Genomic DNA, 72,089 nt, shown 5'->3' with positions numbered 1-72,089 from the left:
GAACTTTTTGTATAGACATGGTCAAATATTGGCTGTCATGCTAAAACTAGGCCTATTTGAGTTTGATTTTCAATTAGACACACACGAACAGTCACATATAACTTTTTCAAAATATATATTTAGGAGAATATCTTCTTTGTGATTTTAAATAACTCTATTATGAATAATTTTCTTTATCTTCATGAAGATCCAACAATTCAAACAAAATTTGTGCTCTTTCTTTTAAACTGGTAACCTTCAAATCTGAATAGTGCTGCTAGAAAGATTTATATTTTAAACCATTCAAATGAACTTTTCCTTAGGACTGGTAAAAATGAAAATTGTGTGAAATTAAATTATATTTCCATAAATATAGGTTTCCAATCCATATCATTCCATATGAGATTAGAACATTTAAATTACCAGCTGATTTACATAGAGAAAATGCATAAAAACTCACTGTTGTGAACTTTGAAAATATTTAATCTTTATTGTTAAATATTATTGATTTAAGAAATTATAATAATTAATTCTAAACTTATTATATAATTAACATACTAAATTTATCTACACTTATATACCATTTATATAATCAAACAAAACTTTTGAAAACAATCTAATCCAAATCATTCGATGAAACCTTGTATTATTTGAAGTTTTGTGGTATTTCTTTTTTGATGGATTTTGGAAATTTTAATGTGATGTTTTATTTTGTGATTAATTTTATGTGATCTATTTAGCTAGCCAAACTAGGATGTGCACCAGAGGTGTCTTTTAAGAATTCTTTTATGATTGTTATTTGACTAGATGTTAGGAAGTACCTTATGATTGAGGCTTATGTTTATGAGATTTTTATTTTGTCAGAATATATGATGACTTTGGTTTTGAGAACCAACTTATTTTTGGGTTTCCTATTAAGGAACCAAATTTGATCATTATGAGTGTTGTGATATGGGACACAATTGTGGTTTATGTGAGTTTTAGTAAGGTAGTCTAGGTGCATGTCTATGGTAGTGGCTTACAATGGGGGTCGGGGCCCAAAGTAGCTGCTAGGGTAACTAATTGTAATTTGTGTAACAAGTGATAACATAATAATTAAAATACTCTCCTTCCCTATGCCTCAAGATAAACTAAAAAGGTAAGTTAGAGACTTTTCCTTATCCATGCCTTGATATAAATTAAAAAGATAAGTTAGATATTTTTCCTCATCTATGCCTTAAGTGCTTGTATAGACTGAGGATGAGAATGAGATGATACCTTTAGAGGTATGACTAGTCTCCTCATCTTCACAAGAGGTTACTCTGGTTCTGCATAGAGTCACTAGTGGGCTGAGGTCCTGAGAGACTGCCAGGGTAACCTTAGAGTTGGCCTATGTGATGACACTCAATAGTATGTAGGCTAAGTCTCCTTCATGATTTTTTTTGTATTTGCCTCTAGTGGTGAAATTATTGTTGGACGTATTTATTGTTGGCTTTTACTTTCATTGATGGTGATTGGTGATTCATGGTGATCATATTTTTGAAATGTGTCTTGTGACTTGAGGTGGATATATTTTGTGGACTTTATCTCATGATTTTGGTACTTGATATATGTACGTGGTGTGTACAACTTAAAAATTCACAATCTAGCTTCAAGTTCACTCTTCCAAACATCTAACACCTTATTCTCATCCTCTAGTTCTACTTCTCTCTTTTTAGAAACTCAATCCTAGACTTCCTTAAATACTTTTGTGGCCACAGGTCACCCTATCAAAAAATTAAATCCTACATTGAATACATGCACAACCACAAGTTGTCTCACATCAAAAATTAACTACCTATACCAAAATTAAATGCAAGCAAGGTCCACCCAAACTGGAACTAGACATAGATAACTTAGCAAATGAAGACTTCACAAAATGCAGGCACTCAACAACCAAATGAACTCAACATCCAAAGAGTGGTTTTGGATGATTGTTCTTTCATCTTTGGTTATCTTTTCTTCTTGAGTTGTTTTTCATAACCTTGAGGTAGATTTAGCTATTAAGATTCCTTTCCTAGGAATGTTTTATGGTTTGATTTTTTGTATGTTGTATACACTTTAGAAAAAAAGAAAAGTTTAGTAAACTTTGCAACATATAAGGTACATTTCTTTAAGTTTCCCAAGCAGGGCATCACATTCTTTCCATAGATCCCATATAACAATGGAGGGATCTATAGTCAATATTATGTTATAAAGACTTCCCTTTGAGAAACTAGTCATGCTTTTAAGTGTTCTAATTATATGCACCCTAAAATGGTTGCCAAGACTATGGACCCCCATTATTCAATTTATCAAAATTCTTAAATCAATGGTTTGCAATACTTTATTAAATCGATTCAAATCAATTTCTTTGATTAAATTGTAATCAATTCAATTATTTCAACATTTCCTAAGGTTTGATTATTTTATCCTAAGTCTTATTTAATTAAAAGACAACATATCTTCTCATTAAATAATTAATCCACATTTAATTAATTAAGAAAAAAAGCCTTTTTTAATTTAATTAAATATTTCCTATTTAATTAAAAGATCTTTCTCCCTTTTAATTAAATAAAATCCCCTTTGAATTAACAGAAAATCCCTCTTTTAATTAAATTCCATTTGAAAAAAGGAAATAAATTAAATAAAAACTAAATAAATCTTTTTTTGTCTATAGTTAAATGCACATATTTCTAAGTGAGATTCTATTTAATTTTCCTCCTCTTTTCTCATTGGTGAAAATTTTTCTCACACGGATCATTATTTCTCCACCCTTGATTAAATCTTATTGCCTCTTAATCTTAATTGTCTATTCTTATTTATAAGGGAGAGCCCTCTCCTCATTTTTTACATCCATGATTATGCTATTGTTATGTTGCAAGTTTGGAGAGCGAGTTTTGGAGGAGTTTGAGCATTAAAGCTTTTTGTGGAGAACTTATATCTTTTTATCTTCTTCTCTCATGCATCCATGGCTTCCATCATCATGATCCATCCCCACATTTTCATATTAGCTTAGATCCATGTTTGTTTTCATAGATTAATATTGCACTATTACTTCCTTTCATAGATTAGATTTCCTTTCTTACATTTCTTTGTATTGTCATCATTTAGATTAGTTGGCATCTTCATTTGCATTCATATTTTGATCTTTGAATCTCTCATTTTATGGTGTACTTGCATGGGCACAAACTAGGTCAAACTAAGGGCCTCCATCACAAACCCTTGCACTCCATGAATAGAGAGATATGAGCCACCATTCGAGACCTCATTTTTGAGCAATCTTTGATATAATGAGTCATAGAAGTGTGCTCACATTTTAGGCATACATCTTTGGTGCCCACCGTGGGGCAACCCACCTTTACTTGCTAGTTTTAGATATTTTTGGAGCTAACCTCCTTATGTGGATTTGTTTGGAGACAAAAAAACCTAGGTCTTAAAGATTTGATCTTATCTCCCAAAAAGCTTGGTGTTTTAGTCTAAGTTATTTTTTGTAAAGTGCCGACATATCAGAGAAGCTTCAGTGATATTTTTAGATTTTTTGGACATATTTTTAATTATTTAAATTTTTTTCTTTATTTTTCATGAAAAATATTTCTAGGGTGAAAATTATAGATTTTTTTGGAAAAGTATACATTTTTGGAAAGGTCTCTAAATTCCAAATAGTGTTGGTTCTTTATGTTTTGATTTTAGAGACAATATTAAGGCTCAATAATTTAATTTGTAAAAACTAGTCTATTTCAATAAAATGGCTCCCTAGGTCACAATGAAAAGATCTTTTCAAAATTCTGGCATTTTTGGAAGGATCTCTAATTTTTGATAGGGGTCTCTTTTCTACATTTAGGGTTTTGGGTCTGAATTGATGGCATATAGGTCCAATCTTTTTGCCTACGTTAAAAATCATGATTAACTTGCACTTTATTTGCACAAACTTCAATGCATGATATGAATTATCATTTTTCATAGAATCAAATAGTTAAATATATTTTCATGTGATTTTTCTTATTTATTCATGATTTCATTCACTTGATTGAAGTTTGTGAAGGTAACTTAGAGGTTTAAAGAGCAAAAAATGAAAAAATTTAGAAAGCGTGAAATCAAGTTGAACACATTCCAAACCTTCTTATTTGAATTATAAAATGTGATCATTGTGTTCTTTCTCATTGTAAAATAATTTTCTTTCTTTTGTCAAATTGTTTGATGTATCTTTCCAACATTGAAAAAGGACTTAAAATGAATCATTCACATTTGGATTCGAGCTTAAAATAAAAAACCCCTTTTGTCTTTTAATCCCCAAGATTTTCTTATTGATTTTTTTTTCTTGCATCCTTGTTAAGGAGTTTGAGGGGAACCTAAATAAGGGATCTTGATTTTTACTTTAAGGTGGCCTACCTAGAGAAGTGATCACTCTATGGGACAACCTCAACTTCCATGTTTTGGTAGAGTATAAATGGCATGACTTGAATCTAAAGATAGGTCTCTTGGAAGTAGCAATTTTGTCAATCTTGGCTAAGCCCCAAAGAACTTTATACCTATGCAAAGTAAAGGTGGAGATTGGGTTACCATTTCCTCCTAGCTATTTGGTAGTATTCTCTTTCATTTACATATTTGGACCTCTACTTTGCGTATATCGAGGACATCCTCTAGTTGAGCTTGTACATCCTTATAAAAACCTAAATAGGTTGTTGGTGTGTTTGATGTGCTTGAATGTTTAGAACCTTCCCCACTTTGAACAAAAAGGACCACATCCATTAAATTGAGCCTTAAGGATTCTTTCCTTTTATATGCTTTCAAAAGCACTATGGGATTCAAATCCTATGCTACCAAACCTCGATCAAGTCTAGATGATTATGAGTTCTCCTCTGCCATTAAAAAGTATCTAGACTTACCTATTAGTTTCTCTTTTTCAAGGTCTACATCTTCTACTCCAAGACATCAATTGTCTTCATCTTATAGATCCAAAGACCTCTTGAGAGAGAAAGTGATTAATAACTCCTTTGAGAATATACCAACATTTCATGATGGGCCTATCTTTGATCGAGATGAGAATGACAAAAATGGTCCTAGATATACTTTTGAGATAACTTTTACTCCTTTGGGATTTTCATATGACATGGTGCTTGAGACCTTAGCTGCAAAAGATATAATTACTTTACGATACAATTTTTTTACACCTTATGAACTTGAGGTAAAACCTTATTGGTGGAAAGATGATCACTATTATGGCTACCATACATGCAAAGGTCATAAAACTAAAGATTGTATTGCATTTAAATGTATAATTTGATGCAGAGCCACACCTTGGAAAACTCAGGAGGAATCAGTCACTCAACTGAGTTGCTTCAAGGGGCATCTACAACCATCGAAAACTTGCACAAAGACAAAATTAAAAAAAAACATTCCATATCTCTCCAAATTCAAATTTTTTTTTTTTTTATAAACTGCAACTTTCTATCTTACTCAAATTTGAATGTTTTCTTACATAGCCGACTGGCTTATTTAAAACTAACTCTCCTTTTCTAATAAAAGGATGAGAAACATTTTTTTGTCTTCTACCCCAAGAAAAGGATAAGAATTCGAAAACCACCTACTACCTATTATTGGAATCTGACAATCATGCAGTAGGCCACATATTTTTTTTTTCGTCTTCTATCCAAGAAAAGGATAAGAATCCAAAACTGCCTACTACCTATTATTGGAATCTGACAATCATTAAAACTATTCTAATTTAAAGAATCTACACCCGGTCCTAGGTGGCTATATCTGGAGAGCTCATCGAACTACTACTCTAGGTATGCCACCACATGTAGGATGTTATTACAAACTTCAAAAACTAAAAGCATTTAAAACATAACATTAAATTTCCTATTAAATTTTCAACAATGTTGCCTCCTATAGCATTTCTCTTCTCTGCCACTCCAGCATACTCCCCTGTAGAATGAATCTCAAGTTCTCTTGAGATGATGTGTTGTAGAAATGAATCTCATTCTTCTTTACAACTTTCCAATTTATTTGAACTAGGATGAGCATATCTACAAGAAAAAAAAAAATAATATCCAACTTCTCCACCTTGTAGCTTTGATTCTTTAATGCTGTAAATGTCATAGAAAATTCTCCAGCATGATTCACTATACATGAAATCTGCATCCCTAGATAAACATTATTAGAAGAAAACATATCATCAGCATTAAGATTATTTGAGTTCTCTTTTTGAATATGAGCTTCCTTATACACCATGTAATGTGCATCATATCTATCTTCATCAATAGTAACCATAAACTTATCTGCTTCTTGACTATCAACCAGTTTCACATCTTGAATCTTAAGAATCATATTTATCTCTTCTTCCTTTATTAAACATTTATCATCATCTTGATCTTCTGTAGTGATCTCACTTTCAAATATCTCCTTCTTATTGCAACTTTGCTCAAGAACAATAACAGTATTGCACTCTTTCCTTTCTTCTTCAAGCTGAGTTTCTGTACTACCGCCATGCCTTTTCCATTCTCTCACAATGGCTGCAAATTTTTTCCATAAATTAGATTCTTCTTTAGAACTTGCTGTTACACATTCCTTAGCTTCATCTTCATGCCATTCCTCTTGACATTTTTCTTCATTATGCATATTTAAGGCTTCATCAGTTGCCTCCAAAATCTTTTCCATAGGAGTACCTTCCAACTTTGTACTCTTCTCTATTTTCAAAGGACATGTTACTATTCCAACCACTGATTGTTTGCATTCAAATCCAATAGGGCTTGTCTTGTTACTGCTCTCGTCAAGAGATACTTGCTGCACTTCTTGTTGCTGCACTTTGTGTTCTTGCTGCACTTCTTTCAACTTACCTTTATTCTCTTTCAACTTAGCGTCATTCTCCTCAAGTCTCCTTCTCAAATTGTTTATCTCCTCTTCTATCTTGCTTCTATCTCCTCTTCTCTTTGTTTTCTCCTTTCTTCTTTCTCTCTTTTCTTCTTTTCCTCTATCTCCTTCTGTTTAGAATCCTTTCTCTGCCGATACCTTCTAAAAAGATACAATAAAGCTGCTTCTTCTTGTCCCATCATTCCTCAGCTAGGTTATTTTCTTCTTATCTAGTCTCCTAGACTTCTTCTCAGACTATTTCTCTCAATCTTTCACAATCACACAAACATATACACAACTATTTTTTTTTTCCAAACCTTTTGCTAAGTCTCTGATACCAAAAATGATGCAGAGCCACACCTTAGAAAACTCAGGAGGAATCAGTCACTCAACTGAGTTGCTTCAAGGGGCATCTACAACTATCAAAAACTTGCACAAAGACAAAATAAATAAAAAATTCCATATCTCTGCAAATTCGATTTTTTTTTTTTTTTTTTTTTTTTTAAAAACTGCAACTTTCTATCTTACTCAAATTTGAATGTTTTCTTACATAGCTGACTGGCTTATTTAAAATTGACTCTCCTTTTCTAATAAAAGGATGAGAAACATTTTTTCATCTTCTACCCCAAGAAAAGGATAAGAATCTGAAAACCGCCTACTACCTATTATTGGAATCTGACAATCATGTAGTAGGCCACATGTTTTTTTTTCCGTCTTCTATCCAAGAAAAGGATAAGAATCCAAAACTACCTACTACCTATTATTGGAATCTGACAATCATTTTTTATGAATGTCTAGTGTTAAATCCTGTATCTATCAATTATCTATATCCTGTATCTATCAATTATCTATTTTCTGTACAATTAGTTTTGAAGAACCATTTTTTATGAATGTCTAGTGTTAAACCCTGTATCTATCAATTCATGCAATCAAATGATTAGAAAGGATATAGATAATTGACTATGGAGTTTGGCAGCAATTCGATCTTGGTCTCTCTTGTCAAAGTGAAAATATATTTTCTTTGAGGACATTCCGGGTTAAAGATCTTGGTGTGTGGGTGAAGATAAACTATGGAGATTTATATATTCTGATTAATCCAATCTTGAGTTTGGTTCGAGTTCAATCTCGGCTGATTGATATCGTGCCCCTTGAAGTAACTCAGTTGAGTGAGTATTCCTCCTGAGCTTTCCAAGGTGTGGCTCTGCATCATAATTCAAGATCTTATTGATGACAGAATAATTGATGTTGAAATTCCTAAATACCTATGTAATGAAGATGCTTCTCTTGAGAAAGATCATGTTGATGAACCTATGTCTAATTATGGTTTCCTTGATGCCTCCATTTCTTCCAATACTTATGCATCTCCCAAAACTTCAAAGCTATCCAACATTCTTCCATCAAACAAAGGACCTAACTCTTTTCATGTAGTTCCCTATAGTTATCCTCAAGGGATACCTCTAAAAGAAACTCAAGCTAATCTAAACTTGGCTAAAAACTCTTTTCATGCTTCTAAGACTAAAGATCCTCAACCTTCATGTGATGCTATGCCTACTATCTCCACTTTAGCTAGTCCTTTGTTACTCTTTCAAGTGTAGACACCTAAATTTGATTACACTGCTTTGGTAATCTAATTTAGCCATCTCTAAAGGCATCATTAATTAAATTCTTATTTAGTTAATCCTTTTCCATCCCTAGTTGATTAATTTAATTAATCATCTATAGTCCTAATTGATAAATCAAATCATCTATTATTTATCAATTAAATCCTTTTCTCCTATCTAATTCCAAAAATCCCCATTTATTAAATAAATCTATTTGATAAATGAAATCCTCAAATTCAAAAACCCCTAACCTATCTCTAATCCTCCATTTAGCCTAATTCACCCCATCCACCCATACTAACCAAGCTTAGCCACTAACTCACCCACCCTCATTAATGCCATCCACTTGCACATCTCTAACATCCCTAATCTAATCCTAAACCCAAGCCTAATCCACCCCCTAATGTTGTCACATTCCTTAAACAAGTTTAAGACTTTCCTAATCCAAACCAAAGTCTCCCCTCAAAAAACCCAACCACTAAGTCATGAGTGCTCTTAAAAAACATAAAAGACTCTTACAAGCCCACTCATGACTCTTACACCCATCTTCCACACTCTTCCCTCTTCCACACTCATTCCTCTTACATCCCTCTTACATACTCAACCCCACTCATCATGCCTTTAACCAACCCTTTACCCTACCCTCTCACACTCATCCTCCTTGTGACAAGTGTCACCTTCCCATTAGTGCTAAACAAGCACAATCCATGTGCTCTCCTTTGAGTGCATCCTAGCCCTCCTTAAGCCTTCATCCATCCTTGCATCTAAGCCCTCCATCCCTCTACCCCTTAGCCTATAAATTGAATCCCATCCCAAGCCATTTCATCAACAATCTTTAAGCTAAAGTTACCATGCTATTTTGAGAACCAAAGCCATCAATCTTACCCTTATAATTCCAAATTGAGAGTTCACAAAGCTACCAATATTCCATTACCCATCTCCATTGAAGCAGCTTTTGAGCATCTTGAGCATACATCCACAGCAAAAGGACACATCTACAGAATCAAGAAAGCATGGAGTGTTTTCTCTTGTGAGGTTTGCACTTTTTGTTTTCTTTCTTTGTCTAAGCATATATGTGAATTTAGTTTTTTGGTTTGTGAATGTTTACTTTATTTGTTAATGTTCTTTGCACACTAAAAATCTTGTTCTACATCAAGAACCTATCATGAAAACCTCATATACTCCCTTGTCCTTAGAAGTGGCTCCATGTCAAGAGGGCTCTCAAAAAGATAAAAATAAAAATTTCAAGAAAGATAAAGATCAAGCACCCATTCATCTCCTTCAAGATGTCGCCCCTCCATATCATATGCCTTATCCACCTCCTAAGTATGACGAAGACACTACTTCCACTATTTCCCTTGAGCTTACTAAAAATTGTGAACAAAATTGTATGCTTATTTTATCCAAAGAAACTTGTCAATATCAAAGAATCCCTTCTTGTTCTACTAAACCATATTCACTTCAAAATTATACTCAAGCTTCAAACAATCCTATCAAGGGTGTTGCTCTTATTAAAGATACTCATGAGTCTATTGATGGCCTTGGTCACATTGCTTACTCTAAATATGCTAATATCCCTATTCACTTTCCCTTTTCATTTCCTAAATCTATCCTTGGTCCTTATCCATCAAAGCTAAAGCCTTCAAACCTTCCATCTATATTGGGACTTTATGTTCCTACATATCCTACTTTCACTCCAATCTCATCTCCTACCTCTATCATACCTCAAGATCAACAAAGACACTCATCCTTGATGAATTTTCATTCATCTATCCATATGAACTAGTCAAATAATCCTTATTCATCCCTAAATCCCAAGTCTTTTGGAAGCAATTTGGATGATCAATTTAAGAACAAACACAAGAATCCATTTAAAAATGAATATCACTACGTCCCATCTAATCGACATGTGAATGAAAAGAAAGAACAATTATTCAAGAAACCAAAAAGGTCTACTACCCAAAGAGCTAAATCAAAGAAAATATGGGTTACCAAATCCATCATTGAAGAAATGCATTCTAAAGAATCTAAAGGAAAAGAAAAATTTAAAGCTCTATGGATTCCCAAGTCCCTTTTGAAAGACTTGAATATTGAAAATACTTCAAAGTTGACATTGAAGCTTCCAAAGGCTTCTACTCCATCTTTTGCCAAAAATCTTCTTAAGAAGCTTCCAAATACTTCCACTCCATCTCCTTCCAAAATTATCTTACTTATACATCTAAACATGAAGATATTTCCTCCATGATTACTCCATCATTTATTCCGCTCCATCTTCTTCCAAAAATCTTCCTAAGAGGCTTCCAAAGACTTCCACTCCATCTCCTTACAAAATTCTCCTACTTACTTATACATCTAAACATGAAGATATTTCTTCCATGATTACTCCATCATTTCACAACCCTTCAAGTTGTGTGTCGATTTTGATCTTTCCTAATTTCTCATCTACCCTTATGCAATATTTTCAAGCCTATACTTACCTACTATTCATATTCCTTCTATCTTTCCAAAGCATAAAACCTGCCCTCCATATACATTATCCACCATCTCCTTTTCATCACCCTATTAGCATCTTTGGGCATACCTTTCCATGATCTTGGCTTATCATGAAACATCTTTCCTATAGGGGCACTTTTTAAATTGAAATAGCTTGGGCTCTTTCTAAAAATTCAAAAAAAAGAAACAAAAAAGAAGAAGAAAAAAATGAAAATGTGCCGTGGTTAAAACTTGGTAAACAGGTGCCTTGGTAGCAAGAGTAAAGAGAAATAAATTCTTCCTATGGTGAAAACCACTTCTTGTGGCACCTTGGATAAGTACCATGATGAAAACCTAGCAAACATGCATCATGTATAATTCTTCCATAATCCATCTATTCCATACTTCCTCTTTGATCTTGACAATGTTGAGCTATCCTTGCATATTGGCTATTTTAACCATCAAATTCCATATTATGCTTTCTTGTTCTCTCATAGCCTTCATATGTATCTTCATTCTTATTTCTCTATCCTATCCATTTGAACTATTGGTCTAATCACATAATGAAAAACATGGCTCTCATAGGCCTCTTGACATGCCTACTTTTTTTGGACTACATGTTTTCATGCTATCTTGCTTACTATTTTTCATTGCTTATCCTGCATGCTATCTCCTTTTTTAGATTTTTTTTCTTGTCCAAAACATACTTTATATGGATATCTTTCCCTAGCTTGGGTACTCTTAAGGAGTTAGTTATTCAAGATCACATTTTACTTGCTTCATACACTCCTTGCTTATCTATCATATCCACTAGCTTCTTGTTCCATCATACCTTACACCTTGTTAGGCATTGGAACACATTGATGCAATTTTTCTTGAGAGTGAGTAATCTTTATGTCATTCTAAAAATCCAAAAAAAAATTCATCTATGATAATGAAAAAAAACCTAAAAAGAATAAAATGTCCTTAAAAAATGATCATCGTAGTAATAAGCGCTTTGATGTATCTCAAAAAAATTTATATATTCTACAAAAAAAATAAAAATCCAACTGGTGAAAACTTAGAAATAGGTTCTACTTGAGGCCTTTGCACCCCTATTTCTTAATGTGTGTCCCCAACACTTGGCCTTTCTCCATCATGCCTTGTCCTTGTTGCCTTGGTTTAGAATTGGTCTTTATCTAGGGGGCATAATCTTGTTTGCTTTGGTCTCTTGGTTGCATTAGTCTTTAGGACACATTAAAAATGGTGTTTTTTAACACCACCTGAACTATATTTTTTAAAACAACCCCTAACATTGAGTTTTTTTCAACACTTATTAGTTTGGTCTTACCCAGTTTTGTCATGTGATCTTACCTACTTGCCAACATTCAATCCTTATCCTCAGCATTCAGTAACAGTTAACATACTTAAATTTTTAAACACAAACACTTAATGCTTGACCTATGTCATGCTTTTTTCTTTGTGCACTGATTGTTATTGATTTTCATTGAGTGTCCTTATCTAATAAGTCTCTCCAAGATGCACAGCTAGAGGACTTTGGGGCATGGGGCATGTTTTTATTTTTTTTCTACTTGTCGGTGTGGTCTTGAAACTCTAGAGTGTCTCTTGTTGTCTTCTTGAAACACTTAGGAGATTTGAGGCATCATCCTTGACTATTTTTGCACAACCCTTCTTATGGCCATCCTGGCATCTATGCCTTGATGCAAACATGATTTTACTACATTAAATTGGGTAAGCTAACATCGAAGTCATCTTGACCTTTATGTCTTTGATTCTTATGTTAGAATCTTTCTACATTCCAATCCAATATAAATCACATTCATACCTTCATAGTTGTGCTTATGACTAGTGATGATTATGTGATTTTTTGATGTCCATTAATAATGGCCCAATGATGAAAATAAGTTCTTTAACATTCTTTAATGAATAAAGAACACAAAATCCTATGTTATAGTTTCTCTATTGCAAGTACACCTTTGCATTTTCATGTAACCTACATTATTAGACTTCATGTTAGTTTGCATTTTTAGGCTGCATTATGAGTTTGAGAGGGTATTCCTTCATCTTTATTGTAAACTTTTAATCAACTATGGTAATGTTTTGACCTTCATTTCCTTATCTTCTTTTTTTATTTCTATCAAAATTTCTATCTTAAACAGTTGATTTATTTTGGGGCATTATATTTCTTACAAAAATTTTCTTTTCTTCTCTCTAGTTCTTTCCATATCTTTGAGACTTCTATCTTCCATTTGCTTTTACCCCACTTATTTTCTTCTAATTTACATTTGGGGCATAATATTTCATGCTTGATGATCTACCTTGGTTCCATGATTCTTATATCTTTCATCTTACATAAAGAACTTTATCTTTTGTTTGATTTGATCGAATCTATCAATTTGCTATTTCTCCTCTATCTCATTTCAATTTTGATCACAAGGGGGTAGTACCTATCAACTTCAATCCTTGATTCAGTTCTATCAATTTTATCCTCAACTTTTTAAAGTCAAAATTTATTTGTATTCTTTGTCTTGATGTGTTCTCGAATCGACCACACATCTAGGTTGTTTTGTGATCACAAATTGATCTCACACTCCAATTTCTTTCTTTCACAACATGTGTTCCCAAATCGATCACACATTAGTCAAAGAGGGGTAATTTTATGCACCTTGAAATAGTTGCCTAGACTATGGGCCCCCATTATTCAATTTATCAAATTTTCCAAATCAATGGTTTGCAATATTTTATTATATCAATTCAAATCAATTTCTTTGATCAAATTGTAATTAATTCAATTATTTTAACATTTCCTAAGGTTTGATTATTTTATCCTAAGTCTTATTTAATTAAAAGACAACCTCCCTTTTAATTAAATAATTAATCCACATTTAATTAATTAAGAGAAAAACCCCTTTTTAAATTTTATTAAATAATTCCTATTTAATTAAAAGAACTTGTTCCCTTTTAATTAAATAAAATCCCCTTGAATTTAAGGAAATTCCCTCTTTTAATTAAATCCCACTTGAAAAAAGGAAATAAATTAAATAAATCTTTTTTCCTCCACAATTAAATGCACATATTTCTAAGTGGGATTTCATTTAATTTTCCTCCTCTTTTCTCATTGGTGGAATTTTGTCTCACATAGATCATTCTTTCCCCACCCTTGATTAAATCTTATTGCCTCTTAATCTTAATTGTCAATTCTTCTTTATAAGGAAGAGCCCTCTCCTCATTTTTGACATGCATGATTATGCTATTGTTATGCTACTGATTTGAAGAGCAATTTTTAGAGGAGTTTGAGCATTAAAGATTTTTGTGAAGAACTTCTATCTTCTTCTCTCATGCATCCATGGCTTCTGTTATCATGATCTATCCTTGCATTTTCATATAAGCTTAGATCCATATTTGTTTTCATAGATTAATATTGCATTGTTATTTCATTTCATAGATTAGATTTTCTTTCTTATATTTCTTTGAATTGTCATCATTTGGATTAGTTTGCATCTTTATTTGCATTTATATTTTGATCTTTGAATCTCCCATTTTATGGTGTACTTGCATGGGCACAAACTTGGTCAAACTGAGCACCTCCATCACAAACCCTTGCACTTCATGAATAGAGAGCTATGAGTTTCCATTCAAGACCTCATTCTTAAGAAATCTTGGATATAATGACTCATAGAAGTGTGCTCACATTTTAGGAATACACTAATAGACTATTAGGAAAAATAATTTTCTATATTAGCTTAGTCCAAATCCATCATCAATGTTCCATGAAATAGGTGCAGTTTAAAAGTATGTGGTGCACTATTTCTTTGTATTTCTCACATAATTAGAATCATGATAGACCTTGAAAACATATCTTCCTAAATCATTATACTATAAGGATTCTTTTTTGCAATGACTCACATAAAATCATATTGACTTTATGTAGACATACTTTTTCCCAAACTTTAGAGGATGATTAACACCTCACCATTGTTGGGTACTAATTAATGATTCATATCCATGTCTAATTGTATAATTCCCAACATTGGAGCCTCCCCATATTATCTTATGTGCTATATTTTTAAATACTACTTGTCTTGTAATTAGAATCTCTTTTAGTTCAAATTTCTTTGTAAGTAATAGTGGGACATTATCAAGAGATTTCTAATACCATCCCAAATTGGGATCCCCAAAAGGAACGACAATGCAATCCTTTCATTTATTGCCCCAAATAATAGACAATAATTCTTTTCACCTAGGAGAGAGATCTATAAAGAGCACAAAAGAGAGACACAAAACACAATACACACCCCCCCTTTCACTCAATCAAAAGAACCCCCCCAAAAAAGATTCTTTCAACACTTTATATGTAGTGTGCGTACAATAGGCCGCTTGTCAAAATGAACAAAGTGGACTTCTAATTTTTCTATGTACAATTGCCTTCTGAGGCCAAAATCTATCACTATGCACTATAGCTTAGATGTACAACAATTCTAAAAAGTAATCAAAGCATTACAATGCAAAAAGGCCCTAATTCTGAAAGTGAGATTTTTGTCCACCCAACCCTATAATCTGATTGTAGATCTAGAAAGTAGACAAAAAATAATGCACTTAAAAAACAAAAAAACCTAAAAATGTGTCCAAATGAGCCCTACAAAGCATTTGAAGTTGAGAAATGTAGGATTGAATAGGTATAGTTGCCAAAAAATGCAATTTATGACAAATTCTTGCACCAAAACTATAAACAAACACCACCATTGAAGAGTTCAGGAAATTTTACAAAAAAATTGCACTTGATTTGGAGTCTAGATGACCGAGTTATGGCTTCTCAAAGTCGAGCTGCCAAATAAAAAATGCATTTGAAGAGGGGTTTGATCAGCAAAAGACGGGGTTAAATTTGATGGTCATACGACGACCACAATAGTTTTATTTTTCCCCTGATTGAAGGTTAGATGATCATCAAATTTAGCCTCAGTAACAGATGACGTTAGCAAATTTCAGCCCTATGATGATGTCAGCATGACATCATGATGACATCAACATGTATATAATTGTACAAAATTATATGGATGGTATGGACAAAAAATGACATGTCCACTTACGTGGTAGAAGTATAGAGCTAAGTATGCTATATGGTGGGCTGATAAGGATTGATGACATGTCTGGCTTGTCTATGTATATACTGAGTTGAATGTCAACTATATGCTAATGTGGGTCCTACATAGAGGACAACTATCAAGTTTGATGTGGTAGCTTTTAGGAGTACCACGTGGTTGGCTAAGATATCACCACATGGCATTGGGAGGCTACACTATCCAAGACATGTCCAATGTAGATTTGTCAATGTGTCATAGGTTGGACAAGTAAAATATTGCCGCATAGCATGGAGCAGGTTGTTCATGTGTACCTTACTATAGACAACCTCCACGTGGCTTGCACTATCACTAAGGTGGAGGGTGAGGAGTTGACCACTCCCATGGGTCCATGTGTCTAATGGACTATGCAAGGAGCTAGAGGAACCACTATGTAGGCATCAAAAACCTTTTACGACAGTTGGAGATTTAAACAATGGGCACTGGTTAATTGTCAATAGTGGTACCAAATTCTTCTTTTTGGGGTCCCATATCACCCATGCAAAGTGCTTTACGAGGGTTTAAATGATGTTGTCCACTAGGAGGAGTAATGTAAAGAAGTCATCAAGTTTTCTTGGGCTATCGCCAATGGAATTGGGTATAATGCTAGTTGATGACTTGGCCACTAGTACAAATCTATGTAGTCAAAATTTGTTGAATATTGACCACCAAAAATGAGAAAGAGATATCCACCAATTAATAATAGAATATTCTTGTGTAGGGCCAGGGTGTGACTGCTTGGTACCTATAAATTAATTTTCTCTACAGGGCTGCCTAGCCAAAAAATTTCCAAAAATTCTATCCAAAAAAGTGGAGAATAATAAAATAACATATCTGAAAATTAAAATTGTAGATATAAAAGATCATACTTGAACTTGCAAATCAGGGCCTTCCGGTGTCTATTTGCAATTTTTTTTGACTCACAATCGACTTTGGCCTAGGGAAGCTAAATTTGTAGCTGATTTGCACCAAATCAACATTTTAGATGCAATGGCGAGGTCTGTTCTAGCTCTAGACACTCCCAATTTTTGCGGTAGTCAAGATTTGGGTCGAGGTGCTGAAGCAACAATGGTCTCAAATGACTATGTGAAGGGAGATTCTCCAAGAGCTTTGATACCATGTAAGAATTTGCCTTAGGAAAAAATTCACCCAAGAACTAAGAACTCAAACACAAGCACAATCGTAGACTAGAAAGAGTATGATCAAAATATTGATATGTATTCAATTCAATGTATTGAATGTTCACTAGGAGTACTTGTATATAAAGGCCTCTGGAATGCTTCTAGAATGCATAAGAATTAGCACCATGATAAGTCATTCAACTAGGTACATGTCCACCAGATATGGGTTATCCTCCATTAAGCTTAGGAGTAAGTGCAATGATGAGAGGATAAGCCTACAAAGGTGTATCACACAAATTTATGTTGTAGACACTATGTGCTAAATTAGGAGTGCAAATAACTATGTTGTCTACATGACAACTCAGTAAATGATGCAAACTCCAGTGTTTAGACACCATGTGCTGAATTAGAGTTGTGTACTTTGATGTTGTCAACATGACAACTCATAAAGGTATGAAAACTCCTAAGTGTCTCACAAAATAAATAATAAAATAATACATTAACCTAAGTAAAATTAAGTAAAGTGTAATAAGTAAATACATATTTACACCAACAAATAGTTTTTCCAAGGATACAAAGTATGGTGGAATGACATTACCTCATAATTGGACTTCATTAGTTTGATCTACTTTTTTCTTATGGTCAGGATCTCCATGATTTTCTTCATTGGGTTGGTGCTTACAAGTAGCTTTATCATTTTCCAAGAACAACTATAGACTCTTTTCATCTTCAAAGACCTACCAGAATTTTGCATTGTCGAGAACAGAAGCTTGATATATAATTTCCACTTGATACTTTTTATCTTTGAATTTTTGGTGAGGGAGCAATAAAGAGGTGGAAAAAACAAATAAATTTTCTTTGGTATTCATCTCTTTTGGTAATAATTCAATAACAAAATCATCAAGGCCTTCTATTTCATCCCAATATCCTATTTCTATAATTTTTTAACTTATGATTCTTCATAGAATACTGCCCCTTAATTTGCCTCACAATGAGTTCTACATCACCTTGAGCCCTTATGATCTTTATTCCTTTTTCTTTCATAGCTATTATCCCAAGTAGTAGGGCTTCATATTCTTCTATGTTATTCATTTTCCCAAATTCCAATTTGAAAGCCATGGGTTTGGGTTCTCCTATAGGAGGTATTAACACTATGACTGCACTAGATCCGAATGAGGAGTAGCTTCCATCGATCTCCAATGTCCATATAGGGGATGAATCTTTCTCTTCACTAAGGATTTTTATTTATGAGTCTTCAATTTCTTTCTCATTCAGAGTATCTTTAGTAAACAACATATAGTTACCAAAGTCTAGTTTTTGATAGAGAATCTGAGCTTTAGGATCATCTAACCTTAAGATAGTAAATTTTTCCTTTTCTTCAGGTTGCAATTGGACCTTCTTCCTTCATATAGGTATAATTTCTTAAGACCAATCTAGTTTTATTTCTATCCCTAAATCTCTACAAAAACTTTTTCTTAAGAGTAGGCCATAGCTTGCTGGAATATCTGCAACCAAAATAGTGAATAATAGCTTCTTTTTTAGATGAGAGGCTAGAGCCACGTAAGCATCCTTGATTTTTCCAAGTAATGGGATCTTCTTAGCATCCATTGAATAAAATCTCTCATGAACTTGAGTGAGGGTGAGACTCAAAGCTTTAGCTATAGAAAAAGGCATCACATTATCTAAGACATCTGAATCTATTATGCAATTGCTTAATTTACATCTGTTGATATATAGGGAGATGTAGAATGGGTCAGGTTTTTGTTTGGGGAAAGTCCCCAAGATAGTGGAGTCTTCTTGATTAAATATGTTAGATGCCAAAGGTTCATCTTCTTCCTCAGTGGTAACATTATGGTTTAAATTCGAAGCACCTCCTTTACAATGATCTACTAATCTCTTCAACTTAGAGCGATGAGATTTCAAATAGTTTATAGGAGAGATTTGAATCTTTGACTCTTAAAAAAATTGGATAAAATCAAAAGGACTCTTATCCTTACCTATTTGAGATGTCGATATTCCTTGATCAATGTGAGTATTATTTGATGAAGATGTGGGATCATTTCCTGGAACATGAATTGGGAATTGATTTTTGAGCTTTTATGTCATGCCCAAACTATGAGAGAAAAAACACACCAATTTTTTTATTATTATAATAATTAAAATGCTCTAAGTTTGATAAGTTTGCATGTTAATAGTCATGAAGATTGAATCAATCGCTTAATTTGGAACTTTTGCTATTCAATTGATATCGATCATTCTTTACATTTTTACATCATTATTCTACTGAATTTAGATTTACTACTTAATTTTCAAAAAGACAATTTTCGTGATTAATCTAAAACAACTTAAATAAAATACTTACTAACTAGTACTACTCCAAATAACATTAACTAAATCTTATTAAATTTAAAAATAATTAAATAACAACTAACTAAATTTAACTAATTATTAAATTAAAACTTTCTTAAAAAATTTAACAACTAAATTAATTTAAAACTAAACTAACTAAATCTAATACTCACTAACTGAATTTACTAACAAAATATGACTAACTTAAAAACTTTAGTACACAAAATTAACATCACATAAACTAACACAAATCTAAAATTAATTAAATTTAAAACTAACTAACTAACTATCACATATAATAACTAAACTTTATATAAAAAAAAAAAACTAAAACTATTAACAAAGAAGATCTTTTAAAAAAAAAAATTAATTAAAACAACACTATACTAACCTAACACTAACCCACTTTCTAACACCTAACACTAACCTATACTAACCCCTCCCCTATACTCCCCCTACATCCTACCTACACCAAGGCCAAGCGCTTCCCAAGGCCAAGTGCTTCCCAAGTGCTGGCTGAGGTACAACGCTCTGCCCCAAAACATAAAACATGCGCAGATCCATCTTGGTGACCAAGTTTGCTAGGGAGAAAGGGCTTAAGAAAATTTAATCCTCTTTTTTTTTTACATTGCAAGTCAGATCATAGGTTTACGAATTCCATGGAGAGGATAGGGTGACATCATCCCATATGATGACAATTGACTTTGTTTAAAAAAAACCTTTTAAAAAAAAAAGCATAACCAAAACTGACGCCCAAGGGGAGATGGGTAAGCATTAAAGACATAAAGTTATATGGGTAGACTTAGGATATTTAGGATATTAAGATAGATAGTCATTAGTTTATACAATTTCATGTTATCATATATATATATATATTACTTTTTAATATCTAATTTTAAATTTAAGAATATCTTTAGGAATATTCTCTGTTGCAAAATAACATTAAATCTCAAGCCCATACAAAATCCAGAGAGCTTTTTCTCTAGGAAAGTATAAACTTTTTTTGTCAAAATTTTCTAACTGTTAATTTTTTTTTTAAGAACAACAACAAAAGCACAAAGATAAATATTTTCTTTTAAAAGTATGAATACCAATTTTGTCCATTTATCAAAGGAGGGTATATATATAAAAACATTTTGTTTTTTTGTCATTGAATTTTTGCTAACACCTAGTTAAGCCAAAAATCTAATATCTACTTAAAATAACATTGCAAGATTGATTTTGGGTTTACAAAAAAAACAAAAAATTGAACCTTCATTTATAACACAAATTTTTGTTTCCAACATATAAGAAAACTTTAAATTTTGCTTAATTGAATCAACATCATTTTCATCTTATTTTTGATGTACATCCATATTAACTGAAAATTACAATTAAAATCTCATGAGAAGCAATAATACTCAAACACCCTTTTATTGGCAAACCTGATTCAAAGGCTCAGCCGGGAAAGAACCAGGAAGAAAACCTGGCGTCGTTGTCATTACAAAAAAGTTTTGAAATAAAAATTACATAGGATTCCAATCTCAAAATTACAAAAATTTAATTGAATTTTCATCATGACCCTATCAAGGAATCCATATCATTTTTTGCAATACAATGCTAAGATCATGGAGAGAATAGAATCTGATCGGGTGTCAAACAAACATGACCAAGAGACAAAATAAAACATGCATATTTATACTAGTTTTTCACAATGGGATTCACAATGAATCAAAACTAGGGAAAGGTGGATTTTTTCAATAGGAGATGTCAGACACAACACCCAAATAGATGCCCAATCAGGGCTATAAATCAAGAACTTTTGTTCTTCCATTTTAACATGCCAAAACTCATACAAGGTTTGTGCTGACAGGTAGGGGCCCATAAAACCCTACCCTCTCTCCCTCTTCTCATCCTAAGAAGAGACTCTACACTATTGGAGTCCAACTAAAAAGACCTTTCCTGAAATTGGCCACTTCTACCCTATCCAAGGGTGAGTATTGCCAAAACACCCATACAAGGAACTTCAGAATTTAAACAAGAACATGAAAGAAAAGCATTCAAGAAACATGGTTGCAATCCTTCCCAACATACCCAACATACATACAAGCATCCAAATAACAACAGAAAAGCATTTAAGCATGAAACAAGCATGAAAATCTAAACAAGAGAGATGAAGAACTCCTACCTTCACAAAGAGGTAATGGTAAATGAACAATTTGAGTAGAGCTCTTCCTTCCTTGCCTTCAATCCTCCAAGACTCCTCTGTAAAAGTAGAGATTGGGTAACCACCAAAACTACTCCAAGAAGGGCCTCTCAATAAGACTCAAACTCAACCACCAAACAAGCAATACCCACCTACAAATCTAGAAGTTTCTAACTCAACCAAACCCAAGGTTAACCGCTAAGTGGAGTTGAGGTGATGTAACTCATGGTAACCACCTGCAATTTTTGCACAATGGCAAAAATAGACTTTTTGAGTGACCTCAAAAGTCAATAAAAGGGGCTTAGGGGGTGAAAAATACCCCCAACCCATACCCATACCCCTTGGGTATAAAGATTTCATGTTTTAAAGGTCTAAGGAATTGATTTGGAACCAAATGAAAGCTAGGAAAATTTTTGGACCATTTGACAACTCTAAAAATGCAAATTAAGCACTAATCTAGATTAGGGTGACTAAACTCGATTAAGAACCAAACTAGCAAAAAGACACTAACTTAATCTGACTTGGGTCCAAAGGTTACACAGTTAACCCTAGCTAGCATGCTAAAAGTATAAAAAATTCATGAGTGTCAAGTGACACTATAAGAATAAAGTTACAACATTAACATTTACTAATCACAGAAAGATACATACATACATCTCACAAATAATTTAGTTACGAACAACAAGGTTTCTACAAAAATCACATATGGATCAGTTTTGTTCCTCCGTCAGGTTTCTCGACTAAAATATCTTCGCACTCACTTCACACATCAGTAGTCCCATAAAATCACATGCACATATGTATATAGGCATCAGGAAATCACATAAATTAAAACATACATCTATAAATCAGTCAGAGTTTCTCTCATCCTATTCAATTCTTAACCATTAAAATCCCTTAATCAAAGTGTTAACTCTACATTTACTTATTTCATCAACATACATATACATAAAACATCAAATGATGAACATCAAATATCTGAAAGTAACATCACACAACATGAAATAATATAATATGTTCAAAGCATCAGATAATGTCTTGACATCTCAAGTCGTGATTATGAAAATAATAGTAATGTATCACTATGCTACGATGGGTCGGGGCGAGGCCTCACATCCTCCCCCACTCAGCATGAACTTCTTGCTAGAGTTCGTAAAAAAGATAAGGGTACTAAAACCGCATCTATGCTGAATCCTCCCATGAAGCCATGACCTCATCGTAGCAATCCCACTGGACCCTAACCTGGTCCAGCTCTTGACCTTGAAGTGCTAGGGTCTGTGGAGAAATAATACAGATAGGCTCTAGTGCTAGATGTCCATTTGACTCTACCTGTAAAGCATCCCAATCTATAATATGAGACTCATCATAAATGTATCCTCTAAGTACTCAAATGTGAAACACATTGTGGATGTTTTACAGGCTAGGTGGAAAAGCTAAATGATATGCAATAGGTCCTATCCTCTCTAGGATCTCGAACGGTCCAACAAACCGGGGTGCCAACTTAGAGCCCTTTCCGAATTGAATCAGACTCTTGTGTGGTCGCACCCTCAAGAACACCCTATCACCAACCTAATACTCTCCATCTGTCCTCTTTGCATCAGCATACTTCTTCTACCTATCATGTGCCTCTCTTAGGGGCTGTCTAATCAAGGTCACTTGCTGCTCCATCTCCTTTACTAACTGTGGAACAATAGATACTCGATCCTCGATCCTATTCCAACTCAAGGGTGTTCTACATGATCCTCCATACAAGGCCTCATAAGGCAACATACCTATGGAGGAATGGTGGCCATTGTTATAGGAAAACTCGACAAGATGTAGGTATTCCTCCCATTTGACCTAATGTTCCATCACATACATACGTAGCATGTCCTCCAAAACTTGATTCACTCGCTTAGTCTGACCATCGGTCTGAGGATGGTACACTGTACTAAAATTGAGCCTAGTGCCCATAGCTGCCTACAATGCTCTCCAGAATGAAAAAGTGAAAAATGAGTCTCTATCAAAGATGATCTTATGAGGAACACCATGAAGTCTGACAATGTCCCACAAGAATACCTGCGCTATGTCTCATGCTGTGAAAGTAGTACGCATAGGTGAGAAATGGGAAACCTTGGTCAATGTTTGAACTATCACCAAAATGGCATCATGGCGGCAAGATGACATGGGAAGACCAACAATGAAATCCATAGATATAGTATCCCATTTCCACTCTGCAATCTCATGTAGCTGAAGAATCCCACTGAGATGATGGTGCTCCGCCTTCACCCTCTGGCACTCAAGGCATCTCGCAACTATGCTCACAATCTACACTCTCATGCCTAGCTAATGATACAACTACCTCAAATCTACATGCAACTTCTTAACATCGGGGTGCATTGCATAAGGTGCTCTGTGACCCTCAAGTACAATGAGTTCATGCAAACCCCCAATGAAAGGTACATACATACGTCCTCTATGATGAAAAAGTCCATCAAACTCCAAGGAATACTCTGAATACTTCCCTTCCAAGGGTCTCTGAGAATGCACTATCTCACTCACTTTTGCATAAAGCTCATCGGATGGTAAGTGTTGTAAGATCTGCTCTCTCAAGTCAGTGCAAGTAATCACAGATGAAAGCTCATGGTGCCTTCTACTTAAGGCATCTGTAACCACATTCTCCTTTCCCTTGATGTAATGAACATCAAAATCATACTCACACAAAAACTCCATCCACCTTCTTTTCCTAGCATTAAGGTTCAACTACGAAAATATGTACTGCAAGCTCTGGTGATCAAAATGAAGCTCAAATCTATGACCCAAAAGGAAGTGTCTCCATCTCACCAAGGCATGAATCATTGCAACAAGTTCCAGGTTATGAGTAGGATAATTGAGTTCATGAGTCTTCAACTTCCTAGACTCAAAGGAAATAGGTCATCCTTCTTGCATAAGGACTGCGCCTATACCATCTAAAGATGCATCAGTGCACACCACAAAATCTGTAGAAGGATTTGGTACTGCAAGGATTGGTACACTCATGAGGGCTCTCTTGAGCTCTTGAAAATATCTATCACACTTCTCTATCCACTCATACTTCTTCCCCTTTTTTTGAAGAGATGTGATGGGGTGTGCCAATCTAGAGAATCCTGAAATGAAGTGTCGGTAATATCCTGCTTGCCCCATAAAGCTCCTCACTTCAGTAACACTAGTGGATGCTATCCAATCCATGATGGCCTTAATGTTTGATGGGTCTACTGAGACTCCATCACTTGATATGACATGACCCAAATAATGTATCTTAGGTTTGAAGAACACACACTTCAACAAGCTGCCAAACAACTATTTCTCTCTTAGCTTCTGCAATACCTACCTCAGGTGCTCTTCATGCTCTTTCTCGTCATGAGAATAAATCAAAATGTCATCAAGAAAAAAAACCACAAACTTATCCAAAAAGGTATGGAATACTCCATTCATGAGGCCCATGAATACAACTGGAGCATTCATGAGGCCAAATGGTACCACGGTGAACTCATAGTGACCATACTTAGTACGAAAAGTAGTCTTGGGGATATCACTATCCACAATCTTCAACTGATGATAACCTGACTTCAGATCAATCTTTGAAAATACACAACCTAAGTGATCCATCCTTCTTCTTTATGAAGATCATTGGTGCACCCCAAGGTGACACACTAGGTCAAATATGTCTCTTCTCTAAGAGTTCCTCCAACTGAGCCTTTAGGTCATTGAGCTCATGAGTAGTCATCCTATATGGTGCTCTCGAAACTAGCTCGGCTCCTGGCACAAGGTCTATGTGAAAATCCACTATTCGAGGTGGAGGCATACTAGGAAGCTCTGAAGGAAACACATTTGCAAACTCTTGCAGGATTGGAAAATTATCGAGGGACGGCTCCCCCTCTGAATCTTCCTCTCTGTCATTAATGGTGATAGTAAACAACTGACAACCATTTTGCATGCACCATCTAAGTTGCATAGAAGAAATCATATGAAGGGATACAGGTCTCTTCACTACGAAGATCTCCCTAGAGATACCATCATCATCCACACATTCCACCCTCTTCTGTCGACAATCCATCCTGAGGCTAACTCTACCTCCCAACTGACATCCTATCTAACTGCCACTAGCCCGCAACGCTCCACCACATATGGAGATATAAAAGAGTTAGTAGCTCTAGAATCAAATAAAACTACAACCATATGGCCCTATAATATACCTATAGCCTTGATAGCTATGGCCTGATGCTCAACCTAGTGGTTGTCAACCACTGCAAAAACTCTATGGGATCTACCCATGTCACCAACTATTAGCTTTGAAAAAGCCCCTCTTTGACCACCTTGAGAAGGTTTTTGCTACTGTTGTTGCCGTGGTTTCTACTACTGAGACTATTGGCCCTTAGAGGACCCTGCTATATAGTTTTGATTCCCTTTCCAAGGGCATTTTTGCTGGGAAGAGTTTCAATTCTGAGATTGATCTCATGACTCCTACCTACCTCGAGTATCCTCAGCAACTAGTGTTATCTCCACTACCTGTCTGAAGGTGGTAGGGAAGGTCATCCAAACTAGACCCTAAAGAAAGAAATTTAGACCCATGATAAAGTGATGCACCCACAATTTCTCATCCTTCATGTATTCCACATAAGGAAGGAGCTTGAGAAACTTGCTCTCGTACTGAGCCACTGTAAGACCTCTCTGATAAAGAGAATGAAATTCCTCTATCTGCTTCTATCAGAAATGCTCTGACAAGTACCTCTCTCAGAATCTCTCTAAGAAAGACTCCCATGTGAGGGTATCCATCCTCACTCCTCCTATGTTCTCCTCATGATGCCACCAATTGGAGGCATCTCCTCTCAACTGATTGATTGCTAAGCGTGCCTTTAGATTACTCCCATAAGGGTGTAATCCAAAGCACCACTGTAGGCTCTATAACCATGCCTCTGCTACTGTCCCCTCAGTGGAACCAATAAATAATGGTGCCCTAAGTCAAATCAATTCCCTGATATCATCTCCTATATGTCTAGGAGGTTTGTCAAGTGGGGGTCCTCTCTGGTGTATTGATTCTCCCTCGTGCTCACCCTATCCCTCTATCTATTTCAGTGTAGGACTCCTAGTCCTCTCTCTGACTCTAATTTTGCCTCCTCCGGGTCCCTCTACTTCCACTACAAGAATTTGCTGATGAGGCTGAACTACAGGTACTGCCCTCTGCTGAACTACACCGATCAAGGTCTAAAGTGCATCTATAATGTCCTGGTTCAGGTTCGGTGGTGGTGGAGGTGGTGGTGGAGGTGGTGGTCCATCCTCCTATCCCGCTCTACCACCCCTAGCCCTACGACCTTTGCCTCGTTGGTTTCTTTGAGTAATAGGAGGCATCTACATAATTAAAAGTTTGAGTTAAGTTTAGGAAGAACAATGGTTAAGGTTCCTAGTGTTGAAACACAGGCTCTGATATTTTGTCTTTGGGTCAACACTGTGTATGAACTTCCATCAATAGTTGCATAACATTCTCCCTTTGGCTCTGAGTCTGACTCATACTCAAAAAATAAATTTCCAAAGTCACCATTTTAGTACAAATATGACTTAGGACAAGGAGTCACAGTATTCAACTCATTAATGGATAACAACTACATCATACAAGCAGTTTCTAGATAGCTTTCACTGTCATGATCTATTGTCAAATGGAACACACACATATTTCCTTTCTATGGTGTTGTGTCAATCAACAACCTTTGTTGTGAACCTATAAGCTACAAAAATTTTCCATTATTATTCCTTCCTAGTGGATTTTGATAATTCTATTGGTAAGAGTGATTATATCTAGGTAATTGCCTCTTTACTACCACCAATATTTTTGACAACTTTTGAATCATTTCATCAGATGAAGTAGTATTACTAGAACTTCCTTTGGTTTGAAGTTCTCATTTCCATTTTCTGGTGGAGATCAAGTCATCTTCAAATTTGACCACCTTCTTTTGTGCATCTACTAAATCTATGGGATGGGCTCTCCTCAAATCATAATTGATATTTGGTGGCATCACACTTATGAAGAATGTTTTTATATTGCCAGCAGTAGGTCTGTTAGCAGTAAGGATCCTACTAGCAATCTTATTAAAAGTTGCAATGAAATCCCTCATAGTCATGGAAGGTTTCTTTTTCATAGATGTCAGTTGTGTTAATAGGACATGCTTATCTTCAGCTGTTTTGAATCTTATTTTGAAAGCTATCCTCATTGGCTCCCAACTTGTGACAAAGCCATCATCTAAATGATACAACCAATCCACTACATTTTCTATCAAAGTTTCTACAAAAATCCTTATAGCTACATCTTCATGAGATACTCCTAAGATGTGAGTAGTCATGAAAAAGGCATTAATATGTTCATCAATAGTTACTTTCCCATCACCTAAAAATTTAAGAAAATTCTTCCTTGAACTAGATGGGAGTGGGTGATAAGCTATCAACTCTAATGGACCTTTCACTGTGGCCCAAGGAGTAGCCATGATTGTTCTAGCAAGGTATGGTAGAAAATTGACAACTGGAGGAGTAGTTACTTCGTGTAAGGCCAATACGTAGCAAGAAGAATGTGAAGAACTTTGATTTTCTAACAAGTAAAGGTGGTCTACTCCAACTTTTCTTTACACCTTTTTTCCTTGGAGTGTCTAGGATAGGAAAACCAAGTTCTCTGAGATTTTCAAAAATAAGACCTTTCCTACCTTGCTCTTTAGTACTGCTGAGGAACCTTGCTTGTTCTAGGATGCTAGATTAATTTTTCCTTTGAGCTTTGTGTTCTAACTATCTTTCCACTCTTTAGATTTCTCTTCTTTGAACAAATCTTTCTAATGCTTTAGTCCTAGATTCCTCTTCTCCCAATACCCAACTTGTATTTTTGTAGTGCTCTGTATTCCTTCTATGCCTCCAAAAAAATGTGTTAAGAGATGAGATTATATCCTCTTGGTTGTCTTGAAATCCAAGATCATGTTGGAGCATTAGGATTATGTTCTCATGAGGTTGTACCATTTTCCTTCATGTTATAAGTTTATTAGTCAAGCGACTATTTGTCTCCCTATCGAAGTCACCAAAAATCTGTTGGTAAACAAATTGTTCTTTTTTAAAAAATTTAAATTTTATATGGCTAAATTTGTGAACAGTATCTGGTTACAACAGTTAGAAAGTTTCCTATAAAATGACTAACCTTCCTATGAATTATTAGGTACAACTCCCTATTATAGATTTGTGATGAATTATGTTTGTTCCTAAATCTAAAGAGGGGTATGTTCTTAACCTAAGAACATGAGAGGTAAATCAATCCAAGCATATACAATATTTAACTCAGGCAATAAATGATTTTAGAATATTAATAAAGTTTATGAACTCACACATCTTATGAACTCATAAGACTTAACAATTCAATAGTGCATACTAACTAATATTAAACTGATTAGCATGGAACTAATTACAGAGAAATAAATATTAACTTGAAGGAAAACATCTAAAGGACCTCTCTTGAACCTATGACGATAATACTTATCATATTCAGCTCATTGCCTCAAAACAAGGGAATGTAGCTCTATTCGTTCCTTATTTTGATTCAGATAAAAGAGAAAACATACAATTAACATCTAACAAAATGGAACATAAAATAATTGACACCAAATACCATTCAATTGACTCTGCAACATCTAATATATCACACCAAAAATTAGCCGACCTTTTATTAATCTTTCATTCCAATACAAATAGGATTCTAAGATGGCCATTACAAAGGAAGCTTAATTAGTTCATATCTTCAAAAATGATAAATGACGAGGAGCCAATTTGTCCATTAGAATGACTATATCAACATATGAAAGAGGTAGATTATGAATCACTTCACATTCTTTCCCTTTTTTTCTTTTGTCCTATAGGCCTTAGTAGCTACAATGATTAGAATTAATTCTTCATGCCTATGAAAATGTACATTATTATATCTCAAGAGCCATTTAGAATGATCTCTAGCCAAATATTTGATAGCACTTTTTGATCTTGTATTTCCTCTATGGCTATAGGCACACATCCACCAAGTTTCTGGAGCTCAAAAATTCTATTCTGATGACCAGATGATATTCCTATTATACTATCTATGTAATTGGAGAAGTTTGATTGCATGACAACTACTCCAATTATTCTCTTTCCTTGTGCACTAGACTATGAATCTATATGAAAATCTCTTAGGAGTTCATAATCTCCATCTTGATCCTTTTTCACTTTAGCTTCAATTTCCTTAAGTGCTTCTTCTACTGCTAAGATCATTTTGAACTTGAAATACATGCTCTAGAGCCATTGAAATGAGGGCTCATCTCCTTTTTTAGGTAGGATCTTTTCTTCAATAGCCTCCTTAGTCTTCATATGAGTGATCATCTTTAGCAAAGAGACACAATCTTCACTCTTTTTTCTCTTCATAGCCAAGGTGGCTCTATTTGATGAAATGTTATCTTTCTCTATGTCCAACCTCAATATAACATTTCCAATTTGTTCTATAATGGAGAATCCCTCCAACTTGACTTTCTCGCTCCACTTTCTACCAATCTACCGGAAGAGTTTATCTTCTTGGAGCTAAGAGATGAGCATTTGAACATCTATAGTAGTAGCATCACTAGTAATAAGCATTCCAGAGATGCTTGCCAATGGGATGACCAATTTCCTGATGAAGCCATTCAGTTCTTGTATTTCTACCTTCATCTTGACCTTTGACAATTTAAGGCTTTCTAGCTATCCTTCAATCACCTTATTTGTTGACTTCCATAAGCCAACCTTGGTATCATGTTTGGCTTCCCTAAGATCCACCAAATGTAGGGTAAAGTCATTAGTAGACATATCCTTGATTCTTCCCTCTTTGGTAGGCTTTGCTATCTCCATTTTTAGATGCCCTATTTTGGATCTTTTTTGAGAAGGGACAAGATCTTCTACTTCTTGACCTTACTGCTAATCTAGAGCAAATAGCAAGAGATAAGCTATCTTTGTTGGGAGCTCCTTCATCTTTTCTTTTTCTCTTCCTATCCAGAGTATCCTCCAACCATGAATCTGTGCCTATCACTTTGGAGGTCATCCCAAGGGAGTCTATGCTAAACATCTTCCTCTTGATCAGAGTGATTGCTTCCAAGGTTGAAGAGAAGAGATTCTTTGGAGCCTGTGAAATGAGGTTTGAGAAGCTTGGCCTTTCTCCACATTTGAAGTCTTCTTTGTCACCTCATCAAATTCAGTGGATTCACTATCATTACTTTCTCCATCTCTTAAATCCACTACCTGCACTTGAGGACTAATCAACTAGAGAAGTGCAACACTTATAGATGGAATTGGGCTGTTATGAGGTGAGGGAGCTAGGGTGACCACACCATCTTTTGGATCCTCTTCTTTCTTCTTCTTAGCTTCTGGTTGGGTCTAATAACTGGGAGGGAGCCATCTTGATAAATTTTAGCTATAGGAACATTTTTTTTAGGAGGTTGATCACCTTTGCCTAATGGTTGAGCCAATCCTTGAGTGATAGCCAAGGTTAAACTTGATGTACCACCTTTAGAGGAAGAGGTTGCTAAAACTACTAGAGAAGCTGGAGTGGATGTTTTTTTACTTTAACTTCTTCTAGATGTGGTCCATTTGACCCATTTCCTAATCCTCTTGATAATCTAGGCCATCATTATATCTACCTCCTCTCTTGCATCTTCATAAGGTTTGAACTTGATTAGAGTGCCTCTTAGCTTGGTCAAATAGGTGTTACTATATATATTCTAACCATCATCTTCTGCTCCTTCAACATCAATATTGACTTTATACATCTTCATTTGATCCACTATCTACCTTCCCAATGCATGATCATGGCTCTTGAACTCATCCTTGCAATTGGCCTAGTAGTCTTCAATGGTAGTGATATGTTTGATTACACTTCCAATCTGTAACACTTCCCTTGCATATTCATTCAGATAAAACATGGGCCTTAAGAATTCATACATCTCCAATTTATAATTCATTTCAAACACCTTTAGCATGTTCTTTGCATCAAAATAGGACTCACAACTAAAAGCTCCCACTTTCATAGGAAACTCATACCCTTTCTTCTTCAAACTCCTGCTCAACATGTTCACATGGATTGCTTGCCACATTGATCCCAATTAGCACAATCATATCGCTAGGATACCTCAATAGTTTCAAGGGGAAACCATCAAAATCTGCAAGAAACAAATATGAAATGGATGAGAATTGAATGAAGTAACTCTCAAATTGGCTAATGCTTGCCATGGCTTCAGGGTTGAATCTCCTTTCTGGGCATCCTTGTAGCTCCCTACAAATTCTCATGGTGAATGCATCATTAACTCTTATATACTCTACATAACTATTTTCCAATTTTAGACATGGGTAGAACTCATAAGACTTCACATCATTAGGAAAATTTTCTATCATTAGGAAAATCAGTTGGTTTTCTAATTGTAGTGCAACATTCAAATACTCTGTAGGTTGAACTACAATTAGAAAACCAACTGATTTGACCAACCTACATCCTCAAAGCTTATGTATTATGAGATGGATTGGTTCTAACCTCACTCTCTTCTAAAATGTTGCATGTCATAGAAACAAAGAGAAGTATCCATGAAATTCTATAGTGAAGACTTAATTACATTCAACCAATAGAAACCCACAAATCAAGTTGCCATGCTGTTTGAGAATGAATTTTGAATCCTAAAAAAGAAAAGAATAGAAAATGCATAGTTACTGGCTTTTTGAAAAAGTTATGCAAATTAACAGAATAATAGATCAAGAAAGAGTAGTAGTTTGTGTAGCTGTTCATGTTTCTATCTATATAGGAGCTTCAATTCATCCCTTGATCTTCACAATTTGTGCCACATGAATGAATTGAATGAGAGATCTGTTGAAATAGTAAATGTATGGTTTTAACAAATATCTTGATGTATTTTCATTGTTCTATTGGCCAAATGGTAACTTTCTATCTTCCCATACATACTTTCCTATTTTTGTTTAAGTTTTGGGAAGTTACCAATAGAGTACTTCATGGGAAAATATTCAATGAGTTAAATTTTGGTGCATATACTCTTTCCTATAGTTATAAGATTCTTTCTACTATCATCTTGAGATGTCTTATGCAAAAATTATAGGCCGAATTTGCTTATTAACTTGGTTTTCTTAAAAATATGAGAAATTGTCTTCATGGGTTGAAAACCTGTCAAGGAGAAGACAATTTCCATTTCTCTACCTGAGCTTCCTTTTTGGTTTACCTTTATACTATTATCTTCTTTGGGTTTAGAAATTTCTAAAAGGAGTGTAGAAATTCATTAGGGACCCACCTTTTGTTTCCTTTCTTTTATAAATGCCTTTTGCAAAAAACTAACTTCATGGGTTACAAACCCACCAAGGAGAAGTTGGTTTTGAGTTTTCCAGCTGTAATGAATATGAGAGTTGTGATAGATCTTGAATGTTTCCTAAGGTAGATAATTGTAACTTAGGGAACATGAATTTTCCATAGGGCACCTTACTATTTTCTTGCTTTGATTCAAATGCATCATTTGGTGCTCTTCGTGGGAAATTGTCTTCGTAGGTTTAAAACTCATTGAGGAAATGACAAAGCCTAGATTTTTGCAAGCTTCTATTCTTATTGAGAAAATGATAGATTGCAAGAAGATATAACTTTGTAAATGATCTTTTTTATGACCAACATGAATCTCCATGAGATTAGGCACTAAGCTACCTGTATGATCAACTCAACATAAAGGAAGAACCACCCGGCTATGAAATGCGAAGGAGAAATGGATAAATATGATGGAGACGCATTCCACCTAAGGGGGTTTAAACCTACACTCAAACATAAATATGAATTCACTAAGAAATAAATAATCACTTTTATTACTCAGGTAGAGAATGGAAAGTGGGGCAACAAGATCCAAATTTTCATTGTGCACTTTTGGTCTTCCTTATGGCTCCCAAATTCTTAGTCAATTGTTGCAATTGCAACTCAAAAAGATCATAAGTATGATCTTTCTTCACTATCTTCTATCCCACATCAACTGTAATACATGGTACATTATTGACTCTACTAGATTGATAGAACTTGTGTGATACAATTCTTACTACAAAAGCAATTAAGGGATATATGATTGTATCTATTGTCATCCCTCATTTATTCCATACAGCCCATGTATTCCTTTTAATTACCTCTTTTTCTTCACTTCTCATTGTCTTGGGCTCATCTAGGGTTGGATACCCTATAACTCTATGCATAATCTTCTTTGTGATTCTCATTGGTCCATTCTCTAACCATACCAAATTGTCATGTATTCTTCTCAAAAACTATCTTTATCCATTTTGTCTTGAAGACGTTGGGGAAATCTAGGGCATGAGTTAACTCTTTCTTCTCAAAAATTTTGTGTTCCTCCTTTAGCACTCCATTTTTACACAATTTCCCATATGCCTCCTTAATTTCAATTTCTCCTATGCTTCCAACCTTACATGTATAGAAACATCTAGCATTTTGAATCATTAAAACTCGCGGTGGTATCAGTGACAATGCACAAGATGGATCTTGTTTATAAGATAATTCTAGAATAGCTCTAAAATTTGGTTGTGTAATCTCATTACTTATTAGTTGCACATTCAAAACTTCCTTTCCCTCTACAACCTTGGCTATTGAATAACTAGATGCCATTTCATAAAACTATATTTTGCAAAAACTTAAACTGTGTAGCTCGACACACAATAAATACCTTTTCAATCCTACTAAGATGGTGTTGAAAAAATATTAAATCCATTTGCAAACACTCAGGACAATTTCTCCAATTTTCCTTTAGCTCTTCATGCTCTCCTTCAAATTCAAATTATGTCAAATGAGTAGAAATCAATCATATAGATCTCAAAACCTTGCAATTAATGCTTAGTGCTTACACAACTATAAGCTTTGCTTCAATAAAGATTTTGACCCAATCATCTTCCATGAAGTTTCCTCTTGAAAACCACTATGAGCTCAGTCTACACTAACAATTTTGATAGCTCAACATCAACTAACATTTTAGTCAATGACCAGAGTGAAACTTTTCATGCTTAGCAGTAACATGAATACTGACAAAACTCAAAGGTTTCTTCTAGATTCTTAACAACACTTTGCATCTTTCTTCATGCACATGTAATCTTTTATAACTAAATCCTTGGAACTGATGTATAGTATATCTTTTAGATATTAGTCCTACATACCTCTTGATTTCTTAATTTAAGGAAGTGTGATCACCTAACCCATTGTCTGAAGTGATCCCTTCTGATCTTGATGTGCTGGAATCTTCCTTTCTCTTCTATGTCTTGTTCATCTCATCTCTAACATTGTAAACATCTACCTTTCCTTTTCATTTTTTGAATTCACTACTTGGTGCCTTTGACCTTGTTGGACATTTTCTACTTATGTGACTAGTCTTCAAACAACTAAAACATGTTGTTTGAATCAACCATCTATTGTAGTCACTTCTAAAATGTGTTCTTATGCAATTTTCAAAAACATGTCCATATTCTTGATAGTAGTGACAACTATACCTTGTATTATAATCCCAATTATAAGAGTTGTCATTTTACTTTACCTTTTTCTACTTGTTTGATGACCATTTAGGCTTGGATTTGCACTCATATACTCTATATCCATATTTCTGATAGTTATAGTAGTATCCTTCAAATCTTTGTGTGCTTATGGTGTTGGTTCTACATTCATATGCTTGATGTCCTTATTTTTTGCATTTATAGCAATGACCTATTAACTTCCTCTTAGGATTCTTACTTGCAGTCTTGCTCCTGCAAACATAAGCAACATGACCTATCTTACCACAATTATGACAAGTAGGTTTGGAGTTCTTACCTTTGTTGCTTCTTTCTTCACCAATTTTTGATGATTCTTCTTCTTTAGTAGTAGTGTAACACAACCCAAAAGTGTCACTATTGGATTTAGGGGATCTCATAAATTATTAAAAATATTTGATGGCTTGACTAGGTTTTTTAAACTATTAGAAAACTCCTTTTCTCTTTTCAGATCATTTCTTAGTTGTTCATTCTGCAACTTTAGTGTTGTGATCTCAATATCCTTTGTATTTAGTTCATGATTTGCAATCATCATTTGAACCAAAGTTTCCAATCTCGTGTTAGCAATCCTAGTTACCTTTGATGTTTTCTCTTCTAGTCTATCGGTCAAAATTCTTATGTCATATGCAACCATGAATTTATCCTCTTCAACTTTATTTTTCTACTCGGTCACTTCACATAGAAATACTAATTGGAATTATTGTTCTCTTTTGAGATTTTTGACTTCTTTAGTTAGGATTCCATTCTTTTCCATCAGATCTGCAACTGCTACACCAAATTCATTAGAGTTTCTATTTGAAAATAATTCTGTAGTGTCAATCTCTTGGTATTGTGTGTCATTCTCTTCAATAGAAATTTCCTTCCCTCTCTTTAGTGATATCTTTAACTCATTTCTTGCTTCATTCAGCTGATGTAGGACAAGTTGTATTTCAATCATCTATTTCTCAATAATCTTTCCCAATTTGTAGACTTCCATCTTCAAGATCTTTCCTCAAAGCTACAAAGCTTTACTTTTAGAGAATTGTGCTCTGATACAATAGGAACTCTAGGTGGGGTGGGCCGGGGGGGGGGGTGCGTGAATTAACACTTAAAACTTTCAATCTCTAAAACTATTCACCACACATCCATCTCAAAATCTATGCATATAAATAGAAATACCAAATTAAGCATATACATCCATAACATGAACGTAAAATATTCAACACATGTATGACACAAGATATTTGGTTACCTAGAAACCCTCCAAGGTGAAGGTAAAATTGGGGTGGGGATGATGCCCACAAATATTCACTACTATAGTAATAAAGTGTATCCAAAGAAGGTTACAATGTTTGACCATGAAACATGACCTGTGAAAGGTCTACTCTATTATAGGCTTGCAAGATTGTTAGATCTTACCCTATTAAAGGATTTAAACACCCCACTAAAAGTGTTCCTAATAAAAGGACTTTAACTTAAAATGAAGTAAGAACCCTGGTAAAGGATTTACAATAGCATATTAAGACTACCTTATTAAGAGATTTAATTGATTCATCTATTAAAATGTCTCAGCAATGATCCTTTGTTTAGCACTATGTTGCTTGATGTTAGCTCCTCTATATTGATGTGTACTTGATTCTTTTTGATAAGATGTATCTCTACTATCCTCTGATTCCTTTCCTTTGTTCTCCTTTAACTGATTATACAATGTAACTTAATTCATAACGCATTAATCATCATGAATGCTCTATTTGCACGTGCAAACTCTCTTCAACTCTCCTTAGCATTCATTATAAAGTTTAGGGTTTGTCTTCCTTAATAATGATGTAGAGCCACACCTTGAAAAACTCAAGAGGAATCAGTCACTCAACTGAGTTGCTTCAAGGGGCATCTACAACCTCCAAGATCACACACTAAAATCAGATTGAAAACAAAACTTTGAAAATAAAATCCCCCAAAATATCTTCTTGCTGCCTCCGGATAGACCTACACTCAGACATGAATAACTTTCGAACCAAAAAAAATTTATTCAATCCAACTATTGAGATTTTGCGTAACTAGATTTCAAACAACATATAAAAATTTGAGAGAAATCCAATGGTTCAACCCCGAGATATTGACCATGCATCAGAGTACATTTTTCTGCAAAATATTGCTTCTTGATGTCTCTAGATAGACCTATGAATAGACATGTATAACTTTTGAACCAGATCAAAAATCTTCAATCGCTCTAGTGAAAATGGGAATAATTAGGCCTATAATAACATATCCAAAGCTCATGAAAATCCAACAGTGCATTTGGGAGATATTGCCAATGCACTGAGACTAATTTTCTACAAACATACCGAATTTGACCCAAAACTAAAACTTTTTAATCTTTTGCAAACTATCAACTTGTTTCCAGTGAGAAGATAAGAAAAATCCATTCAAAACTAAGACCATCGAAAACTTGCACAAAGAAAAAAAATGAAAAACATTCCATATCTCTCCAAATTTGATTCGTGTCTTACATAGCCGACTGGCTCTCATTTTAAAATTGACTTTCTTTTCCTATTAAAGGATGTGAAACATTTTCTTCTTATTTTAGAAAAGAAGAACGTCTTCTATCCTAAAAAAGGATAAGAATCTGAAATGTTTTTTCTACCAATATTAGACAGTCATTTTCTAAGTCAGGAATATTCCAAAAATTGCCTACTACCTATTATTGGATTTTCAAAATCATTAAACACTCCACCTACGAACTAAAAAAAACTATTCTAATTTAAGATCCACACACCTGGTCCTAGGTGGCTATATCTGGAGAGCTTATTGAACTGCTACTCTAGGTATGCCACCACATGTAGGACATTATTACAAACTTCAAAACTAAAAGCATTTAAAACATAACATTAAATTCTCTATTACATTTTCAACAATGTTGCCTCCTATAGAGTTTCTCTTCTCTGCCACTGCAGCATACTCCCCTGTAGAATGAATCTCAAGTCCTCTTGAGATGATGTGTTGTAGAAATGAATCTCATTCTTCTTTCAAAATTTCCAATTTCTTTGAACTAGGATGAGCATATCTACAAGAAAAACAAAAATAATATCCAACTTCTCCACCTTGTAGCTTTGATTCTTTAATGCTGTAAATGTCACAGAAAATTCTCCAGCATGATTCACTATACATGAAATCTGCATCCCTACATAAACATTATTAGAAGAAAAAATATCATCAGCATTAAGATTATTTGAGTTCTCTTTTTGAATATGAGCTTCCTTATACACCATGTAATGTGCATCATATCTATCTTCATCAATAGTAACCATAAACTTATCTGCTTCTTGACTATCAACTATTTTCACATCTTGAATCTTAAGAATCGTATTTATCTCTTCTTCCTTTATTAAACATTTATCATCATCTTGATCTTCTGTAGTAATCTCACTTTCAAATATCTCTTTCTTATTACAACTTTGCTCAAGAACAATAACAGTATTGCACTCTTTCCTTTCTTCTTGAAGCTGAGTTTCCATACTACCGCCATGCCTTTTCCATTCTCCCACAATGGCTGCAAATTTTTCCCATAAATCAGATTCTTCTTCAGAACTTGCTGTTACACATTCCTTAGCTTCATCTTCATGCCATTCCTCTTGATATTTTTCTTCATTATGCATATTTAAGGCTTCATCAGTTGCCTCCAAAATCTTTTCCATAGGAGTACCTTCCAACATTGTACTCTTCTCTATTTTCAAAGGACACATTATTGTTCCAACCATAACTTTATCACACTCAAATCCCATAGGACTTTCCTCTTTATTCTTCTCATCAACATTTACTTGCTGCACTCCTTCTTTCTGCATTTTATTTTCTCTCAACTTAGCTTCATTCTCTTCACGTTTCCTTCTCAAAATTTTTATTTCCTCTTCTATCTTGCTTACCTCTTCTCTTTGTTTTCTCATTTCTTCTTCCTCTCTTTTCTTCTTTTCTATCACTTCTTTCAAGAATTCTTTCTTACCCATCATCATAACTTTGGCTTCTACAGTTTTGGATTCTTCTTGACTTGGCTCAACTAGAGGTATCAATTCAATGACCTTTCCATTCTTTGTAATGGTATACGTATTCTTCACTCCATCATGATGTGCCTTGAGATCATATTGCCAGGGTCTACCAAAAAGTAAATGGCATGCATCCATATTAACAATATCAAACAATAATCTATCTTTATAGGCTACAATCTGAAATTCCACCCAAGCTTGCTCTTCCACTATAGTATGATGCCCTTTATTTAACCAAGATATTTTGTAAGGATACAGGTGTTGTATTCTTGGTAGCTTTAACTTTTCCACCATTTCAAGAGACACAAATTTTTTTGTAGAACCAGAGTCTACTAGTACCTTACAAACTTTTCCTCCAGATTTACAGGTGGTTCTTCTTTGATAGGCATTTTCAACAGTGTTCTTCTCATCATAAGTGCTTCCCCCTTTTCTAGATAACCATAATTGTTTGAATCTTCTTGTACATTCGCTTCTTGTGCCAGGTGTATTCTCCTTTCACCATGAGTACTAGAGCTTGCTTTTGCTAGACATTTGTGTGCCATATGACCTTCCTGATTATAGTTGTAGCATCTTATTGGTCCATTTGTCCTTCCTGGTGATCTTCCTCTAAAATTTGGCCTTCTACCTGTGAAACTTCCTCTGAAATTATCAAACTTATTATCTTCATTATGCATCTCCGTTTGTGGCTGAAAATTTGGACTCCTTCCGCTAAATGTACCTCTTCCTCTGAATGGTTGTCTTTCTCTGGCTCTGTTATTATTTTCTTGTCTCCTTTTGATTTTCTCTTCCACCTTTAAAGCCAACTGATAGCACTTAGCTATGGTGTTAGGACTCAGCAACTGCAACTCTTCTTGTATGTTAATCCTCAAACCATTTAGGTATCTTGCTACCTTGATACTCTCAGGTTCTGCAATATGACACCATAAATGATGTAGAGCCACACCTTGGAAAACTCAGGATGAATCAGTCACTCAACTGAGTTGCTTCAAGGGGCATCTACAACCTTCAAGACCACACACTAAAATCAGATTCAAAACAAAACTTTGAAAATAAAATCCCTCAAAATATCTTCTTGCTGCCTCCAGATAGACTTGCACTCAGACATGAATAACTTTCTAACCAAAAAAGGTTTACTCAATCCAACCTTTGAAATTTGGTGTAACTAGATTTCAAACAACATATAAAAATTTGAGAGAAATCCAACAGTTCAACCCCGAGATATTGACCACGCATCAGAGTACATTTTTCTGCAAAATATTGCTTCTTGTTGTCTCTAGATAGACCTATGAACAAACATGTATAACTTTTGAACCAGATCAAAACTCTTCAATTTCTCTAGTGAAGATGGGTGTAATTAGGCCTATAATAACATATCCAAAGCTCATGAAAATCCAATAGTGTATTTGGGAGATATTACCCATGCACTGAGACTAATTTTCTGCAAACATATCGAATTTGACCCAAAACTAAAACTTTTTAATCTTCTGCAAACTATCAACTTGTTTCTAGTGAGAAGATAAGAAAAATTTGTTCAAAACTCAGACCATCGAAAACTTGCACAAAGAAAAAAAATGAAAAACATTCCATATCTCTCCAAATTTGATTTGTGTCTTACATAGCCGACTGGCTCTCATTTTAAAACTGACTTTCTTTTCCTATTAAAGGATGTGAAATGTTTTCTTCTTATTTTAGAAAAGAAGAACGTCTTCTATCCAAAAAAAGGATAAGAATCTGAAATGTTTCTTCTACCAATATTAGACAGTCATTTTCTAAGTCAGGAATATTCCAAAAACTGCCTACTACCTATTATTGGATTCTAAAATCATTAAACACTCCACCTACAAACTAAAAAAAACTATTCTAATTTAAGATCCACACACCTGGTCCTAGGTGGCTATATCTGGAGAGCTTATTGAATTGCTACTCTAGGTATGCCACCACATGTAGGACGTTATTACAAACTTCAAAACTAAAAGAATTTAAAACATAACATTAAATTCCCTATTACATTTTCAACAATGTTGCCTCCTATAACGTTTCTCTTCTCTGCCACTGCAGCAAAGAAGACCTAGGTGACTTAGGGTTAGGTATGAACCAATGATAGTGATTCACCCATATTGCTATTTAAAACTTCCCCTTTTCTAATTGGATGCATGTAATGCATAGGGATTCACAATTAAGATTCATCATTATCATCAAATATCATAAAATAATCCTTAAGTTACCTCAAAAATAGTTTACATAGTAGTTTGTGCCAATACTACTAACTATGTCAAAATTGTATTACTCAGCATCTGAAGTCTATAGTGCTTGACACTAACTTTAACTTAAATGTTGTCACTTGAAATCTAAATGACTCGACATGCTTTGCTTACTCAACACTTGAATCACTTCCTGCATACTATTTACTCGACATTTGAGTGACTCAGCACTTGAGTGGTTCAGAACTCACTATTTACTTGGCATGCTCTATCTTATATGTTATGCTCAACATATGTTACTTATTTGACATGAACAAAGTAAATGACTTATAATGACTAAGTGTATAAACACTCATTTGTCAAAACCAATATGAGATCAACAAGATCTACACTATCAAATAGAGTGTAACCATCCCAAGAATCTTCCAAAAAGAGTGATGGTTCTCCAAATCTCCCAAGAAAATTAATTTTTGTTATATCCCTCTATTTCAAAAAATAATCCAAACTATAGAGTCCTTGACGGTATTTATTATCCTAAAGAGGTTGATTGGGTCATCATCCTAGATGTATTTTTTAAAAACTATTTTGTTTCCATTTCCTATGATATTCCCAATACATTTTCCTTAACATGAGCTTGTTTGTAAGGCCAAAATTTTCCATTTCAAAATTTTAGTACCTAATCCATAGCCTTGAGAGGCCTAAATTTTTTTCTCCCCTTTAATTAGTGCTAACTTTTTATTTTCTGACACTTGTTTCTCAAAAAAGGTTTTTATTTCTCTTTCCAACTTGTTTGTGACCCTTTGTGAGCAAGGTAAAAATGATATTTGATAAGAAGGAATGTTTGATATTATTTGATTTAATCATAGTGGATCTATCTACATTGGTTAATTTCTTTCCTTTCCAAGTTTCTATTTTTCTATAGTTCAACTAGTTATGGAATTCCGTAATTTTTAAACTTGCATTGCTTTATCTATGTGAATCCCTAAATATCTACATGGAAGCTCCCCTTTCCTTAAACCTAGAATATGAAAAATCTCAGCTTCTCACCTAGCTTTTGCATTTGCAATGAAAATCTCAAATTTATTAGCATTTACTCTTTGTCTTCAAGATATCATGTATAAAAAAATTAGTATCTCTTTGTAGCCTATATTCTAGTTTTCAACTTTTACTAGGAAGCAATTTGTCATCAAAAAATTGATGGTGTGTGATATTAGGTACACCTTTCATGACTTTTGTTCTTGTTATTTGACTTGACTGCTGTGCTTTCTCAATAGCTCTACCAAAATCTTTAGCCACAATTATGCAAAGAAAAAGGGGAAATGAGGTCCCTTGTCTAAGTCCCTACTAAATACCAAAAGAACCTTCAAGAGTTCCATTAAAATGAAATGAGATTTTTGGTGTGGAGATACAAATGAAAATTAGATTGACACATTATTTGAACCAAATATTTCAAGGCATTCACACAAAAATCTCTAACTAACCTAATCATAAGGCTTTTTGATACCTAACTTAATTGGCATACATGGACCTTTATTTTTTTGGGTAAAGTATATGTAATGATCCTCATAATATTCTACGACGTAAAAAAAGGTTCAATTTTGATTTGTAATATTCCATGGTGATTAATGAACTTCATATTATTATTGAGATTCTTCAATATATATATAATATGATTAAAAAATACTCGTCAATATTAATCATATTTAGAATAAAAATTTGAGAAATTTGCTAATAGAAATGATTTTATTTTTTCAAAATAATGAAAGATTCACCAATATAATATATCCATTTTTGGAGGTGACTTTCTTAAAGTTTGATAGCTTGAGAAAATATCAAGGACAATGGAGATATTCAAACTTGACAAAGCTATTGAGAATGAGAAGCTGGATTTGGAAATGGCCATAGCTCAACTCAAGGAAGTAAAGGAGAATCTCTCCCAATCCCTAAAAAGATGGAAGGAACTTGCAAGATAGATGAATGACCATCAATATTTTGAAGAAAAGATTGAATATTGTTTCCCATCAAGTAGCTCAAATGAAGCAAATGAGGCAATCAAAGAACTATTAGCAAAGAATGACTCTTTGCGAGAAGAGGTAAGAAAATTGATAAGAGAGCAAGAAGTTTAGTCAATAAGAATGTGTGAAATCTTGGAACAAAGGAATAAGGCAAGTGAAGACTTGGAGGCAAGGAACAATGAAAATCAAACTTAACCCCTTCAGCAAGAAAGTCTTATCAATCAGCTCTCCAAAGGAATGATCTAATCACTAAAAGATAGATCAATGAAAGATTGAAAGCTGATCTAATTTATAAAAAGAAACTCAATGAAAGGATGATGAAATCACAAATAGATATGGATTAATTGAATCAAAAAAGTGAGCAGAATCTTTGTAGGCAAAAAGTAGGACTTAGCTACAAAGAAGAAGTTGAATCTTCCAAACAAGGTGCCCAAAGGAATCAAAGACCTACTTGTAATCACTATGGTAAGTTAGGCCATACATCAAACAAATGTTGGAGCAATGGAAAGGAAAAATTCAATGGAAAATGCTACAATTGCAGTAAACATGGTGATAAAGCTAATGAATGCAAGGAGAAACCAAAATTTGAAGGTAAATGTCACAAATGCAAGAAACAAGGTCACAAGGCATCTGAATGCAGATCCAAACCATTCAATCTAGCTGAATAGATTATTCAAGTAATATTTGATTGGGATTACAACACTTGGTGCAGATGTCACTATTGTGGATAATATGGACATATTGGCATAGACTGCACAAGGCATCACTTAAGAAAAAGAGATTCAACAGTAATATATTAGATCTGCACTAAAATTGGTCATATAGCTAAAAATTACATGAACATAGGAAGAGTTGAAGATAAGAAGAAAGCTAAAGCTAATAACATTAGAAAGTAGATGAGATAGTAGTGGATTCCTAAATCTACCAAGTAGAATAATTCAAATGATGGCAATGTCACTCAAGAAGTGGGTGACTCCACCATTTCCAATTAGATTCTTCTAAGGAGGAATTGGAACTGCATCTTCAAGCTATAGCTTGAATAGTTCCAAATGGAAGAAACCAAAAGATCCAAATTAGTATTTTAGATACAAAAGGATCACATGAGTTTAGTTCATATTGAGCTAGGTCAGGAGCAATGTAAGTTTGTTTGATCGTTGAGTTACAAGTTTTTACCGAGCTAGTAAGTGGATGATAGTCTGTCATGCATTATGTTAGTATGGTACCTATTGGCTCCTGATTTAACAGTTTTGGAAACAACCAAGAAACTAGACAAATGCATCTAAGGCTAGCAAATTCCTATGATGAATGCACCTGACTGCAGTCTTGGGCCAATTATGAGGATAAATCTTTGTTCACTTCAAGCTTTGCTAGACCTAGGTGGGTTAACCTTGAGGTTATGAGATATAGTACTTGTGCATTTAAAACATAAATCTGAACCTATTTACTACAGATGAAAACCCTTATACCTCCTAATAACTCATGAAATAACATAGATCTACAAAAGCTAAATGCAAATCTATGGATCTCACAAGTTGAGTGAGGGCATTCTATTATATATCTTTGACATAAAATGTAAAGATGACTTGAATTTGATTTTGATTTAAAGATTTAATTTTCTCAGCATAACTCGGGTATGCAACAACAAAGAACATGCATCCTTCAAGCTGGCTAGTCCCTTATCCGTTGGGCATCAACTAAACCTTAACATATAGATGGATACCTAAAGTATACTCATATATTTAGGCATTTGATCTATCTATTTGACTTGCAAACAGACATCAAGCTTCATAACAACTCTCATACTTATGATAATATCCTTCTGGTGTAACCTATAACCCTATCAGTATAAACAAGCATTTACTTGGCTCTTTGTTCCAATAACAAATCTATTGTGATATAAAACCTTAAGGGATTGCAATTGAGTTCAAGCTCTTTGTTCTCAAACACAAAACATTATAGATAATAGAAGGAGATGAGAATTAGAATGAAACTAAGAATGTTAAACTCTTTGCATTAATTTCCTTGAAACCAATACATCATCTGCATATCAAAACTTAGAAAATACACAAAGAATGACTATTTAATATGAAATGCCTCAAAAGGAATACAATATGTTGTTCATAATAGAGGAACACTAGGAAAACTAGTATCACAACTCTAAAAATTGGAGCCAACCTTGTGGTCTCACAAGTCCTAAAAATTGGAACCTTTACAATAAGTAAAAGAGGAAGATATATAAGAGAGAAGATCTTTTAGGAATTGTAATATGGAATTGACATCTATTCCACTAAAAGAGTTTTCAATCTAGAGTTGTTAAAATTGAACTTCCTCACCTACCTGCACTTTTAAAACCATAAACGAGGCCAAAATATCTGCTATATCCCCACTTAAAATATGCAAATATCTCATGAAGGGATATCAATAAATCAATACAATTTGCACTGCAGCTCCAAAAATTTGATCTTTACTTGTCCTATTTGCTTTTCTATAAAGATCAACTTGTGTAGTTGCCAAAATTTTTTTTTTCTTCAAATTCCTCCAAAACATTCAATTCATCCTTACAATGGCTGAAGGATTTAAATCAGATGAAAATGTATCCAAATTTGATTGCAATTTCATCTACAACATTAAATTCACACCTCCTCTTTGTATAATTCTCGTCGCAACTCTTCAGATTGCTTGATGAAAAGTTTGTGCCCTGGCTTTGAGCTTTGTGCCATATTTAACTCTCAGTAACCGTTACCTCCAAATTTCAATCAGCTTTAAATTTTACCCATAGATTTTCACCACATCAAGTAGTTCTAATTCAAAAAGAAATGGACCTTATATCCTTAAAAGTGGGCCATGTGTCACATTACTGCTTACCCACATTCCTTCAATTTCCTGCATCTTAAAATTTTGGGTAAGCACCAACCATTGATCAAGACAAGATCAATGACTGCGAAATGAAAACTGGGCTGACCCACTTTCCTCTTAACATGCTAGTAGTCAACCCAATAAAATGCTTCCATCTATACCTTTCCTTCATTGTTGGCACCTTTGAACTGGACCCACAGAATTTTGAGGACATGTGTTGTTGAATCGTTATCTCGCTATACATAAAATGTGAGCACTTTGCTATAGTGAGATAGTGACCATCATTGATTCTACATTGATTATGTGGAAGACATTTGATGTATTACTTAAGATAAATATGGTGGGCCCCTATCACTATGTTGCTATTCATAACCTTCGTGCAACTCATCATAGTGAGATAATAATGATCGTAGATTTGAGATCGATCTGATGATCAGAATCATTGACATGTTCTATGCATGGGGGTGTGGGTCCAATTATTGATGACATGAGAAAACCCTACACCACTGGCATATAAATTCATATTTTAAAAACCTAACCATATTACCACGCTACTTGGGTCCCACTGTGTGTTTATTTCCCGATTGGGCGCTATGTCGCTAACAGTGAGAAGAACAAGTTTCTCGATAGTGATATAGCGACCTCCAACATTGTCACTTTTCCTAGTACATATGTGTATCCCACTAGATGCCATCATGTGCCAAAAATTTATAACTATTATCTGATGGAGCAATGTTTGGGACCCACTTTCTCTAAAATGTTGCCACAGGATTACTTTCTATGAAGGCACTATGTCGCTAACGGTGAGAAACACAAATTTTTTTATAGTGACATAGCAACTTCTAGAGACTTATCAAAATTTGAGGCTAGAAAGATAAAGGAAAGTGAAGTAATAACCACCCTCATTAATGCTTTTGACATAACAATAAAACTACATGTCCATCACACAGCTTGGAAAACTTATGGTCACCGAAAAACTTAAAAGTGATTGCCGACTATTTCTTTTGGTGAAGTTGCCATGTCGCTAATGATGAAGTGCTCAATTTTTTCAATAGTGACAAAGAGACTAATCAGAAAAGTTGGGATTCCTATTGATGTCTTTTGTACTTCAATGTTCTAACACCTTTTTAGGTTTTGACAGGTCTGCCATAAAAATGTGATCAAATATTTCTAAAGCAATACAATCTCTGATCACCGTACTTCCATTTGACGACACTGCTCTTCAACTTAGCAGCAGTCGCTATGGTGCTAAAGGTAAAACACTTGCATCTTGTCATAGTTAGATAGCAATCACCGTAGATCTTTTAGGGATCAGGCAGTGAGAAACAAAAAGGAAAAAGGGAGACTCGAGGCACAGAAAGTTTGAAAAAGATGGAGAATATTCACATATTTTTAAAAGGTTTTCGTGCCATCAGTGGATTCAGTCTAATTTTTTACCTAGGCAAGGGAAAATTATAATGTAAAAAATTAGACCAATTGTACCTAGCATTAATGGCAAATTTTCATCAAATAGGCATAGAATTTGACTCCATTTTTCACTGTGTCTTTAGTATTCATAGAGCAAAGAGATTTCTAGGTGCACACAAGCAATTCCAAGTGGTTTTGAGAAAATTTGTAGCTAAGGAATTTGTTTGAAAATTTCCATCACTTACCAAGTAGCAATGGCATCTGGAAGCACTAGCAACAGAAGGGTGAAAAGGGATTCATAGATGTTTGTCAAGGGTGTAGAGTGAAAAGCACCAGATTTCAAACTTGTTCTAGCAGTGGCAGAGACACTTGACCCTAATGGTGAAAAATTCTAAATTCTACCAAAGGTACTATTAATTAACCATATCCGCACTCATTTCAAATGTTCAATTTAGGAGATAGGAACCCTAGAAGTGGATAGTGCTTTAGAGGAAATGCATGTTGATGAATCATTGAAACCCAAACATAAGCATCTTGAAACAAAAGGGTTGACACATATCACACAATTGCCAAGAAGTTTTCAGATAAAAATGGATTAGTTATATTCTTAGCAGCATACACAATGGTCAATTATGGTTAGAGCAGCCTATATTGATAACCAAAAAGATGATTCACAAGATTACTAGCCTTCCCATACTAAGCAAAGAAAAATCTACCAAAACCCTAGGCTGGGATGAATTCCAGAAGAAAATCCTAGGCAAGTGGGATGGTAGAGGTTTGAAAATTAGCACCATTTCTGATGTGGAGTTGAGGTTTGGTATCCATGTAATTGCCCACAAGATCTATAGTTCTAGTCATTTAAATAATGTGCCATGTGAGGCAGTGGACTTAGCATTTAAAGTTGTGAAGAAAAACATGGAAATTGATCTATCAGAGTTACTACTCAAACAATTAAAAAAGAATATAGACAACATCCAAACATCAAAGAACAATCCTTGTAAATTTGGTTCTTTATTGACATGCCTTTTCTTTTATGTAAAAAATTTCTTTCCATCCAAAGGTTTTGTTGTATGGAGAAAGGATGTTCTCATTTTGTATTAGATAAATGAGTTTATTGCAGAAATGGGTGTAAATTTTGACAGCATAATGGATAATTATTTTGAAGATTTCAAAGAAAGGATGAACAATAGGTTTAGGGTTCCTCCTAAACTTGTTGAGGATTATAAAGATGATGTGTGTTTCATGGTAGACTATGATAGAGTATACATTCAGGCAGTCAGGCCCCAAGTTGCATGGGTGAAAAGGTCAATATTGATGAAACTAGGGACATCATTGAAGCATTGGAAAATGAACCTGTAGACCCTAAGCAACTAGTATTTAGCACATATGGTGAGGAAAAAGCTAGAATTAAATTGGAAATAAAGCTACCTCAAGCAATCAACAAAGGCAAGAGGAAAATTGCAAAGATGAAAACTGCCACTGGTCCCTTAATGCTTACTGAGGGAAAAAGAGAGGATGAAGAAGAAGAAGAAGAAGAAGAAGAAGAAGAAGAAGAAGGAGAAGAGAAAGAAGCTAAAAAGGAGGTAGAGCTACCAAAGAAGAAGGGAAAGGTAATTATTACCAATCCACCAAAGGTCTCAACAATTTTTTTCACTAGGAGAGGCAAAGGCAAAGGTAAAGGTGAAGTTATGTTCAACAAGCCTCCACTTACCTTCTAGGAAAGGCTAAAACAAATGGAAGAAGGAGTTGGCATCACAAACTTCAAGGCTCTAAAGTTTGAAACTAGAACTGATGCTGAGAAGATGCAAATTGGGGAATTGGTACTCACCAAAATGGGAAAGTGGAAGTATTCCCTAGACCAGATTGCTCCTCAAATCTCAAAGGAATTATTGGCAAGATTGCAGCCAAGATGGGAGTCAGTTGCATAAACAACCAAGGATGTCTATGAAAAATATTTAAGGAAACTATTGCCAAATCTTACTGATGCAGAAGTAAAATTAGCCATGAAGAACAAGGAAGGTAAAATGATGATTAGATTCCACACATGTTTGATTTTAATCAAATACATTGAGCATGTTGTAAGAGATGCAACAAGCATGCAGAAGAATATCTATCATCTACATAAGCCTAGTGATGATCTAGTTGAGATCAAGGATGATGATGGTGATAGTGATGATGAAGAAGATGATAACACTCTATGTGCTACTATTGATGTTGAAGACTATCAAGCACTAAGGGTTGATGATGAAGAGAAAGAGGACGAAGCTGAAGAGGAAGATAGGGAGGAAGAAAATGAAGAATATTACCCAATGAAAAATGCAGTAGAAGTCATTACTTCCCTTCCTCACTCTCCACCTAAGCCAACAACATCATTAGGGTTGGAGTTAGCTTTAGCAGGATTGATTGCAACTACATCAGAAATATCATCTTCTCTTGCCACATCATAGCTCCAAGTATCTTCAATGGAAGTATCAGTTACTTCATTTACCAAGATATAGCCCTCTTCATCAACACCCGAGCAATCTACCTCAGTAGTGTGCATAGCTACTAGTTCTACAATTTCATCAACTTCTACTGCAGCTTGTTTAGTGAGTTTGCCAATTTGTTCTACAATTTTGTCTACTACAACTTTAACTACATCAATTTTTTTTCTAGTTAGTTCTTCAATTGTATATATTCCAGCTTGTACATTACCTATTAGTACATCATTTTTTGGAGGCACATCAATTTTGGATACATTTGGTACTTCTCTCAGTTTTCCTTTAGTTGGACCAATTCAAGTCTTTTTTGCTAGTCCAGCTACTTCAACTATTGTTTCCATTTCTAAATCTAAGGAAGTAAACATAGAAGTAAAACTAAAGACTCCTCTAAAACTTTTGCTTACTGGCAAGGCAATTGATGAAGATATAGACTTGGATAAAGAAATTGTTATCCCTAAGATAGATTTGGACACTACCACAGCCAATGAAATGAGATTGGTGAATCAGCTTTTAGACAAAAAGGCAAGGCAGAAGTAGCTTAGAGAAGAGAGATAGAGAATTTACAATAATTGAGAATGCCAAAAACATGATTACTGAGGCTATAGGTATTGATGTTGATCCATCTCAACACATTTTGTTACAATTAGAAGAGGCTACAAATAAGCTCAATGTGGAAACTTCTTGTCAAGAGAAGCTCATTGAGAAGATAGAGAAGAAATTTGACAATAATGTGCTTGAGCACATTGCCCAACACATTGCAATTAATTAGGTAGAGTTATGCTCAATTTTGAGCAACCTTGAACAATCCTTCACTAATGTAACATCCCTTTTTGGCAAGCTTTGTGATGATATTGAGTATACCAAGAATATAAAGGAGAAATTGAATAAGATTGATATAGATATGAAGGCTAGTGCTCAAAGGTTACATCTTGACCCTAGTTAAAGCTCAGCACATCACATGAAGGTGAAATTTTTGTCACAATTGTAGGCAGAGTTACTTAGAGAGGAAGCCAGGATCAGGTCTACACTGATTGATATCTAGAATATGATTCTTCCAGTTATGGACCCAATGCAGAAACATATTGCATATTCAAAAACATTGGTCCAAGATAACAATTTTTTAGTAGTAGATCATATGATCAAACTTTCTATAGAAGTTCAAGTGACCCTCTCCACCTGCACAATTTTGCAAGATAATTGGGATAAGACATTGGCTCTTATTCTCAAGGTACACTCTGAAATTCTCTCACATTTTGATGTCTCTATTTAAATATATTGCATATACCCTTTGGCATTATTGTCAAAAAGGGGGAGGATGAAGATATTAGATCACATGGGAGTAAAGAGAGACTTGTGGAGAAATAAGGGAGAAAATAGATTGATATATATATATACAGATAAAAGCTATGAATATATTATGCCATATGTATGGGGGAGATATGTAAGATATGTTTATACAATAGCTTTACACAGATCAATTTTGAAAAATAAAAAATTAGAATGTCAGTGTACATAAGTTTTGGCTTATAAGTGTTTTTGTCACTAATGCCAAAGGGGGAGATTGTTGGCATTATGTTGTATTTTTTCATTAGTGACAACACTTATTTGATTCTCAATGCTTACTAAGCTCATCACTTAGTCCACATTTTATACCAAGCATTTAGTGGTTGCCTTGTAAGTTCAACAGTTAAGCAGTTCACATCAAGCATTCCTGAGGCTACCAAGTGAATGTGCAGTTCAACAGTGTTTACTAAATAGATAATGGTCACTGAGCTTCACAATATCTACTGAGTCATTAGTTTACATGATATGCAGCCAATTTCTACCAAGTAATGGATGTGTCATGTTTACTGAGTGACAACAAGGTAAACAAAGGTTTCAGTATTCACTGAGTGATAGTATATCTACCGACTCTCCAATGGTTACTGAGTTCCAAGCTATGTTGTGTGATTAGTATGGACCGAGCTTCTACTTCTACTAAGTGCATGATGATGCTGAGTAATGCAGTGGATATTGAGTATGAGAAGGTCACCGAGTCAACTTGAAGAGCTTGAGTTTTCTACTATTTGGCTGACTTAGTAATATTTTGTTTATGTGTGTTTTTGCCAACCTTGCAATTGTAATTATTGAAATGGTATATATGTAATGTATTGTATCATTTGAAAATTATTAGTATTATCATTGTCATGAGTATGTCAAGGAATGTACATGCAATGTTTTGAGAAGAGTGAATGTGAATCAACAACAGATCAGAGTTTTCAACAAGGTCATTAAGGAACAACAAAGACATATCAGTCACAAGAGGTGATCTGTACTTCAAAATCTATTCAGCAGTCAAGTTTGTAAGTTAGATCTACTATTTCATCTTGACAAGTGAGTCAATTTTCCAAATCCTTTAATAGGGTAGACCTAACAATCTTTTGTATAAATATCCTAATAGAGTGCATACTTCATTATATGTTTGTAAAACTTCTAACAAGGTGAACCTAGTAGTCCAAATTGCTCTTAACAGGGGAGATCATCAGAAGTGGTCAATGTAAGCCAAACAGGCCAACTTTATACTATAGTAGTGAAGTTTTGTGGGTATCATCCCCACCCCAATTTAACTTTCTATTTGGAAGGTTTTTGGGTCACCAAAATACTGTGTTCATGTGCTATGAATGTTTATCTTTTCTCATGCATGCAGTAGATTAGATGAATGAATGATGAATGATTTATATGGTTAAGTGCTGAATTGATTTAAATTTTTTGAGATTATTGATTCACCCCTCCTTTTTTATTATTCCTAATAGGAATGTATACATCAAATAGAAAAAAAACCTAAATAATTCTTAATATTACGAACCCACCACCCCACACGCCCACCATCTAATTAGATTTCTTGACTCTAATCTTGTAATCAACTTTCCTAGGATCCCATAATACGAAAAATCCTTTCAAAGTTTCTTCTAATATGATTTTTTTCTATTCTCCATATGCTGATTATTTTCCTAAACTTATTTGTTTCTTCATCATTTAACTTAGTTTCATGCATTAAAATTATATCAGATTCCATTAAGATAAAGTTGTGCTTAGTAAGCATTGTTTGTTAGAGGTATTTAGACCCCTAAGATTCCAAGTTGTGATTTTTATTGATCCTTGTGGAGGACCTTCTCCTCCCCTACATAAGATATACTAGTCACTTATTATGATTTTCAGCAGCCCCAACCAATTTCCTTACTTCATTTAAGGATTTTATACCTCTCTTTTCAAGATTTTCCCACATACTAGGATTTCTAAACCTACTTTGGTGGCTGATTACCTAGCTTAACATTATTCAATCAATTTCCTTCAACATCTATTATTTTAGAATATTACTCAACCTTATTTTCCTCATGTTCCAAAATAGTGTTGACAATAGTTATGTTCCTATTGTCAATGCCCTCTCCAACTACTTCATCCTCAATGTATTCATCATCAACTTCATGACTAATCTCCATGATACAATAAATTGACTTTGATTTTCTAGGAATATAGTTTCTCTCATTATTGTCATTCTCAGTACTTCAAAACTTTTATCCCTAGATGGTGATGCTACTTTGTTGTAGGGAATTACATACTCTACCTTATTATTCAAACTAAGAGTCGTAGGTGATATTGCCTTATTGGATTCGTTCTTAAAATTATACCATGCATTTAATTCTTCTCTAACTTTATTGTGGACCATCAAGATTTAAGCTATATATTAGAAAGAATATGCATATTGGCCTCTAACTTCCTATAAATTTCATCTTAATTACTATAAGGAACTAATTCAACAATCGAGGATTAGTTTAGTAAATCCTAATTAAAGGCTTCTAGAATAGGAGTGCCTAGATCAAGAGGATGATCTACATTATCTTGAAACTAAACTGGTTCCTTGTCAAAAAAAAAAGAAGAAGTCTCGTGTCTCTAAAAGATTGAAATGAAGGGTTGGATCTAATGCCTAAGTTTAAATAGAGGAAAGTAAACCCAAATTGCTTTAAATGTCCTTAGGGAATAGGAGATATTTAGAGGGATAGGATTGAATTTATTAGTTTGAGCTAGGTATAATTTGGGTAAATATCAAAACTACCCAATTTTGAAGAAATTTGAATAGTGTTGGTCTTTGAAAGAGGGTTAATTTTAACTAAGATCTTAAGTTCACTAGTATCACAACTCAATTACACAAATCCTAAAATAGATTTGTTAGAAATATTAATATTTCCTTTTATTTATTCAATTTGGGATATTCCAATCCCTACATGTATTTTTTCCTCTTGTACACATGTGAAGGACATGTCATTTACTTGTCCTCTAGTCCACATGTGAGGACAACTCATTTAATAATTCATTTTGTTGTGATGTGGGGCCTAATCAGACTCAAAGGTTTACTCAGTGTAGTTTCTCCCCAACTTATTTCTATGGGGATTTGTGGGTAGTACCCCCAAGAAAAACTCAAGGGGAAACACCCCTTGCATTGTCTTTCGATAGTGCCCCAGATGCACTACCTGTCATAGTATAGGTTGGGGTCGAGGGCCAATGTCCTCATGAGGGTTTTTGGGGATAGTGCCCCAAAAGCCAAAAGTGACCCTATGATTGCAAAGGGTAAAAAAATTCTATTTTTCTATTGGACAACTTATTCTAGCCCTAATTTTGTAAGTAGAAAAAGCTTGTATAAAATGGCTTAAGGTTAGGGATTTCATAATGTATGTTGATATTTTGGCTTCTTGCAATGGTATTGAGCTGTAAGAGATTGCAGTTTGTAATCACTGGATAATAATAATATTGGACTTGTACACACTTATAATGAATTTGGCATTCATATATGTTGGATTTACAAATGTGACTCTTTTCTCATCTCTATAAAAGAGATGCCTCCTTCTTATTCTTCTCCACACATCACATTGATGCTATTTTCTCTCTCTCTCTATCTCTTTCTAGATTTTTCCTTCATCATAATACTCACAAGGGGTTTTCTTTGCTTTCCCCTTTCAAAATCTTTGTCTCATTTGTTGCTCTACATCGGTGTATGCTCTTGGAATTTTGCTATTTCATGGTAACACTATTTCACTTGGATTGATTTAATTTCCTTTCTCTATTTTATCTTTTCTTACATGGTATAAGAGCTAAGGTTATTAATCCATGTTTTGAGTTTGTAATGTTGAAGATTGCCATCATTGGAGCCCACCTTATTTGGAGAATTTTTTCTTAGAGAAGATTTTTTGTGGATTTAGCTCATTCTAACATTGTGTGTGAAGGTTTTTCATGTTTCACCTTTTTATTTGTATCTAATCTCCTTTGGAAGGCTTGCTGCTAGAGGGTTGCTTCTTCTTACATTTTTTTACTCTTTCTTTGGAAGGCTTGCCACCAAAATAAGAGACATTTAACTCTATTTTTCTTCTAGGATTAATATACTAACATTTTATGTTTGTTAGGATAAACCACGGACAGAAATAAAAACTACATGCAAATATAACCAATAACAGAAAATAATAGAACACACAGAAATGAACACAAGGCACCAAGATTTAACGTGGTTCACCCAATCCCTGGGCTACGTCCACCAAACAGCAAGTCTGATCATATTACAATCCAGTGATTACAACCTGATTACAATCTGTAATCCCTTACAGCTCAATACCGCCGCAAGAACCAATTTTGTATCACCACATATATGAAAAATACCCAACCCTAAGCCCTTTTTATACAAGTATTAAACTGCTTCAGGGTTATAACATGTCAGCCATATGTCGGTCATAATATGTCGGCTACCATGTCACCACAATCTAACAATCTCCCACTTGGGGACTGATCAGGCTCCACACTGAACAACAATCTCCCACTTGGAGACTGATCCTGTAGCAAAACAACTACCACATGGGGCTCCCACTGGATCAAACCACCCTGGACTCTGTTGTTCTTTTATTCACATTTAATCTAAAAGACCAACTAAAGCTGAAGAGGAGTTTAGCTTCTCCCTTGTGACAACCTTTGTCAACATATCTGCTAGATTTTCATTGGTATGTATCTTCTCCAGCTTTAACTGTCCATCCTCCAAAACTGATCGAATGAAATGGTACTGCAACTGTATGTGTTTGGTCTTAGAATGCAGAGCTAAATTCTTAGCAAGATGAATGGCACTCTGACTATCTATGAACAAATAATTATCCTTCTAAGGATGTCCCAATTCTTCCAAGAAGAACTGAAGCCATATCATCTCTTTGGCTGCCTCTGTAGCAGCAACATACTCTGCCTCTATAGTGGAGAGAGCATTAATCTTCTGTAGCCTAGAAACCCAGCTCACAGCTGCCCCACCAACAGTAAAGACATAACCTATAGTACTCCACCTGGTATCAATATCCCCAGCCAAATCTGAGTCAACATAGCCCTGTAAATCAGTAGTAGAGCCCCCAAAGTGTAAACACTTATTGGATGTTCCTCTCAAATATCTAAGAATCCACTTGACATCATTCCAATGCTCAAAACCTGGATGACTCATATACCTGCTAACAACTCCCACTGCATGTGCAATATCTAGCCTAGTGCATACCATAGCATACATCAAACTTCCTACAGTTGAAGCATAGGGTACCTTGGACATCTTATCCTCCTCTTCCTGTGTCTTGGGACACATCTCCTTAGTCAATTTCAAATGACCAGGTAAAGGTGTGCTGACAGCTTTAGCATTCTCCATAGAGAAATGTTGCAACACCTTCTCAACATAATCAGCTTGAGATAGCGTCAATATTCTATTCTTCCTATCTCTGCAAATCTTCATACCAAGGATTTGTTTTGCTGCCCCCAAATCCTTCATAGCAAATGCATGTGCTAAAGGGCATTTTAGCCCCTTAATATGATGCATGTTAGACACAACTATAAGCATATCATCAACATATAGACATAAAATAATGTAGCTATCATCATCCAACCTCTTAAAATAAACATAGTAATCTGAATGACACTTGTTATATCCATGCTCATGCATAAAACTGTCAAATTTCAGATACCATTGCCGAGGTGCTTGCTTCAGGCCATATAAACTTTTCTTCAATTTGCACACTAAGTTCTCCTTACCTTTGACCTCAAAACCCTGTGGCTGAGCCATATATATTTCTTCATCCAAATCACCATGAAGAAAGGCTGTTTTAACATCCATCTGCTCTAAATGCAAATCTTTAGTAGCCACAACACTTAAAACAGTACGAATAGAAGTCATTTTAACAACAGGAGAAAATATCTCATCAAAATCAATTCCATTTTTCTGTGCAAATCCTTTTACAACTAACCTGGCCTTAAATCTTTTCTTACCTCCTTCCTCTTCTTTCAACCTGTAAACCCATTTATTCTGTAAAGCCTTTTTACCTGCAGGCAACTTGCACAAATCTCGTGTCTTATTTTTTAGCAAAGAGTCCATTTCATCTTTCATTGCAGACTCCCACTGAATCTTAGTATCCACCTGCATAGCTTCATCATAACTTTCAGGTTCACCAGCATCAGTAAGTAAAATAGAATACAAAGAGGGAGAAAACCTTTGTGGAGGTCTAATTGGCCTTGTTGACCATCTAACATTCACTAGTGTGTGTGGTATTTGTTGTTGCAGTTGTTGCACATCATGAGGAATGGCTGGAACATCAGCTTTTGGAGTATCATCCAACACTACATAATCATCTTCTTTCTTCTCATGTTGCTGCAACAGATCTTTGTACAACACTTTTTCATTGAATATGACATCTCGGCTTCTTATAATTTTATGATTTTCAAAATCCCAAAGCCTATAGCCAAATTCATTAATGCCATATCCAACAAAGACACATTTCTTTGATTTAGCTTCTAGCTTGGTTCTATTTTCAGAGTCTATATGAGCAAAAGCTTCACAACCGAAGGTCTTGAGAAAAGAATAACTCACCTTCTTACCAGTCCATGCTTCCTCTGGAATACCACAGCCCAAAGGAGTAGAGGGACCTCTATTAATCAAATATACTGCAGTATTGACAGCCTCCACCCACATGTGTAAGGGCAACCCAGCATGCAACCTCATGCTCCTTGCGCGCTCCATTATAGTCCTGTTCATGCGTTCAGCCACTCCATTTTCCTGTGGAGTCCTTGGAACATTTTTTTGTCTACGAATACCTTTAGTGGAGAAATAATCTTCAAATTCATGACTGCAATACTCACCACCATTATCAGATCTGAGACATTTTAATTTCTTACCAGTCTCATTTTCAACCAAGCATTTCCATTTCTTAAAAGTTTGAAATACATCAGATTTCTGTCTAAGGAAATAAACCCATACTTTTCTAGTTGCATCATCAATAAATGTAACATAATAATGAGAGCCACCAAGGGAAGATACCTGAGCCAGTCCCCATACATCTATATGCACAAGCTCTAATTTCTCCTTTTTGTTTTCCTTCCCTGTCTTTACAAAACTCACTCTCTTTTGTTTTCCATACACACAACTTTCACAGAAATCCATATTCACACATTTTAGACCTGGTAAAACTTTCCTTGAATGAATTACTTTCATACCTTTCTCACTCATGTGCCCAAGTCTATTGTGCCACAGTGCTGTATCAGAATCTATAGCAGCTATTTGTTCTCCCTGCTCAACTGCAGTAATTGTTCCTGAATATTCATTTTTCTCTGAAACAATCAAAGTAGAAGGAACAATATGACCTGTACAAAGATATAAGGTGCCTACTTTCACACCTTTTGCTACTACAAGGGAACCTTTTGAAACCTTCCAATTTTTATCATTAAAAGTAACTACACAACCCTCATCACCGAGTTGCCCTGCTGAAATTAAATTCCTACTCAGCTTTGGAACATGTCTTACCTCATGTAGTAGCCAATGATTCCCATTCTGCAACTTAATCTTAATTTTTCCCTTTCCAACAATCTGACAGGGTTCATTATCCCCCAAATAAACAAGCCCAAAATCCCCTTGGACATAATTAATAAAATAACCTCTATGAGGTGTAGCATGAAAAGAAGCACCAGAACCTTAAACCCATGAATCATCAACACTCTCTAAAGACAGAAGCAAAGCATCCTCTTCAAATTTGTTACTTACCACATTTTCCTCTTTGTCTCCATCTGATTTATCTCCTTCATTTTTCTTTCGAGTCCAGCAATCTTTCTTTTTGTGCCCTGGTCTCCCACAGTACCAGCAATCATTTGGTCCTCTCGATTGAGACCTCCTCCCCTTTGACTTTCCTCTTGATTTCCCACGATTTCCAGAGTTACTTCCTCTTTCAGTCATTCTGCCCCTGCTTTGTGCTTTTAAAGCACTTCCTGATGTAGATCCACCTGAGGATTTTCTACGAGTTTCCTCACTTAAAATAACACAGATCACATCATCATATTTTAGGGTACTAGATCGAGGAACAGAATTACTCACCGCCATTACCAAGCCATTCCAGCTTTCAGGCAAAGAACACAAAATCAAGAGAGCCCTAATTTCTTCATCAAAATTGATACCCATCAAAATTGAGCCCTAATTGACTAGTAATAGTATTAAACTCATTTAAATGATCTGCAATAGATCCACCTTCTGCCATTTTCATATTAAATAAACGCTTCATGAGAAATACCTTATTTGAAGCGAAGGGCTTTTCATACAGTGTCGCTAGGGTTTTCATCAAATCTTCTGTCATCTTTACTTTTGTAATATTAAATGCCACCGATGGTGCCAAGCATAATTGAATGCTTCCGAGTGCCTTTTTGTCCAAAAGATCCCATTCAGCCTCTGACATAGTTCCCTGATTCTTGGCTTTTCCTTCCAACGGCTTCCATAAATCCTTCTGATATAAATAGTCTTCCAATTGCATCTTCCATAACTGGAAGTTCTGCCCATTAAACCTATCAACCCTCAGCTTACCATCATTTGCCATTGCTCCCACTCAACCGTGAGACTCTCACTTAACCGTGAAACTTTCCTGCAGAGGATAACTAAAAAACAACTAGGCTCTGATACCACTTGTTAGGATAAACCACGGACAGAAATAAAAACTACATGCAAATATAACCAATAACAGAAAATAATAGAACACAAGGCACCAAGATTTAACGTGGTTCACCCAATCCCTGGGCTACGTCAACCAAATAGCAAGTCCGATCATATTACGATCCAGTGATTACAACCTGATTACAATCTGTAATCCCTTACAGCTCAATACCGTCGCAAGAACCAATTTCGTATCACCACATATATGAAAAATACCCAACCCTAAGCCCTTTTTATACAAGTATTAAACCGCTTTAGGGTTATAACATGTCGGCCATATGTCAGCCATAATATGTCGGCTACCATGTCGGCTACCATGTCGGCTACTTCCAAAAAAAATTATGAAGTATGTACAGTACTTTCCTGATCAGTCACCACAATCTAAAAATGTTCTTATAGACTTCATTATTTTTTATTCTTAAAATTGTGTTTCATTTATTTGATTACTTTACTAACAACTCCTGTAGAAACTTTCCTCCTATCACTATTTTCTATTTTTTCCTATTCCTATAGCTGTATTATTCTAGTCCCAAGGTTGCATATTATTCTTTGTTAATTAGTTCCTATAGAAAGTTTGTAACATTGCTCCTATTTCCACTTTCTAGGTTTTTATGTTCCTACAACTATATTATTCTATTATCAAGGTTGCATACTATTCTTCACTAATTAGTTTATGTAGCAAGTTTCTAACATTGTTCTTGTTGCCATTTTAAGGGCTTTTTATGTTCCTATAGCCATATTATTTTGTTCTCAAGGTTTCATATTATTTTCTATTAATAAGTTCGTGCAGTAATCGGTTTCTGTAGCAAATTTATGATAGTAATATGTTCCTGTAGTAGTAATTTCCTATAGCATCTTATTTGGGTGCAATCAAACTGAGTATTTTTTATTTATATATATATTCTCATTTAGAAACACTTTGTCTAATTGTTAATGGATATTGAGTGTATGCATGATTCTTTGATTAAATATGTGGTGCTTTTTCTTATCCGTTTATATTAATATATCATTTTAATATTATTTTTATCCTTTTAAAATAAAATTTTATATGCATTATATGTTTGAGTGATAAAATTAAAATTTAAGCATTATTTTAATAAAGAAACTAATTTCTTTCCAATTCTTTAAAAAAAATTATCTTATCTTTTTTTAATTTTTTCTCTTCTTTAATAACGGGGATATTTTTTTCTTTAAACCATGTCAACTCTTATTCCATACATTAAACTTAATAGCTCTAATTATCATTCATGGATGATATATATTTCATTTATTTTTTCATTTTAAACACATTTTGGATGTTGTATGATGAGTCTAAAGCATTTGCCACCCAAGAAGAAAAAAGATTCTTGAAAAATAAAAAATTAAGAGGCTTTAGATTTGATTGACATTTCAATTATTCCTTATTTATATGTTTTTATATCAAATTTTTCTAAATATAATAAAGCATGGGAAATTTTTCAAATTACTTATGATAGTGTAGATGAATCCCACAAAATACAATTGCGAGATCAACTTGAGGATATTAAGTATACAAATTCTAAACCCATGGATGAACTTATTTTAAATTTTATTGCTCTCAAAAGTGATTTAATTTTCTTAGCTTCCAAATTAGCTAATATTCATTTAATTCATATCACTCTTAAAAATTGGTTTACCTAGACAATTTCAATAATTTATTGTTGGAAATATAAGAGGAGTAACTGGGAGGGGAGGGGTGAATAAGTTACTACAAAAATAAATCCTAGATCTATTAGATGTTAGCAAAAAAAAAAATTGAATACTATTGAAGCTTGGTAAACACACAGAATGCTACAACTCGATAATAACTGGATTAGCTCGATAAATGATTAACAAATAAACCTTTAGAAATTATATGTGATTACCATTACTTTAATTTAGTTACAAACATATATAATAAAATAGAGTGAACACATTTGACACCAGGATTTAACATGGAAACCCAATTTGGGAAAAACCACCAATTGCAACTAGTTGCTATGTTTTCACTCTTCTGAAGTGAGCCCTATTAGGAGCCAACCTTGTTAAAGGTTACAAAACACATTGTTAGGTGTGACCTTGTTAAAGGATTTAATCACCCTACTAGGAGTGGTCTTGTTAGAGGTCTTGAGAACAATTCACTGGAATCTCCACCTTGTTAGAGGATTTGCAAATAGTTGTTAAGCCAACTCTGTTAGGAGATTTAGATCACTGCTACAATGGTTAGAAAGTAACAATGAGATGACTTGATTTGAATGCAACTAATTTTTTTATTACAGATCTCTATTCTAGCTTGTACTTGATCCTTCCTAATCTAATATATCTTTGCTGCTCTGAAAGGATATTCTACTTATCCTTCAAATTCACTTCCTCTTCTCATCATTAGGTATTAAATCACATCACTATCTCTTACACATTTTATTTCTCACTTTAAAATCACAACATGACCTTATATCTTTCACTTTTTCAAGTTGGCTCAAATGCAACTTAGAATAATCAATATTCATCACCATAGTCGGCTGGAATCAATAGATAAATCAATTAAGCTTAGTACAACAAAATAAGAAAATCCTTCGTTAGCTAACCCAGCTCGATAGAAAGTAACTCAGAAACAATTTCCTTTGTCAACCAATAGAAGCTCGGTTAACACTGCAAACTCACAAAAATCCTTTGGCAACTGAGTGAGCTTAGTTAGCACTAGTTCCATCCAACTTTCCTTCATTACCCGAGTGAGCTCAGTTAACACTCACTTTCTGTAACTTTTCCTTTGATGCTTGAGTGAACTCGATAGACACTACCGTCTAAAATAGGCAAACACTGGAATGCTCAGTAGACACTGAGAACTATCTTCATTAGCTGAGTGAGCTTGACATATACTGATTAATAATGATATGACATTTGTGTAACATCAAAGACAACACACAATTAACCAATTGTATCCAATATTTATAACTAATATTCATGCTTAACTTGCTATTCCTAGTTTATCTTCTTAGTTGACTTATGGTATTTAACAAAACTTACTCCATTAGAAGTAGTTAAACTAATTCAATTTGGTACTCTTAAATCAAGTGAACATGCTTAAATGTCTAGGAATTCAAAAAATATCTTTAGATCTAATCATAATCATCATCATAATAACCATAATCATAATCATCACAACTCTAATCACTCAAATAAAAAATATCATGTTAAGTCTCATAATAATCATAATAATAATTGTATAATACAAACCATAACAATAATAATAAAAGGACTAAATCGAATTATAAACATCATTGTACTTACTATGGCCAAGATGGTCATGTGATAAATAATTATTTAAAAAATAAAAATGATAATAAACCCATGAACAACAATAATCAACATAAAAAATTACATCATTAAAAAGGTAATTCTAATGGTTCTATTTCTCATCATGCTTTTGCTTGTATTTATAATATCTCTAGACCATTAGGATGGATTTTGGATAGTGGTTCTTCTCAACATGTTACTTCTCATAAAGAATTTTTTGATTCCTTGCAATTGGATTTGGCTAATAATCCTATTCAATTAGCTAATAATCATACTTGCAAAGTTGAAGGTTTAGGTAATATGAGTGTTCCTAATGGTTAATTTGATGTTGTACATTGTGTTCATGATTTGAAAACTAATATTCTTTCTATTGCTAAGCTATGTCAAGATTATAAAGTTGGATTTTACAAAGACATGTGCTATGCAATTGATCCTCAAAATAATCATGTTGTTGTTAATGTCATGAACTTTCAAGTCAAGGTATTCTTTACATACCACTATTGATTTCAATATATCTCATGCAAGACTTGGCCATTTAAATTCAGAATATATTACTTTGATGCAAAAAAGAAAATATGATTGATGGATTGCCTCACATTATTCCTTCCAAAGTTGTATGCACTGGTTACATGAGTGAGTTGCATAGGGAGCCATTTCCACATGGTAAATCATGGAGGGAAACTCATAAGTTTTTCCTAGTCCATAGGGACCTATTTTGCCACATGGAGAATAACTCCATCCAAGAATCAATGTATGCACTTACTTTTGTTGATAATTTTTTTAGATGAAATTGAATCTATTTTTTTCATAGAAAGGATCAAGTTCTTGATACTTTCATTGAATTTTATTTATATGTTGAAAGATAGTCTAAGTTTAAACTTAAGATTCTTCGAACCAATAATGGGAAGAAATATGTGAATAATGCTTTTCATTCTTATTTAAAATCATGTGGATCCAAACATGAGCTTACTTTTCTTTATACACTACAAAAAAAGGGTATGGCAGAAATAAGACATAGAATCATTGTGAAAATGGCTAGATGTATGTTGCATGTTAAGAATATGCATGATAAGTTTTGGGCTGAAGCTATGTCTTGTGCCACTTATCTTATTAATAGGACTCCTACCAAAGCTATTAATGACACAACTCCCAAAGAATCTTGGTCTGGTAAGATACATGATTTACATCACTTGATGATTTTTGGATTTATTGCTTATGTTCCTACCCCTAAATTAAAAAGGCATAAATTAGATGCCAAGTCTTCTCCTTATATTTTTGTTGGGTATGATAGAAACAAGTTAAGGGTTATAGAGTTTATGATTCTAATAATAGCAAAGTGTAAGTTGTAAGGGATGTGTGTATTGCATAAAATGGAGTTCATGATTACTCCAATGTGTAAGATGAAGAATTTAGTGGCAATAAAATAGTGCTATTGGAGGACTAACCTCCTTCTCTAAACCCTACTCCTACTCTTAAACCTCCTCCTCAAGCACCATATTTTATTCCTCTTATTTCATCTAATGCTATTAACGATGATAATGTTGATACTAATGAAACATTTATAGATCATGACTCTTGTGTTGGAAATGTAATACAAACTGAGTGACTAAGAGGGGGAGGGGGCGAATCAGAAACCAATAAAATTTCAACTTATATTCACCAATTAAACCTTCACAATATAATCTGATCTAATTCCATCCATGAAATACTGAAAGCAATAAAACATTCATAACACTTGGCACAATTTTTGGTAACCTAGAAACCTTCCAAATAGAAAGTAAAACTGGTGTAGGGATGATACCCAAAAGCTTTATTACTATAGTATAAAGTTAGCCTATTAAAGCTTACAATTGATCATCTCTGGTGATTTTCCTAATTAGGAGTAGTAAGGATTGTTAGGTCAACCTTGTGAAAGGATTTAAAACATACAATGAAGTATGTACTTTGTTAGGAGATTCAAAAAATATTGTTAAGTCCACCTTGTTAAAGGATTTGGCTGATGCACCTATTAGGATGAATTAGTGGCTGATCTCTTATTTGAAACTCTATTTGTTGAATGAGATTCCTTTGAAATACAATGACCACTTGACTATGATAGATAAGAATCTTCTTTTCGTTATACTTCTTGTAGCCTTCTTAATTCTCCCTCATACTACTTTCTTGATTCACTTTTATATTACATATTTACAAATCCAATAAATTACCTAATGGAGTCAGCTACAATACCTAATTCAAACAATCTTCACTAAGTTGGCTTATTGGTGTAACTCAGGTTTTGAAGACAACTCAGATGATATTCTAACACATGACAACACTATCAACTTGACAAAATTGAGCATTCATCTGAAACTGATGCTCGGTTCACATTGATCACTCAAAGTAGCAAGAACTTAGTTAGTAAGTATGACTTGGTGAACACTAAAGAACTTAGTAGATATGATTGGCACTAAAACACTAAAGAACTTAGTAGATATGATTGACACTAAATGGATCAGTCAACACTACCTTCATTCACTTCGTTAAGACTACCAGCTCGATAGACACCGATTAGCTTGGGTAACACTGCAGAGCTCAATTAACACTACATCTTGTATGGTTTGCATTAATGAACTCGGTAGAATCTATGTAGCTTGAAAAACACTACAATTTGAATGACTAGGTCGATAGAAACTGTGAAACATGACTTACATTGCATTCTATCTCAAATGCTTGGTAGATACTATGAATCTCGAGAGACTCTTCTTTTTGCATATGGAGCCTAATAGAAATGTAAACGACTAAGTGTTAAGTCACTAATAGAAAAATGATTTGACCATAAGATCAACAATTTTCCCCTTTGGCATTAGTGAAAAAAGCACTTATCATACCAAAAATCTAAATACTCAAAATACAAGCCAAAACTCCCCCTATCAACATATATAGGTCTGTAACTTGGCTTTGACTGTTGTCTACTCCTATTGCTCAATAACATCTGATTCTTAAAAAAAAAAACAAATTGTTTTTGTAAGCATATTTTCTACATTGTATATACATCTTTCATACTATACATATATTTCTTCTTTTATATATACACTCCCCCTTGTGTATGATAATACTATTCTCCCTTATATATGATATACATTCCCCCTTCTTTGACACAAATGTCAAAATCACATATCTACAAGGTAATGCCAAAATGTGAAAGGAAATCACTATGTACCTTCAAAACTATGGATATTTTCTTGTCCCAATTCTCTTGCAAAACTTTTGAGCTATGCAAAGATATCTATACCTTTGCTGATAATTCCATCATGTGATCAACTATAGAGAAATTTTTGTTATGGATCAATGTTTTTTCATGTGCAATATATTTTTGCATTGCATACATGTTATTAAGTATCATGCCCTATATTTATGCTAGTGTGACCCTTATCTTGGCTTCTTCCCTCAATAATTTTGCTAGAAGATTTTTCAGATATCTAATTTTCACAAAATGTGCAAAACTATTGATAGGATCAAGTGACAACTGATGTTCACTTTCCTTCATATCAACATCTATCTTAGACATATTATCCTTTATTTCCTTATTAAAGTTTGATTTATCACTTAACTTTACAAATAAAGTAACAACATTATTTATAGAATCTTCAAATGTAGCAAGAATAGTGGACAACTCCACTTGGTTAATAGAAATCTTCTGTTCTACTTTCTCCAAAACTTTATTTTCAATTTTTCTTTCTTCCCTTTGTAGAAGTTTGTCTTGTCCATTCACTTCTTCATTATACTTGTGAACTACTTCAACAAGTTGATCTAGAATTGGTTGTTTTTCATCAACTTACACTTAATGCATCAAAAAATATGCTCTTAATATATTCAAGGTGTTTGTTTTCTTTTTCTTATCCTCTCTAAGATTTTGTTGTTTTTCTCTCTTCTTCCACAATTCACCAAGGGTATCCATTTGATAAGAAGTTAGATTGGAAAGATCCCAATCTAGTATTACAATGTCCTCCTCTAGAAAAATTTCTTTAGTGGAGGCTTCTACCTCTTTACACTTTTTTTTTTTTTGAATAACAAAAGGAATAATTTCTTTTTCTTTCTTCAAAAATTTAGTGCTTGGTTGAGGCTTAACCTCAACTTTCATTGCACTTTCCATAGTAGAAAAAATAGTATAATATCAATGATAGTTATAACATGAAAACTTACTTATGCTAGTTGTGACTCAGTTTGATCCATTGCTATAACAATTGGAACTTGTTGCTTGATAGATGAAGTTGTCAACATAGAACTCAGTATGATAGTTCCAACTATCAATTGTATGCTTGATGGAATAATGGTTATGACAATTGACTTGGTAGTGGTCTTCTCTAATATGGATTACACTAAGGCTTTGCTCAGAGAGAGTGGGAGGGAGGCCATTACCTCTACTACTATCTTTTCTAGGCCTAAGTCTTGAATACTCTAAACTTTAGGGAGGTCACCACTAGCAATCTGATCCTCTTCATCCTCTTCATTATTGACTTCTTCATCAACATTGTCAGTTTCACCAATTTCATCATTATTTATTTCCTCATCATCTTTCTCAACATTTTTTTCATCATCTATTTGCACAATCTCCTCAGTAGGCTTGTGTAGAGCATAGATGTTCTTCCATGCAATTGTTTTAAATTTCACAACTAATTCAATGTCTTTTGAGAATGCATTGAACTTAGGGGTTAGCTTTGGTTCATTCCTCTTCAATGCTTCCTTCAATTCCTTATCAGATAGACTCGACATAAGTTGTCTTAGGGTTTGTTGTGTAATGTCCTTGGAAATGTTTAATGCATTATTCCATTGTAGTGCAACTATCTTTAGTAAGACATTAGGAACTTTCTTTGTCAGTTCCTCTAGAGAGTACTTCCACTTTTCCATCTTAGCCACTAGAGCTTCTTCAACTTGTTTCTGTTCCTCCTTGGTTCTTATTTCATATTTGAGGGGTTTAAAATCTTCCATGACTCCTCCATTATTTAGCCTATCTATTTTATCTTGGAAGGTAGGCAAAAACCTCTTTAAGACCACTTCTTCTTCCTCATCTTCATCACTACCCAATTTCAACTTCTTCCTAGATTTTGAAGAACTCATGGAGAATATAGTAGGGAGGACTTTGTAGGACTAGTCATGATAACCTTCCCTTTATTCTAGGGTGGCTCCTCCTCTTCAAATTATTCTTCCTTTGTAGGCTCCTTAACTTCTTCCTCTACCTCAATGTCATCTCCTTTGCCCTCTGTCAATAGAAGAGGAGAGCTAGACTTCTTGGTTTCCTTCAAGATCTTTTCCCCTTGTTTTCTTCCTCTCTTCATAGCTTTATGAATCTTGATTTCCAATGAAATCCTAGCCTTGGCTTCCACATAGGTACCAAAATATGGTACTTTGAGGTCCACTGGCTCATTCATAAGAGCCTCAATTATTTCCCTTTTACCATTAATGTTAACCTCATATCCTAAAGGCTTTACCCATGCCACTCTTGGCCTTACTATCTAGATATGAACTTTATCACAATCCACAAGAAAACAAATATCTTTCTCATAGTCTTCAATTAATTTCTTTGGAATCCTATATATACTAAGCATTTTTTCCTAAAAAGTTTCAAAATATGCTTCCATAATTCTTTCAAAATTATCACCCATATCTACTATGAAGTCATTAATTTGATACACAACTGGTGTATCCTTCTTCCATGCCACAATTCCTTTGACAGGGAAAAAATTTTGTAGATAAAACAATAACCAGGTCAAAAGAGATCCAAATTTACATGGATGATTCTTTGAAAACCAAATGCTTTCCATGTTTTTGCTGAGTTGATTGAGCTGCAACTTGGCAAGGTCGAAAGACAAGTTGTTCTTCACAACTTTGAATGCTAGATCGATAGATTTGCACTAAATGTTGTTCAAACAACTTGAGCTATAGATATTGTGTGCAATAACATGTATGCCAAATTTGATCTCCATATCATTAACTCCATTTAACTTCATGTATCTACCATCCCATTTGGAAAGAGTCTTCTTTGTAAGTTTGACCTAACCTAGGGTTTTGATGGTTTTCACTTTGTTAAGCATTGACAACCCTATGATTCTATGAATCATCTTCTTGGTGATATGAATGGGTTGATCCAACCATAAATTCATATTGTGAACTCATTTTAAAATAAACCTAATCCACTTCCCTTGAAAATCTCTTGGCATATGTAGGATATGTGGTGCAGGAGCACCTAGGTAGGCTAAGTGTGAAACCTAGGTATTTCTTTATTTTTGGCTTTTAGTGATGCTAACCACATCACTATTCTAATAATAGGTCCTATGTGGTCCTTAGGTGTGTTTAGGAGACTTGGCAAGACCCAAAGTGACCAAGTTGCTAGAAGTTGCCGACTATTGTCAACTAGGTGACTTAGGTCCGAAAAAGGCTAAAATGGTCTAGAAAGGTTCCAATGGCTTTGAATTGTTTATTTGAAGTCATTTTATGCATATTATATGTCTACTTTGTTTTTGTGCCAAATTTGGAGGTCTAACTCCATGTAGAACAAAAGTTGCTGAAATGTTGTCATGTTGTCATGACAACATTTTCTTGCAAAAAGCAACTTTTTGGCATTTGTGTGTTTAGAAAGTCCTAACTATTTAGAAAAGTTATGGAACTGATGGAGGAGCCTTTAAAAACGTGAGGACAGCCATTTTTAGGGGGTTGGACAAGTTGGTTTTGCATTTTGTACGAATTGAGCAAGTATTTTGTTGCCGATTTTATGCATTTGAAGGCATTTTTAATAGAGGAGGATTGAATGGCCTGATTTTTGTGTTGGAAAAGTTCTGAAATATTGTTTTTAATCTTTTTTTAGTGTTGGTTTGATCATTTTAATTCATTTGCATTAGTGTAGAAAAATCTTTTTGTTCTTGGCAAGTTGCTGATCTGAATAGGGCTGCACTTAGAAAATGGGATCTTAGGGCCACTTCCCACCATTGGAAAGCTCTGGTATTTTGGTATTTGGAACTAGGATCCATGTACATTATGTATCAAGAAGGAGGGCCCTTGAAAACATCAGCAAGCATTTTTAAGGTGATGCCCTAGGCAAGCCAAATGCAACTTGGCTAGGAATCATAGTTGGAAAATGAGTTATGGAGAGGATTGAGTGTACAAATACCTTAATCCGGTTGCACAACGAGTAATGAGAAGGTCTAACCTTGCTCCAGTCCAAAGGAGAGGTCTTGGAAAGGTGTCTAAGGTGGTTTTCCATCACAACAGCAATAAAGCACTTGAAATCCTCATTTTTGGCCTAAAATTGTACTTTCATTGTACGGAAAGTTTGGAGGCTAGAAAATTACAGAATCTTGAAGTACTCTAAAAAGGGTATCCAAAAATATAATTTGTTTGTAGGGTTGTTAAGAAGTTTTTCAATAAATCTTGTTTCCAGCTATTTAGGAGGGCTAATTCCTAGTAGCCTTTTTGGAGCAATTTGGTGTATCTTCCCTAGTAGATTGAATGCGCCTATGAAATCAGCAATGTTTAGGGTCATGGATGTTAGAAGGAGTCTAAAAAAAAACCTAGATGAAGAACTGGTACCCTTGGAGCTATAGATGGACTTGAGGGTTAATAGCGGACTGGAGCCGGCTAGTAAGAAATTTGATGTTACTTTGTTGGTGTACCCCCAAATGAAGGATTAGGATCTCTTGAGCAAGGTCCTAGTAATTATAGGGTGTGAAGAAGCCCTAGTGGGTCTAGTGAATGACCTAAGGTAGCCCTGAGAGAGAGCTTGGGGTTTGGAAGCAAGGTTGGGGTGTTACATCAGAGTGGTATCAGAGCCAGTTAAAGATTTGGGAAAGGTAGTTAATGTTGGAAGCCGCTGAAGAATCAGTAGGAGAATCCATGATGGTGACAAATGTGGAGTTAGCTAAAGAAGTTGATGAGCAAAGGCAAAGAAATCAGCTTCTTGAAGAAGCACTAGAAGAGGTGAAGCAAAAACTAGATGCAGTTGTAGAGGTAGCCAAGAAAAGAGATGAAGAAGAAGATGGGAATGGTAAAAAGGTAGTAGAGGAAGATATTGTACCTGAACCTAATCCTATCTTGCAAGAAGAGCCCTTCTTGAAGGCAATCAAAGCCTTAGGAGGTAAAGCTTTGGAAGGAGTGCCACTTTTCAGTGGTAAGATGGATATTGATGCAGTTATGGATTGGTTAGAGGGTATGGAGAACCACTTTGAGTGTGAGGGTATCTTAGAGGCACAGAAGGTTAAGGTTGCTAAGTCAAGGCTTAGAGGCTCAGCCTTAACATGGTGGAAGTATGTACAAGATGAAAGAGTCAGCATGGGCAAGAATCCAATTGCAAATTGGAGTGCTATGGCAAAAAAAATCAAGGAGAACTTCCTACCTGAAGACTTTGAGATCCAACTCCATAAAAAGAGGCAAGGACTGAAGCAAAAAGATCTTGATGTGACCTCCTACACTAAAGAATTTTAGAGGTTGTGTTTGAGATCCAAGAAGCAAGAAGAGGAGTCACTCAAGGTGGCAAGGTATCTTGGTGGCTTGAAGTGGAACATTCAAGAGGAGCTTAGCTTAT

The sequence above is a fragment of the Cupressus sempervirens genome, chromosome 8 (genome assembly GCF_028749045.1).
Source record: "Cupressus sempervirens isolate cs-2001-9-10 chromosome 8, ASM2874904v1, whole genome shotgun sequence".
NCBI classification, from domain to species: Eukaryota; Viridiplantae; Streptophyta; class Pinopsida; order Cupressales; family Cupressaceae; genus Cupressus; species Cupressus sempervirens.
Note: the sequence above shows the minus strand (reverse complement) of the source record.